Genomic DNA, 72,089 nt, shown 5'->3' on the forward strand with positions numbered 1-72,089 from the left:
ATAAATCCCTTATTCCATAACACTCATGGGGATTCTGCTTCCCCGATCAAACTCTAACTGATATATATGGTACATAAAGCCATGGAAAGATGAAATTACTTGAGGATTATAGTATAAATACAGAAAATAAAAAGTCTAAGGATTGGGTCCTGGGTCAGTCCTATCTTTAGAAGTCAATTTTATGAGGAAAAAACAAGCAAGTGAGACTGAGAAATAGCAGCCAATGTGGTGGAAAAAGAACCATAAAGTTTTTCAAGAGAGAGTGATCAATTATACCAAATATTGTTGATAGGTTGAGTAAGATAAGCAATGAGAATTAACCACTGCACCAGACTGAGTCAAACAGGCAAGGAAGATTTTATTCAAGACTATTGCAATAGGCGAGAGATATTGAACTCAACTCCACTGAAACAAAAAGTGGGAGAGTTTTTAAGAACTGAGATAAGCAAGCACCTGTGATTGCTAGTTGATGCTTATCAAAGCTAGGCTCCTAGCCTCCCACAGAGACTGAGAGATAGGGACACTATCTTCCTTGATGATTATATTTCAAAGGGATGGCTCCCAGGTCCTTGAGAAAGACAGTCCTGCGTTGTAAAACTGGCAAGAAGCTAGGAGAAGATTTACATCTCTAAGGGGCAGTTCACCACTGCATGTTTTCTGAAGTAAATGCTCTTTACTTCAGGAAAAGGGAGGTCCAAGGCCTATAGTCAGGAAGAAACTGTATAAAGTTTAGTCAAGGCAAGGGGCCCTTACAGCCTGTCTTGGTCAATTTATCAGTGTGGAGATCATTAGTGACCTTGGCAAGAGCAGTTTTGGTGGAGTAGTGGGAGCATAGGACTAATCAGACGAGGTTCAAAAGAGAAGGACAGAAGAGAAAGTACAGATAGAGAATATCATCAATTCTTGAGGAATTTTGTGGTAAACGGAGCAGAGAAATGACCTGATAGCTGGAGCGGGAAGTAGGGTCAAGAGAACATATTTTAGATGAGAGAAACAACCATATTTGTAGGTAGATGACGCTGACCCAGTAGAGAGGGAAACATTAATCATGGAGGCGAGAGAGAGGAGGAACACTGGAGGGCTGTTCTTAAGTAGCCAAGAGGAACAAGATCTGGTGTACAATTTGAGGGGTTGAGCCTAGGTAGAAGCACTAACTGCTCTCTTCATCATAGTAACAGGAGGGAAGGGAGAGTCTTTTAGATTCAGGGGCAGGAAGGTGGGGAGATGTACTGGTGAGAACCTGTGGAAATTCTCTTCTGTTTACTAAAATAGGAAGCTGGGTTTTTGCTAGGCATAAGGACAGGGGAGAAACTGATAGAATAAGAACCGAAGAGAAGGCATGAAATAGTTGGCTGAGGACAATGAAAAAGAGAATGGGCTAGGAAAACATGGATTGCCCAGACAGCACTAACAGTTGCCTAAATATTAGTGCCCATAAATGTAAACCAAGATCAGTCAGCGTGATTGCGTGTTTTCTCCAAACACGTTCAGTTGTACAGATGCAATGGTTGTCAGTGGGGTTTATGATTTGACAAGGAGAGTGTGACAAAGGGAGAAACTTTGAAGATTACATATTTTTGACAATATTCAGAATCAGTAGCTTCTCCATGTCATCACTCACACTGATATTTCTTTTGTTCTTGTTAAGTATTTTATTAATTGCAGTGTATGTGCTTCTTTATTTTCAATTAACATGTATTTAACTTAGTACTAATAATAATGGCTAATATTTACTTGGCACTGAACTATGTTGCAGGAACCTTTTTAAGCACTTTGCCAGTATTTTTACTCACTTATTCTTCAAATCAATCCTATGAGACAGGTAATATTATTATCTGTTCCTTCCAGATGAGGGCACTGAGGCACAGAGAAGTTAAATAACTTACCCGAGATCAGACAGTAAAGAGCTGAGACATAAATCCAGTGTGAGGTTTCAGAATCTGGGCTCCTAGTCACTGCATTGCAGTTGTCTGTGAATTAAATAGCTTGCCAGCAGTTATAGAGCATAAAAAGACCTGGTGGGTCATATGAAGAACAAGAGGAAGTTTAATTAACAAATTAGTCAGGAAAACATATACCCATGAAACAAAGAGTCAGAAAAACAGATTGATATAATTATATTAATACACAATGTTTACCAATTGGAAATTCATACATACGATAAGGAATTGTCAAAATGGATTTTGCAGCATGGGTAGGATATGAAGAGAAGATAGCAGCCCAGGCGGTGGGACAGCAGAAACAAAGTCTCGGGGATGGGCTTCAACCAAATACACTGAGGAAGAGAGTAAAGGGTGTGACAGGGTGAGATAAGATTGAATTTGGATGAGAGCAGTGGGAAATTAATTTGGGAGTGGGGAAATAATGGGAAACCAGTTTGTGGGTGGTGGTGTTGAGGAAGCAAAGGGCAGGAGAGGGAGTGATGCCTTAGATGTATGCAACTGGCCTGAAGCTTGATTGATTGGAATTGGGGACCTCTCCCGGCGGGTCATACGAAGAACAAACCACACTTGACCTCGTGGGGCCTGGAGGCGGCCAGCAGCCATGGGAATGGATGGAGAGGGGGCTGTGGCCACGTTCAGTTCATCTTTTCTCCTACGTCCACCCATTTTCTTTCCCAGTTCCTAGTGTGTGTTTAACAAATGTTAAATAGAAAAACGAATAAATATTTACGGACTTTGGTGACTAACTGAATAAGAGAATAAAGAAAATTCCCTTGTTTTAAAAATTTTCATAAATGAAGAAATTATCAATGTTAATGGCAAAATGAGAACCTTGAAAAGGAAAGCGGTTTAGAAAGAATGAAGATTTCAGGGCACCAGGATGAGTATAAATACAATGCTCATCAACACTCCGCTCACATGTGCCAGAGTTGCTCATTAGTTACCTAAGAGAAGTCACATCCAGCATCTAAACTGGTAGAAAATCGTGCTTTCTGGTCACAGATTCATTGTGCAGCTCCGGAAGAATAATGAAGAAAAATGTGCCTTTTTATTTTGGTTTCTCATCCCTAGGTGGGAGGCCTGAGAGTAACAGGATTACAGCAGCTGTGCTTATAAATATCTCCCTCCTGCTGAAAGAGGGTTGTTCGGCTAGATGCAGACCTGGTGTGTAATTATATATTTACAAGACATACATAATAATAGCTGGATGGTAAACACCGAGGAAGTAAAATGAGAAAAAAAAAACCTGAGTAGTGGATGCAAAGAGACTTTAGAAATACCCTGCGGCTCAGGGTAGCCTGCACAGTCCTTTATAAATAAATTTCATGTGTGCAAATGAAGTAAGAAAAGTTTATTTGACAGCTAATAATATCAAGTGAAAAAATTACCCTTTGAAAAACTGTGGTGAATTTAGATTATTTTTGCCCCCAATTTTCTCAAGCTTTGGTGGGTGAAATTGTAAGTCCTGGGTTTTTCTCGCTTCAAAAAATAGAGTTATAGTGGTTCATGGTTACCGAGGTATAGTGTGTCAACTTGGTTCATTTGGAACCTGTTTTCCCAGAATTCCCTGCAGTGTTTTGCAATACAGGAATTTGTACACGATTTGAAAAACAGAGGTAAAGCACAGCCATTAATCTCCGCAGGTACTATGGTTACATGTAATGACAGAAAGGAACATTAGTGCTGCAGGTTCAAATTTGTCCTCCCCCTCTCCCAGCTCACGTCCAGGTCTTTTTCCCATTGCCACACCTGCTCACCAGCCATGCCCCAGGGCATCTCCAGACCATGGGCTGTGGATCTACAGAAGCAGTACTCAAGCAGAAGATTCCCACTGACTCTTTAACTTTATTAAGATACCATTTAACAGTCTCTAAGGCACACATTTTTTTTTTCTAAGGAAGATTTGCCCTGAGCTAACATCCGTGCCCATCTTCCTCTATTTTTCAGTATGTGGGCCACCAGCACAGCATGGCCACTAGCAGAGCAGTGTAGGTCTGCGCCTGGGAACTGATCCCGGGCCACTGAAGCAGAGCACGCTGAACTTAACCACTAGGCCACCAGGCCTGCCCTCAAAGGCACACATTTTTGAGTGTACAGTTTAATGAGTTTTGACAAAAATATACACTCATGTACCCACTTTCCCAAATGAGATACAGAATATTTCTATTACCCCAGAAAGTTCTCTTCTCTCTTTGTAATCAATTCCCCCCGTCCTCATCCCTAGAAAACCACGGATCTGACTTTTATCACTCCAAATTAGTTTTACTAGAACTTTTTTAGAACTTTATATAAGTGGCATCACACATTATATACTTTTTTGTGTTTGGCTTCTTTTGCTCAGTATGTTTTTGAGATTCGTCAACGTCATATCCTTCAGTATTTCATTTCTTTATATTGCTTTGAGTAGTATTCTATCATATGAATAGGCCACAATTTATCTGTTCAGATATTGATATTCATTTGGCTTATTTCCAGTTCTTGGATTTACAAAAAAAAACTGTTCTAAATATTAGCGTATGTATCTTTGTGTGAGAGTTTTCATACCCTTAGGTAAATACATGGGAGTGGAACTATTAGGTCATATATAGTAGTAAGTGGATATTTAAACTTTATAGGAGACTGCCAAATTGTTTTCCAAATTGATTGTACCATTTTATACTCCCGCCAGCAATGGATGAGACTGCCAGTTATCTCACATCCACTGCAACATGTGGTACTGTCTTTTTAGTATTAACCATTTCATGTTGGCTTTAATCTACATCTCCCTGATGACTAATAATATTTTCATATACTTATTAACCATAGTATATCTTTTTTTGTGAAGTGTCTATTCTAATCTTTTGCGCTTTTAAATTTTTTAATCAAATTATTGATGTGTAGGAATTCAGTTTATATTTTGGATACAACTCGTTCAGATTTATGTACTACAAATATTTACTCCCAGTCTGTGGCTTACCTTTTCATGTTCTTGATAATAGCTTTTGAAGGACAGAAGTTTTAAATTTTGGAGAAGTGCAGTTTACCAATTTTTATTATTTTATGGCTAGTGTTTTTTATATCCTGTCTGAAAAATCTTTGCCGCACCTAAGATTGCAGGATTTCTTCCTCCATTTTTTCTAGAAGTTTTATCTTTTTTGGACTTTTATGTTTAGACCTATGATCAATTTCAAATAATACCTGTATATGATGTGTGTGAAGCTGAAGTTTACTTTTTTCTAGACGGATAACCAGCACCATTTGTTGAAAAACTTTTTTACAAAAATAAATATGCTACAATTTTGACTGGGATTATGGTGGGTCTACAGATCCATTCAGAGGAAAATGACATCTTAAAAATACTAAGTCTTCTAATCCAAATATGGTATAGCTTTCCATTTATTTAGGTCTTTTCTAATTTCTCTCAGCAATATCTTTCAGTGTTCAGTGCAGTGGCCTACACATATTTTGGTAAGTTTATTTCTCTAAGGATTTTATGTTTTTTGATGCTGGATTTTGGGGGGGAGATTCTACTAAGTTATTGTTTTGTGTTTTTTGTCTTTTACATTTCTTAGGATTGCAAGTAAAGTCAATTTTACTTCTTCTTTTCCAATCTCTATGCCTTTCTCCCCTCTTTCTTGCTTTATTATACTGGCTAGGATCTCCACTGTAATGTTGAATGCAAGTGGTGAGAGCAAACATCTTTGCCGTTTTTCCCGGTTTTAAGGGAAAAGTGCTCAATATCTGACCATTAAACTTGATTTTTGCTCTAATATTTTTTGTAGATTTCCTCTGTAAAGTTGAAGAACATTCCTTCTATTCCTAGTTGTCGGGGAGTGTTTTTCATGAATGGATGTTGAATTTTGTCAAATTCTTTTTTCTCCATCTATTGATATAATCAAATGATTTTTCCTCCTTTATTCTGCCATTGTAATTAATTGCATCAATCATTTTCAAATGCTGACCCAACCTTGCATTCCTGGCATAAACCCCATTTGATCATACTGTACTGACTTTTTATATAATTCTAGATTTGACTTGCTAATATATTATTGAGGATTTTGTGCCTGTGGTCATGAGAGATATTGATCTGTGATTTTCTTTTTTGTAAGGTTTTTGTTAGGTTTTGGTGTCAGGGTTATACTGGTGCCACAAAAGGAGTTGAGTTGGTTTCCTCCTCCTCTGTTTTCTGAAAGATCTTGCACAAGATTGGGATTATTTCTTCCTTGAATATTTTATAGCATTCACTAGTGAAGGCATCTGCATATGACTTTTTTTTTTTTTTTTGGCATAAAGGCTTTTGATTGCAAATTAAGTTTCTTTATTTGCTAAAGGGCTCTTCAGACTTTGTATTTCTTCCTAAGGCACTTTCGGTAAATTGTACTTTTCAATGAATTTGTCCATTTCATTTAAGCTTTCAAATGTACAGGCATAGAGTTGTTAGAATTAACACTTTATTATCTTTTTAATGTTTATAGGATCTGTAGTGATATCTTCTTTTATTTGTGATATAAGTAATTTGTACATTCTCTCTCTCTTTTTCTTGATTAGTCTTGCTAGATCAATGTTATTAATCTTTTCCCAAAAAGAAACCCCTGACTTTTAGCTTTGTTAATTTCCTCTGTTGTTTACTTTATATTTCATTGATTCTTCTAATTTTATTATTTCCTTCTTATACTCATTTCTTTTTATTGAAGTGTAATTGATATACCATATCCTATTAGTTTTAGGTGTATATCATAGTGATTCAATATTTATATACATCGCAAAATGATCACCATGATAAGTCTAGTTACCACCTGTCACCATACAAAGTTATTACAATATTATTGAATATATTCCTTATGCTGTACATTACATCTCCATGGTTTATCTATTTTATGACTGCAAGTTTGTACCTCTTCACTTGTTTTGCCAGCCCCCAACCCCTCCCCACTCTGGTAAACCACCAGTTTGCTCTCTGTATCTATGAGTCTGTTTCTGTTTTGTTTTGCTTGTTTGTTTGTTTTGTTTTTTAGATTCTGCATGTAAGTGAAATCAGACAGTATTTATTGTTCTCTGTCTGACTTATTTCACTTAACATAATACCCTCTAGGTCCATCCATGTTGTTGCAAATGGCAAGATTTCATTCTTTTTTATGGCTGAGTAATATTCATATATATATGAATATTATATATTCATATTATAATATATGATATATCATATATATCATATATTATACAATATTCATATGTCTGTGTGTGTGTGTGTGTGTATATATATATATATATATATATATACATATCTTCTTTACGCATTCATAGACTGATCGACACTTAGGTTGCTTCCTTATCTTGGCTATTGTAAATAATGCTGCAATGAACATAAGAGTGCATATCTCTCTCCAAATTAGTGTTTTCATTTTCTTTGGATAAATACCCAGTAGTGAAATTGCTGGATCTTACGGTAGTTTTATTTTTAATCCTTTGAGGAACCTCCATTCTGTTTTCCACAGTGGCTGTACCAATTTACATTCCTACCAACAGTGCATGAGGCTTCCCTTTTCTCCACATCCTTGCCAACACTTGTTATTCCTTGTCTTTTTGATAATAGCCATTCTAACAGGTGTGAGATGATATCTTGCGGTTTTGACTTGCATTTCCTGGATGATTAGTGATGTTGAGCATCTTTTCATGTGCCTGTTGGCCATCTGTATATCTTCCTTGGAAAAATGTCTATTCAAGTCCTCTGCCAGTTTTTTAATTGGGTTATTTGGGTTTTTTTAATATTTAAGTTGTGTAAGTTCTTTATATATTTTGGATATGTTATAGTTATTTTGGGTACAAGTTTCTCTTCTTTTTTAATTTGTTAAAGTGGAAATTTACATAATTTATTTTAAATGTTCCTTCTTTTATAATATATGTGTTTAAAGATATAAATTTCCCTCTAAGACTTGTATTAGGCAAATGTCACAAATTTTGATATGTTGTATTATTATTTTCGTTCAGTTCAACATATTGTCTCATTTCTCTTAATATTTCTTCTTTGATCCATAAGTTACTTAGAAGCATGCTGTTTAATTTTCAAATATTTGGAGTTTTCTATATAACTTATTTTTTAATTTTTTAATTTAATTACCTTGCAGTCAGAAAACAACTCTTAGAATTTAACATTTTCAATTTTGAGACTTATTTTAGGGTGCAACATATGTTATATCTTGGTAGTGTTCAATGTGCGTGTAAGAAGAATGATAATCTGTAGTTATTGAATGTATTTATTCATAAATATCAATTTGGCGATAATTTTCTGCATATCTTTTATATCGTTACTTTTTTATTGAGATATAATTAACATATAACATCATATTAGTTTCAGATATACAACATAATGATTTGATATTTGTATATATTGCTCATTATTGTTTTTTTATCTACCTATTTTATCAAATACTGAAAAAATGTAAAAAAGCTATGCTTGTGAAATTATCTATTTCTCCCATTAACTCTGTCAATTATTGCTTTGTGCATTTTGAAGTTCTGTTATTAGGTGCATACAGATTTATGATTGTTATGTCTTCCTAATGAATTAATCCTTATGTTGAAGACTATCTTGTTTGAAATATATGTAGTCATATTAGCTATATCTTATGTTACTGTTACCATGGTATATCTTTTTTCATTCTTTTACTTTCAACCTACCTCGATCACTTTATGTAATGTGCCTTTCATGTAATTACCATTTAGTTGGGTCTTGTCGTTTACTCAGTCTGACAATCATTGCCTTTCAATTGTAATATTTAGACCAAATAAATATAATTATTGATATAGTTGCATTTCAATATATCATCTTGCAATTTCTATTTTTGCCAAATTGTTTTCTCTGTATGGCTTTTTTCATGACTACTTTGAGTTAATCAAATATGTTTAGTATCTGATTTTATTTCCTATAATGACGTTAGCCATATGTATTTTTGCTATTTAATTTTCTCTGTGCATAATTATATGCATGCTTTACTAATAAAAGTCTCTTAGCGATATTACTTTATCCTTTACAATTTTTACTTTACAAATATAAAGCCATTATGCAGTGTAATTCCATATACCTGCCACCTCTTATCCTTTGGGATGCTATCTTGCGTCATTTCCCTTCAGCGGAATGAATAACTAACTTCCCCTTACATTTCTTGTGGCGCAAGTCTGATGGAATTGAATTCTTTCTGCTTCCATTTGTATAGAAATGCCTTTATGTTACCTCAGTTTTGACAGACATTTTTGCTGGATAGCGAAATCTGGATTGACAGGTTATTTCCCTGCACTTCAAATAAACTGGTTTCGTCATCTTCTCCCTCCACTGTTTCTGATGTGAGTCAGATATAGCTTATAACCTCGTCCAACCGCTTGTGAGACTTCTTTTCTTCTCTGGCTGCTGTCAAGATTTTCTCTTTATCCTTGGTTTTCAACAATTTCACTATGATATGCCTATAGCTGTATTTATTCTCTTGGGGTTTGCTAAGCACCTTGCATCTGTTAAGTTTACGTTTTATGCTATTACTCTTCAAATATTTCCTCACTTTTTTGGGACTTGACCCATATCCTAGACTTTTGATATGTTGCTCAGATCATTGAGGCTCTGTTCTTTTTTCCTAAATCTTTCTTTCTCTGTGTCGTTCCAATTGGATAATTTTTATCGATCTGTGGATCTGTCTTTAGGTGAACTTAGATTTCTTTTGGCATCTCCAGTCTGGGCAAGAGACCAGGAAGCTTTTACGACTTTCTAAAGGAAACACTTGCCTCTGACCGCTATGAGGTCAAGATTTCTGAAAACCTGAACCAAAGTGCGAACCCATGGGTGTCAGAACATCTGTTTATGTACAATTGTAACACACAATATTCCCAAAGAGCAATCTGAGATGCGATAGCCTGCACCTGAGAAAATTACCTTTGTAACACCACGCATATGGCCTCCCTCTCAATTGCTATTATGCTGTTCTAATTATCTCATATGCATAATTATCTTAACTGTTTAAAATTCTAAAATAAAATTATTAATTTATCTCTACTTATAAAAATTCTCAAGAGTCTTCTTTGCCCATCTGTTATGCCTTTTTATGGCACTTTGAAAATTTGAAACTTGGCATGATTATGTAAGTCTTTGTTCACAGTTTATGAGAAAAATAATACAATTTCTAATTTTATAAGGTTGATTTTACCCCACTTTTTTTTTTTTTTTTTTGAGGAAGATCAGCCGTGAGCTAACACCCATGCCAATCCTTCTCTTTTTGCTGAGGAAGACCGGCCCAGGGCTAACATCCATGCCCATCTTCCTCCACTTTCTATGGGACGCCGCCACAGCATGGCCTGGCAAGTGGTGCATCAGCGCACGCCCTGGATCTGAACCCGGGCCGCCAGCTGCGGAGCGTGCACACTTAACTGCTATACCACAGGGCTGGCCCCAATTTTACGCCACTTTTATCTATCTTTCACTCTAAGTGAAAGAGTAACAGGTAAAATGGGAACCTTTTGCTGTCCATTATAAAGCCTTTTCGTATACTTCAGCAAAACTGAGAACGTGAATGGCCCTAATGACTAAGTTACCCATTCCTTTGCAAAACCAGTGATTTCCAGTTCTTTGTTTTAACAGATTGAAGGAGGACCTAGTCAAGTCATCAGGTGGAAAAGTATTAAAAATAGTTTATACCACACATATACAGACAGCTTATTTTCGACAAAGGAGCTAAGAACATACAATGGAGAAAGGAAAGTCTCTTCAATAAATGGTGTTGGGAAAACTGGACAGCCACATGCAAAAGAATGAAAGTGGACCATTTGCTATCGCCATTCACAAGGATTGACTCAAAATGGATCAGAGACCTGAAGGTGAGACCTGAAACTATAAATCTCATAGAAGAAAATATAGGCAACACACTATTTGACATTGGTCATAAAGGAATCTTTTCGGATGACATGCCTACCCAGACTAGGGAAACTAAAGAAAAAATAAGCAAGTGGGACTTTATCAGATTAAAGATCTTCTACAAAACAAATGAAACCAGAATCAAGATGAACAGACAACCCACCAACTGGGAAAAAATATTTGCAAAACGTATATCTGACAAGGGGTTGATCTCCATAATATATAAAGAACTCACACAATTGAACAACAAAAAAACAAACAACCCAATCAAAAAATGGGCAGAGGAAATGAACAGACACTTCTCCAAAGAAGATATACAGATGGCCAATAGGCACATGAAAAGATGGTCAACATCACTAATCATCAGGGAAATGCAAATCAAAACAACACTAAGATACCACCTCACACCCGTTAGAATGGCTATAATCACCGAGACAAAAAAACAACAAATGTTGGAGAGTATGTGGAGAAACAGGAACTCTCATACACAGCTGGTGGGAATGCAAACTGATGCCGCCTCTATGGAAAACGGTATGGAGATTCCTCAAAGAATTAAAAATAGAGATGTCCTCTGACCCAGCCATCCCACTACTGGGAATCTATCCAACGAACATGAAATCAACAATCCAAAGAGGCTTATGCACCCCTATGTTCATTGCAGCATTATTCACTATAGCCAAGAAGTGGAAGCAACCTAAATGTCCCTCGACTGATGATTGGATCAAGAAGATGTGGTATATATATACAATGAAATACTACTCAGCCATAAAAAAAGACAAAATCGTCCCATTTGCAACAACATGGATGGGCCTGGAGGGTATTATGTTAAGTGAAATAAACCAGAAAGAGAAAGACAAACACTGTATGATTTCACTTATATGTGGAATATAAACCAACACATGGACAGAGAAAACTGTACTGTGATTACCAGGGGCAATGGGGGTAGGGGGTGGGCACAAGGGGTGAAGGGAGACATATATATGGTGATGGACAAACAAAAATGTACAACCCAAAATTTCACAATGTTATAAACTATTAATGGGTTGTAATTAGTATTTTGGTGGTGAACATGATGTAATCTATGCAGAAATAGAAGTACAATGATGTACACCTGAAATTTTTACAATGTTATAAACCAATGTTACTGCAATAAACAAAAAATTTAAAAAAAAAATCAATAAAAAATAAATTAATTAATTAAAAAAATAGTTTATAGATCACCATGTGCTAGTTGGTATTTAACTAGGAAAGACTGATAAGAATTGAGTGACACTGTTAATAGAAGGCTCCTTAAAATTCCGTATTCTCTTTTATGGTAACAAGAAATTTAAATTTTTAATTTCAATTCACAAACATATTTTGTCAGAGAAGTATGAAAGAATTATGAATAAAATACAGTGAAGTTATTCAAAAGTGAAATGGAAATATTAGCTTAAATAAAAAGAAAAAAGAATAACAAAATTTCCGACAACTGAGTTTGTTCCTGTGATTTACAAATGGATGAAAATGGCAGAAAATCACAAAGCTATTTAGATAATAGTAGACACATTTAAAAGTTGAGGTTACAGATTTATTTTAATGCTAAAGTCACAATATACCTGTGTGCCAGTTATCAATGTATTGCCTCTCAGCTCCAAATTCATCCCTCATCATCTGTTCTGTGATAACAGACTTAGACCCTTTAAGCATCTTTCCTTTGCAGCAAGCACGACATTAGGCAGTATCATTAGAGGGAACAGGAGGAATATTGCAAAAAGAAGAGGTTTCTCTTCCCAGTTCTAGAGTGCTGTTGTGTTGGGTTTTTTCTTGCACCTACTTTACAGTTGATATTGGCAACTATGTATGGGGACATCCAGTGTCTCTCTGCCCCAACTGCATGCCCAGAGTGTGCAGTCCCTCAGTGACATCATGGTCCCAAACCCAGCATGGTGACCACCTCACTGTGTCTCTTCTGACACGGACACCATGCCTGCCTGGTTTTGTGCTGCTCTGCTGGCAGGCAAGCTTCCAGTGCTGTGATTCCCTCTGCATCCGCCCACCAGCACTCAGCTCCTGCAGAGCATGATTTCTCCAGCATGGGGCAGCTCTCTCTGCTTCTGCCTCCTGCAGTGTGCCCTGTTTCCAGCGCTGAGTTCCTGCAGAGCGCCATTCGTCCAGCACTGGGCTCCCGCAAGGTGTGTCACTTTCTTCAGTACCCGCTCCTACAGAGGGCAACTTCTTCAACCCCATGCAGCATGCAGTGGCCAGCAGTCAGCAGCTTCCCCCAGCATCTCCTCCAATGACTTTATAGCGGGTCCTGAGACACAGCACATCCCGTCCCTGAGAATGGCTTCCACAGAACCCTAGACAAACTCCCAGCAAGTCTCACCAGCGCAGGACCTCAGCGACTTTAAGTGCACGATACAGTATTGTTATCTATAGGCACAATTTGGGCAGTAGATCTCTAGAAATTATTCATCTTGCATAACTGATATTTTATACCAATTTATCAACAACTCCTCATTTCCTCCTCCCTCTAACCCCTGGTAACCACCATTTCACTGTTTAATTCTATGAATTTGACTATTTTAGATATCTAACATAAGTGGAATCATGCCATATTTGTCCTCCTGTGACTGGATTATTTCACGCAGAATAATGTCCTCAAGGTTCACCCCTATTGTTGCATATGGCAGGATTTCTTTCTTTTTAAAGTCTGAATAATATTTCATTGTAGGTATATACTACATTTTTAAAAATCCATTCATCTGTCAATGATCATTTAGGCTGTTTTCACATCTTGGCTATAATGAATAATGCTGCAATAAACATGAGAGTGCTAATATCTCTTCAGTATTCTGATTTCAATTCTTTCAGATAAATACCTAGATTCTTTTAAGATCATATGCTAAATCTATTTTTAATTTCTTGAGTAACTGCCATATTGTTTTCCATAGCAGCTGCACCATTTTTCACTCCCACCAACAGTACACAAGGGTTCCCATTTCTCCTCACCCTCGCCAACACTTGTCTTTATTTTTTAATAATGGACCTCCTAACAGGTGTCAGGTGCTATCTCATTGTGGTTTTGATTTGCATTTCCTGATGATTAGCGGCATTGACCATCTTTTCATATACCTGTTCGCCATTTGTACGTCTTCTTTGGAGACCTATCTATTCAAATCCTTAGACCATTTTTAATAGAGCTATTAGTTTTTTTGCTATTGAGATGTCGAAGTTTCTTATATATTTTGGAAATTAACTCCTTATCAGATAAATTCAATAAAGTTGCAGGACACAAAATCAACATGGAAAAATCAGTTACATTTCTATACATTAATAACAAACTATCTGAAAAGGAAATTAGAAAAACTATCCCATTTACAAGAGGATCAAAAGGAATAAAATACTTAGGAATAAACTTAACTAAGGAAATGAAAAACTTGTACAGTGAAAACTACAAAACATTGATGAAAGAATCCAAAAATAACTGGAAAGATATCCCGTGTTCATGGATGGGAAGAATTAATATTTTTAAAATGTCCATACTCCCCAAAGCTGTGGACAGAGTCAATGCAATCTCTATCAAATTCCCAATGGCATTTTTTACAGAAATAGAAAAAATAATTCTAAAATTCACAAAGAACCACAAAAGACCCTGAATAGCCAAAACAATCTTGAACAAGAAGACCAAGCTATAGGCATCACACTTCCTGATTTCCAAATATGTTACAAAGCCACAGTAATCAAAATAGTATAGTACTGGCATAAAGACAGTCATGCTGACCAATGGAACAGAATAGAAACCCCAGAAATAAAGCCACACATACTTGGTCAACAAATCTTTGACAAGAATGGCAAGACTACACAATGAGAAAAGGATAGTGTCTTCAACAAATGGTGCTGAGAAAACTGGATATGTGCATGCAAAAGAATGAAATTGGACCCTTATCTTACACCATACACAGAAATCAACTCAAAATGCATTAAGAGCTGAAATTATAAAACTCATAGAAGAAAATATGGGGGAAGCTTCATGATATTGGTCTTGGCAATGATTTCATGGATATGACACCAAAAACAGGCAACAGAAGCAAAAGAAGGACAAGTGGGAATACACCAAACTAAAAAGCTTCTCAACAGCAAAGGAAACAATGAAGAGAGTGAAGCTCGGCTGACAGAATGGGAGAAAATATTTGCAAACCATGTGTCTGATAAGGGGTTAATTTCCAAAATAATTTTTATATTATACTTTCCTTTTTCAAATTACTGGGTGTTTTTGTCTACTGAGCAGACGTAGGCTGATACAAACTGACATTTTATTATATACTTTTAATATGTTTGTACATTTTTATATATAATTGTATGTGTATATATTTAATTATTTAAACATACGATGCAAGTCTTTAATGTTAATTTAAAAATATGCATGAGAGTAAATAAATTTTCAAAATCATTTTATGAGATACACTAGCAAAATGTTTAAAACCATCCATCTATTGCTGTGGTCTGTAATGTAATAGACACTAGCCACACGTGACCATTTAATTTTACATTTAGCTACATTAAAATGAAATAAAATGTAAAATGCAATTCCTCAGTCATACCAGACACATTTCAAGTGTTCAATAGCCACATACGACCAGTCGCTATTATATTGGACAGCACAGATGTAGAGCATTACCATCATTGCAGAAAGTTCTATTGGACAACACTGTATTAGGACAAGAGACCAGAAGAGTATTAGTCATGTAATAATCACTTAATTAATATTCATTGAATTAATTAAGGCAGGTGCTCTTTCCTAAGAAAGAAGGATCGTACTTTGCTGTGTTTTGATATTTTTTAAGTGTAGAAAGTTTATGTCCACTTATAAAAACTAGGCTAATGGTTTAGAAATATTGAAAATTATCATGACTTTTTTTGCTTGCTCCTTTTAAAAAGTGTTAGTTTTTTGCATAAGATTCCACCAGCAGGAGCTAAAGGAGAAGGCACTAGTACACCTCACAAACAGATGGCTTAGACTTCCATGATTATTGTCTCTATTGCTGTGTTGCTTCTTCCTCTACTCACACTTTGAGCCATTGTGCTACAACCAGAGGGAGCTTTGAAAGGCAAAGGGGAAAATGTTGGGCTACCTGGGTAATTATGGACTTGGAAAAATCAAAATTGGAAAACTAGTGCAAGGATGTCTAGGGAATGATATGGGGATAGGCTGAATGATTTCAGAATGCAAAGACCATGTGTGTGACATGTGAATGCCACCGAGGGCACAATCATAGCAGAGTGGGCTCTCAGTAACAGGAGCACAGGATGATCCTTCCTAAGGATGTCAGACAGTCTTCTTCCCCAGCCACTTCCTGTCCTTACTCAATGGGCCTACATATGAATTGATCAAGGCATTAGGCATGGAAGCCATGCACGACTTCAGCTACATGATACAATCACTGCTGACTGCCCAACCTGCCAACAGTAGAAGCCAGGCCAACGCTGAGCCCCTGAAATGTCGCTGTCTTTGGCAGGACCAGCCAGCTACCTTGTGGTAAGTTGATTGCTTACACTGAACCTTCTTATCATGTAGGATGCAGTGCTTCATCCTCACAGGATTACATACATTTTCTTGGCATAGATTGTCTTCTCTGCCTGCAGCACTTCTGCCAGCACCACTATTTGTGGACTTTCAGTAGCAAAAGAGCTGGATTTTATCCACTTCTATCCATGACAGGTTGAGGGATGCTCCCAGCAGCGTTTATGGCCTGACGCCTCTGGCTTTCCCTGTCTAGAGGACCAAGCATACTCCTGCAAACAGAGCAAGTCCCCTGTGTGAGAGGGGCAGCTATACGCAGTAAGAAGACATTAGCATGCCCAGAAATGGTGAATGCCTAAGAGATAGGGCAAGGCACTAACAGTATCTGCTAGACATAAATATCAGTTTTCTAACACATTATTTTGGGGGATGTGGATTATAAGAATTTTTTTCAGAAAGTTAAAGATATGAAAAAAAATTAAAACCATTGATACTGTTGTAAAAGAGATATAATCAAATGATTTAAAAATTTGTAATCCCTAGAAACTATTCTCTATCTGGGGGTAACCCCAATACCAGAAAGTAAAACTGAAATAAAAGAGTTGGATTTCATTTGAATAAAGAAAGTATACTAAAGATTTACTATTTTAATATCCTTACAGTTTATTTTTCATTTAATATTGGGGATTTTTTTGTTTGTTTGGCTTGGTTGTTTCTTCATATTTGTTTTTAATTTTTTTATGTTTGGAAGGAATTAGATATCTGTATACTGCCTTTACCTATAAAATGGGGCTTTGGTAGACAAATTATTTGACCTCTAAGGTCTCTTCTAGATGTCATGTTTTATAATTTTATAAACAGAATGAAAAATAGATAGTATTAGAAATTATGAATAAATGGAAGGAAAAACAATAGCCACATAATCAGAATATGTGTATTGTGACATGTTCCAGTTGGTTTAAAATTATTCACAAAATATTCAAGAAAATATGATCTTATAACATTATAGCATCAAAATAGTCTCACAAGAGAAAAAAGAATAACAAAATGAGTTTCTGTTTAAGGGACATGCCTAGTTACTATTAATAAAGAAGGAATGACAATGACAGAAAACTGTAAATGTTTCTTCCTAAAAACAAATTCCATATATTCATCAATACTGGAAACTGAGACAAAGGAGAACAGTGAGCACCTGATTATCCCTTCAGCTCTTAACTCTCAAGACAATATTGCCAGCCTTCAGCATCTGCTCTTCAGCTAATACCTCAAGGAGCTGAATACATTTCATTCTCGCTGATAAATCCTCTCGATAGAAAGGCTGCTGTCAGAACGAGAGCAAGCTGCCTGGTGTAGTGAAAGAGCACAGCCATTGGAAGCAGGAGATGTAAAGTTTGGTTCCGGTTCTATCATTTCATAATCTTAACCCTCCCGGGTCTCTTCTTCGTTAATACAGTAGAGACAATAATACGACTTACCACATGGCATTCTTGTGACAGTCAAAAGAGACAGTGTATGTGAAAGCCCCTTGAAAGCTACAATATGAATGGTTATTTCAATTGTGCATAAGCCTGTCTCTCCTACTTAGTCCTAGAGACTATGTAGTCAGTAGAAGTAAAATGGAAATCTGCACAAATGGCCCTTGTTTGCTTTATAATGATCTCCCCATTCCTAGTCTAAATTTTACAGCAAAGGAATAGTACCATGAGAAAAATGATTTTTCAGTCTCCAGAGTCAGAACTTAACAGATGGGTGACATAACACAGCAGTTTTCCCAGTGTTCTAGTGTGCTTATTAATAGTGCTGCCTTTTGTTGTCAGAGGTGTCCTATTTAGCCTATAAATTACATAATTACTATAGAGTGCTAATAGGTCCTCATAATAAGGTGCTGCCCCTGCAGCAGTTCACGCAGTCATTAGTGAGACACTATCCAATGATCTGGGCACATGAGGTGCTACCCCTCCCTTCCTCCCTCCCAACTCCTTGCTGGAGTGATTGATGCGACCGAGAAAACAACCACCTAATTATTGGATTCATTTCTAGAAAAGCTTAAATGCTGCGCTTGAGGTGTCTAACTGGACTAAAAGTCCAATTTCTTCTTCTTCCATAGAAATAGAGTTTAGCTAGGACGGGGCTGCCAACCAGAGAATATACTTCCTCGCATCCTTTGTACCATGTGTTGCCTTGGCTGACTTCTTATCAATGGAATGTTAGTAAGAGTGATGTGTGTCACTCTCAGGCCTGGCTTAAAATCATGCATATACCTCAAGCTCGTCCCTTTTCCACAGGTATCATCCGTGGCAACTCAGCTTTGACCCTACTGAAGATAATCACCTGAGGGAAGAAAGCATCTGTGTAGAGCAGAGCTGACTGTTGCTCTAGATCACTCATCTCAGACAGTTAACTTCGAGAGAAATAAAACTTGCTTTTTAGGCCACTCTGGTTTTTAGCTTTTTTGTCACAGTAGCCCCACTTCTCCCTGACTAACCTAGATAGCTCTGAGACCAGACATCTTGGCAAATAAAGTGCAGTGCTAGGGCAGGGAAGGAGTAAACCAATAATATGGAGCATGGGAAGAGACTTGCCTGTTGAGCAGATGTGGGGCAAAGACTACTTGGGGAGCTAGCTGGCTGGCCTGAGTGACTCCATCCCTGACCCTATCTATTTGCTGTTTCCAGCTTCTCCCTCACACTGGCAGCACGGTCAGGAGATGACAGTGTTGTGCCTAGGAGAGACCCAGCTCACTTTTACTTGAAAACAGAGTTCTTTCCAAAATAATTAAAAAGAACTATATTAGATTGCCAACTGGTCACTAACACATAAACACACACACACACGTGCACACACCACCACCAACAACAACAACAACTCCATCTTTCACTGCCTTTTGTCTCCTACTACCAAAGAGACTGAACACACTGACTCACATGGCTGTTGGAGGGTCACACTAAATCCTGGTTGACATAAGCAGGTAAATAAAAACCACAAGTCCTTTAAGGAGACACAATAGATTGGAGAAGACGGAACAGACTGAATAATCAGAACAGGTGGTTCCTATGGATGCAGGAAAGTCAAACAGAAAAAAAATATGCCGTAATTCAAAGGGGAAAAGAAATGGAAAAAAATAATGAATGAAATATTAACCCTGAAAGATAGAATAGCAGACTTAGTGTATAAATAATCAAGTAATAGGAATTTCACAACAAAAAAGGGAATGAAGATAGAGTTGTAATCAAAGTAATGATGGATGAAAACTTCCCCCATTTAATGACCTCACCAATTCTCCATCATAATTAATATCTTAGTGTATATTGAGACATATTCTGATGACGTTTCTCAACTTCAAACTTAAATTTAAAAAATCTTAAAAAAATATACTGGACTCTGGTGTGGGATGTTGATAGTGGGAGAGGTTGTGGGATAGGATGGGGGGATACGGGAACTCTCTGTATCTTTTGCTCAATTTTGCTTTGAACCTAAAACTGCTATAAAAAATAACGTTTATTAATTAAAAAAATACATGTGCAAAAAGATTACTCATAAAGGAATACTGTGCAAATAACAGACTTCTTACCTATAACTCTGGAACCTAAAAAGTATTGACATAATTTTAAGGCAAAGAGAGAAAAGGTATGTGATTGAAGAATCCGCATTCATCAGCCAAGATATCATTCATGCAGAAGAGGGAAAAAAAGACAATGTGACATTCAAAACTTACTGAGTACACAACTCATGTAGCTATCTAGAGATGACTTGAGGAGGCACTTCAATGAAATAAAAATGAATTCAGATATAAGATCCCAAGCTGGGGGAACATGAAATACAAGAGGAAATAGTGATGAGCAATGACTCTTACATTTTTAATAAATTTAAGTAGATGATGATAATATGAGTAAACTAATGTTTAAGTGACGCATGAGGATTTTAGACACCAAAGATATTATAAACTAAAATTTTATAATAGCTTAGAACTAAAAGTCTAGATTATCTGATCAAAACTCAGAAGTTTGCAGAGAGAAAGGGATGTGCAACTTGAGGAAGTGGGTAAGAAAAAACATTTAAAAAACCAACTTTTATTGGGTGGATGGGGAGGAAGCGGCAAGTAAAATGTCCTATGGTATGTAAGATACATACATGAAAGCTAAACATAGGCAAGTAACCACTAATAGAGAGAAAGTAAAAATCACCTCTAAATGAAAGGGAGGATGCACAGTAGAATTTCTAAATGGATGATCTAGTCAATCTAAAAAAATGTAAAGAATGAAAAAACAGTAACATTAAAAAAAGGAAAATTAACGGCCGGCCCCGTGGCTCAGCGGTTAAGTGCGCACGCACCACTACTAGTGGCCTGGGTTCGGATCCCGGGCGCGTACCGACGCACTGCTTCTCTGGCCATGCTGAGGCCATGCCCCATATAGAGCAACTAGAAGGATGTGCAACTAAGACATACAACTATCTACTGGGGCTTTGGGGAAAGAAAAAAAAAAAAGGAGGAGGATTGGCAATAGATGTTAGCTCAGAGCCGGTCTTCCTCAGCAAAAAAAGAGGAGGATTAGCATGGATGTTAGCTCAGGGCTGATCTTTCTCACAAAAAAAAAAAAAAAGGAAAATTAAGAGAATCCTCCTACACTGCTGGTGGGAATGTAAATTGGTGCAGCCACTATGGAAAACAGTATGGAGACTTCTCAAAAAATTAAAAATAGAAATACTGTATGATCCAGCTATTCCACTTTTGAGTGTCTATCCAAAGAACATGAAAACACTAATCAAAATGATATATGCACCCCTGTTCACTGCAGCATTATTCGTAATAGCCAAAACTTGGAAGGAACCTAAATGTCCATCAACAGATGAACGGATAAAGAAGATGTGGTATACATATAACAGGCTGAACCTTGCTACCAAAATCCAGTGACCCTCGGATTGAGTTAGAATAAAACTTCAAACTGGAGTACCTGAAGATAAAGTAAAACAGTATCCCACAACACACTGCACACGTTTAATAGAAATCACGACTGGAAAAAAAATAAACAACAGACTTACTTAAGAGAAAGGCTGTTTACAAGAAATATGTCTAAAACAAAGTGATTTTTTTAGAGGTTAAAAATAAAGACATGAAAAAGACGTATCAAATAAATGCTAACAAAGGGAAACAGCATTGTAGCATTATCAACACAATGTAAAACAGAATTCAAGGTCAAAAAACTGACATGAAGGATTTTTAATAAAAATAGAATGTAAATCCCCAAAATTGATATGAAAATATGAAGATTTATGCACCAAATAACAAAGTAATAAAATTCAGAAACCAAACATTTGATCAAAATGACAGACTTGTGAAATATTGTCGGGTAATGAGGTAATGATCATGGTTTTTCTAATGGCCAAACTAAAGAAACAGGATTTTGTTTTCCCTTTGTTTACGACACCATGTTATTTCATTCTATTTAACCATTAAGTATTACACACAGACTATCTGTAAGACATTGGTGTAGGAATGAATGAAGTTCAGGGAGTAAAACATTAACAAGTTTTAAAAACATTGGTCCTGTTTAACTTCTATCAAAAAAAAAAAAAACACCCTGCAAATTGAATTTGATGTGCCATAATTATAATACTAAGGAATCCAATGATTATACAGAGGTCTTATTGAATAGAAGAAATAGTGAAATATTTGAAAGCTGAGAGAATATCCAATTATTGTTTAATAGCTTTTATTAGCTAAACAAATGGTCCCAAACATTTTGCATTGTGTTGGAATCTCAGCCAAATAACAGAATTCCTGCATTTAGTATATTGTCTTAAGCATCTATCATTGATAAACCAGTGAATAGCCTAGAACCACACACTGACATATAATACACTGAACTAACGCAACAAGAGCCATCCTTGTGAATCAATAGAATGAGAAATTACCTAAGTATGGGGTTCACAGCTATGTAGTAAGGTTTATATGGGTAACTGTTAATGAGCTTGTTTAGTAGGACACAACCAAAAAGTTACTTTATTCTTTCTCTTTGCCCCTTCGATAACTCTCTAGGGTCTACTTCTTTCTTTAAGCCCTTTAGCCTTTACAGGACACCTTAGTCAAAAGAGTAATTTCATCTCACTCCAATAATTAAAATTTCCAGTCCAATCTAATGTAGTATTATGGCTTCAAGTTTAATTCAGTATAAACACATCTCTTCACCCAGCTCAGGTCTGCCTCAGGCTTAGAAGCCTGAAGAGTGGGAAGGAAGTGTGGTGAAAAAATAACAATAATAATAAATAAACAAAGCTTCTGACAATGTAGTTGTGAACAGGTGTCCAAGTTTTATTACAATCTTGCTGCAAGAAAGAAGGCCCCTAATAGACTAATTCAAAGATTCACTCTTAACAGGGACATTTTCTGGGAAAAGAGCATGGCTTGATAAGGATCAGACTATTAGACTAGATTCAAATAGACAAGAATGAATAAGGATCACTAGATGAATGACAGTTGAGTAGACGAGCGAATGATTTCCCAGAACAAGTCTTAATCCCATTAAATATTAGAAAATTGTTTAAGCATTTTATCAATTACACTAATTATTTACTAGAAGAAGATTATAAATTGCCTTACATAAAAATATTGTGTTCCAGACCAGTTAGGGGATAATTTTTCATTCACAGAAGGCAGTTTCTTCTCACCTGAACTTTCTCTCTACTCCTTCTCTATTACTGACAGAGAGAAAAGACATTAAATGAAAAAGCTAAAGTTATATGTTTGGTAAGGTTATGATCTAGCCTTGGTGTCCTCTGGGTTTGGTGGACAGCTCACTCTTTCTCCCATAGATCCCACTGATGGGTCCACATGAGACCCATGAGAACTTCCATCTGCAAGTAAGCATCCACCAAAGCAACATTCCCCCAGCTAGCTGCTTTTGACTTCCCCTCATCATCTGGACTTTCATTCTGAAGATCTGTCCTTCTTTAACTGGGATCAATTTACCCATATATATGTAGCTCTTTTGAAGAAATCCCTTTCATTTTACCCATCTAGATAGCCCTTTGGGAGAAAGGTTCAGAAAAGATCCTGTCCAAGTGGCCTGTATCTGGCCAATGGGCAATAAGGACTTTTGCCCCACCACCGACGGTGGAAATGCAGTTGATTTCCAATTTAGCCCTGTCTTTCTCTCTGTTTTGCTACCTCATGCCAATCTAGGCACAGCATTTCACATTAACCCTTATGTACTCTTAAATTCTGGGGGCGTCTGTCCATCTTCCTGAGTAGTTCTCTTGAAGCCTTTCTTACTTACAGGTGAAGTGGAAAAACCCCACACATACACTCTTCTCCCACAATTAGGAGCGGGAGGTATGTGCAGGATATGTCATACACTCCAAAAATTCTCCCCAATGGAATCCTCTCTATACTCCTCAATACTACTCTTTTATAGGACTGAGGTAGAGGACTTCTAATATTGGCAGAATCTGTTTTATAGGTTCTTAACTCATCCTAGCTAACTCACTTTAGGTTCTGTGAGTACTTGCATGAGTACCTTACACCTATTGTATGTTTCTTGGCTTTTGATATCTCAGCTGAAACAGAGAAGAAAACAAGAGTCCTATTTTAACACAATAGAGTAAAAGTAAATGAGAAGAAAAACAGCTCATTGGGTGAGCAATAGAAGACTTTTTGCAAAAGTGAGACTTTTAAAAGCAAATGAGAAAGTGAGCAGAGGATGTTGAGCAGAGCTGCTTCCAATCGATTCTCTAGAACTTCTACTAAAGACTAGAAAACCGGATAAAAAGAATATGAGATGTTTAGAGAACCAGAAACAAGGTATAAGAGAACTTGTGCCTACAGCAATCTCATTTATTCATGTAATCATTACTCAATAGACATTTATTGAATGACAACTATGTTTGGTAGAGGAAATACAGTAATAAAAATGGCTTAACACTGGCTTCCCACAAAGAGTTGGCAATTTCATGACCAAGACAGGTATGCAATGGGATATGCCTACAAGTAAAATGATACAGGAGAGAGAAAATGAAGTCTCAGTGACTGGCTTGTAGAGATTATCAGTGGTCAAAATTTACATGAAATAAACTAAGAGGAAATAACATCCTAAATAGACAATTGAAAAATTAACATGATATTTTGGCGAGTTCTAAGAAATGGATAGGCAAATTGAAGACTTCACTTATCTTTCAATTGTCTGTTGACCTACTAAATTTGACTGTTTTTTTTTTTCTATGAATGAGAATCTGCAGAAATCCTAGATATTTTTAAATAAATTAAGAAGAAAAAGTGATAAATCTAAGAACTTTATTAGCTCACTTGTTTATGGATAACTCAATCTGGAAAAAATACCAAGAGCTTCCTATTAGGAAGGAAAATGCTCCATTTAAAAGAAAGAAACAAACATAAGACTAATAAAAGAATGTCTGAGTCAAAATGGATTACACCCATCAAAACATTAAATTCAATGGAACAGGGATTCCAAGGGTCAATGGAGGTAACAGTTTTCCAAAACAGTAGAAGCCATTTAGCAACATGTAACTGGAGGCAAGGTAGACATAATTACCACAACAAGCATCAAAGACAGAAAGAATGGCACCAGTGAGCCCTGACCTTCAGGGATCCACAGATCATGGGTTATAGTCCAGAGAGTTTCTATGGGCAAGATGGATGAGCAAGCAACAAGGGTATTGCTTGTACTATGCAACCAAAATAGATGAAGGTGGGTAAGGAGAAAGTGTAACTAAACATGGTGGCAGATATGGAGGCTATGGATAGGCTCAACAGTAAGGGGTCCAGCTCACCAAGGCTGATCTAGCTATTGCAAAAGCTTAAAGTCCAATCAGTCAAAAACAGAGATCAAGGCTGAGCTACCTCTATGAAACTACCCCTCATGGAGACCAACCTGCCACTTGGTAGCAAAGGACAACAATTCATTTTGAGGAGAATCAACATTTATCCCCGATTTGTGTTTGGCTTTCCTGCCTGCAGTAACTTGACTGAGCTCAAGCACTTTAAGGGCTCACCTAGTGTCTGGTTTGTCAAGTGAGATCCTGCATATATCATCCCTGACCGAGGGGTTCATTTTTTCAGCTAAAGAGGTGCCACCTTGAGTCCATGATCACAGATTCACTGTTCCTATAATTTATCACATTATCCAGAAACAGCTGCCTCCTAGAACTTAGAACAGCCCCTGAAAGCCTCAACTAAGGCATTAGCTTGGAGATGATGTCATGCAGTGTTGGGACACTGTCATTCAACATGCTATTCATACTTTAAACCAATAGCCATTATGTGATGCTGTATTCCTGAAAGACAGAGTATTCTAAGTCATAGAATTAGAAGTGATATCTCTCACTATTACTCACAGTTACCTAACTTGGGAAGTGGTACTAGCAGAGGACATACAAAGCCATCCACTAAAACTAAACTTAGGGCCAGGCTACTGTCTGGTCATTTGGAGCTTTTTATACCAGTAGATCAGCAGGTGAAAAACTACATTTACTATAATGGCAGGGGAAACTGACCCTGATTATCATGAGGAGATAGTTCTAGTGTTGCATGGCAGAGAAGGGATGAGTATTTCTGGAACTCAGGAGTTTGACTAGTTTTGTTGGTGCTTCTAAACCCTAAATGTGCAATTGCCTGACACAAGCCTGACAAGGGCATGGTAACCAGAGGTTCCAACCCCTCAAGTGAAGGTCTGTGTCTAAGGCTGGGTTTCTCCAGAAGCAGATCCTGAGACAAGGATTCTTATGAAAAATTATTTATTAGGGAGATGTTCCTAGGAAAAATAGTAGGAGAGTAAGTGAAATGAGTCTGGGAAGGATGAGGTCCAAGCAATGGTATGACCTCAAGCAAAGACTGATACAGAGAGACTGTGTTTCCATCCCACAGGAGAGCTCTGGGGACAGTATTTGTGACATCTCACAGTGCTACTGAACAACGAGAAGAGAATTGGAGTAGTTACATCCTTGAATCTATCAGTCATTGGTTAAGAGTTGGCCCCGTGTGGATGTAAATTCCCATGTACTTCTGAGTCTCCTTGCCTATAGGCAAAGTGGTTCCAGCAGCCTGAGGACAGCTCAGTGCGAAAGTGATGCAGGTACTGACCACTGGACGTGAAAGAACACTGAGAGTCAGTGAGCACAAAAAATGGTGAAAGGATCCAAGGGGATGTGGACAAGGCATCTGCTATAGTCTGTCTCGGTTACCCCACTGGGCAAGCAACAGAGATCAGCAGAAATTCTAGGTGAGAGTATGGGACAGTCTAGAATGAGTGGGAGAGAAGGGAAATGACAAACATCATTTGTGGACTTGGGCCTAATGGCAGCACCAGAGACTGAAGCTTATAGCTTGTCCTCTCAATCTTTGTATTGTAAGTCTTTTTTTTTAGGAAATTGTGACCAGCCACTACCTTGACACAAATGGAATCTGAGCATGCAAGGCTTATAGTCTTATAGCAGATACTGTCAGTGCCCCACCCATATCCCTTGAGCCTTTCTATCTCAGTGTATCTGAAAAACCTCCAAATGCCAGGATCTGCATCTGTGTGTCTGAAAGTTTATTGTAGATCTCTACAGAGAAGTTCTGCTCACAGGCGCAGCAGGCTGGAAGTGCCAGGAAAGTAACATTTTTTTCTTTCTCTTTCTTGCTAGAAAGAAGCATCCTTCAACTAACTCTGGTGAATAAATATCACTCTCTCTTACCCCTCTGGTTGGGATAATTCTGAGGCATGCATTTTACACACTGTCCTGGAGTTTTCCTGTGATATTAAGCTTCAATCCTCCATCACGGTAGCTGTTTTAATAGTATATCTTCCTTCTAGAGGCTTTCCTTCCTTTTCTCACTTCCTACTCCCCTGCTGATGTTTTTGCCTTGTCCAAATAACTACTTGCACTCAAATCCTTATCTCAGGGTCTGCTTCTAGGGGAATCCAAACTATAATAGCCAGTTATATGATTCTTGGGCACTTTGAGCAGAAGTCTGTCACCTGGATCAAGTATATAAGAGCATGGAGACTCAAGAGAACTACGTGGGGGAGAATCTTTGAAGAAAAACACTAGAGTGCTGTGAGTCTCACCTCCTGAAAAGAGGGAGAGGAAAAAGGTGCTTCCCTCTATCGAAGATGAACAAAGCTGCACACTACTGAAAGTGGTAAGGACAGATTTTAATCAGTAATAACTATTGCGATAGGGAGGAGTCCACTGTGAACCAAACTCAACTTCGATCTCCATGGAAGTAACTGGGCGTTTTAAAGGCTGAAAGAAGGAGAGGCAAGGGATCGAGCAGGAGCTCAGTAGAGCCCGAGAAGTGAAAAATTACAAGAGGAAGTGAGGAGGGAGTCAGTCCATGTGAAATCCACCTGGATTTTCTAACTGGTGTTTCTGGAAGTTGGGCCCCCACCCTCCCACAGAGACTGGGCGACAGGGGCCCTGTCCTCTGGTGCTGGTTGGAATAAACAGTGAATTATTCTGACAGCCTCGAGTTTTCTCAGGCAGGCACTTTAAGGGGGACTAGGGTTATCCTAGGGATGTGGCCTTGTGTTGTTAGACATTGTGTTAGTGTTTGTGCAAGTCTTCGTAGGCAAAGGTTGAGGCCTATTCAAGAGAAGAGGGCTCAGATCCTGGCCAGTGTTTGGTCAAGGAGAGAATCTCTGTCACCTCTCCACCTAAAGTATATTAAGAAAGGCTACAATGATGGGAGGTTGGTATGTGTTCTCTGTAGTTTAGAAGATCAGAGAACTGGACCACCTGAAAAATCTTAACTGAGAAGAGACAGACTAGCTAGTTCCTTCTTCTGAAGAAAGGTAGCTGACCTTTTCAGAACAAAAAATACTTTAGTATTTCCCAAGAACCAGATGTGCACCATGCAGTACAGAAAGGTGACACAAGGTAAGCATCTTTCTGATAAAATTGCCAGCACAGAAGGACAAATGGTCTCCAACAGTATTTGCTTGGAGTCACTGCTGGAAAACTAGGAGCTGAGGAGGGAGAAAACAGCTAGAGGATTAGTATGCACAGAAGAGACATCACAGGATTTATAGTCAAAAGGAAGACCCCAGAGGAATCTCCAAAGAATCCACGAAAGATCAATTCTAAGTATTATCTAAGCCTGGAGAGAATGATGGCAGCTTATAACTCATACCACTAAAATAAGAAGTTTCTGCCCTCCTTTTCCTTTTCCTCTTCCATTCCATACCCAGAAGGTCAGAAACAGCAGTTTGCAAATGCCAGAGTAGCCTAGCAAGAAAGATAAAAGAAACTCATCTCACACTTTTCTCTAGAGGGCAAGTAGTCTAGAGGCCTTGCCTTTGACGTCGGCTGGACGTTCTATTTTTTAAATCAAAATTGGGTTTTGTAACTTAAAGAAATAATTGGACTTTCCATTGCCTAAGAGAACCCAGAAACCTCATGGAACATGTTATTAGTTAAATTGTGTCCCCCCCAAATTTATGTTGAAGTCCTAACCCTTGGTACCTATAAATGTGACTTTATTTAGACATAAGATCTTTGCAGATATAATCAAGTTATGAAGAGGTCATTAGGGTGGGCCCTAATTCCGTAAAACTAGTATCATTTCCTTATAAGAGGAAGAAAGTCCCAGTGAAGACAGAGACACAGGATCAACGACCATGTGATGATGGAAGCAGAGATTGGAGTGATGCATCTACAAGCCAATGAATGCTAAGCATTGCCAGCAAACCACCAGAAGCTACAAAAGTTAAGGAAGGATTCCCCTGCAGGTTCCAGAGGGAGCATCTTCCTGCTGACACCTTGATTTTGGCCTTCTGGCCTCTAGAACTGTGAGACAATAAATTTCTGTTGTACTAAGCCCACCAGTTTGGGTACTTTGTTATGGCAGCCCTGGGAAACTAATACAGGGCCTGCCAGAGTTTTCAAACCATACCAGGAGAAAAACGTCCCTCACTAAATAAATGTTCAAAAGACAATGGAAGCAATCTGAAAATGAAATTAAGAAAAAAATTCCATTTATAATAGCATCCAAAAGAATAAAATATTTAGGAATAAATATACAAAAGTATAAGACTAGTATACTGAAAACTACAAAACATTGTTGAAAGAATTAAAAGATCTAAATAAATGGAAAGAAACACTACGTCCAGTGATCGGAAGACTTAATATTTTTAAGATTGTAATATTCCCCAAACTGGTCTACACATTCAGTGTAATCTCTAGTAAAACCCCAGCTGGCTTTTTTTGCACAAATTGAGAATGCAAGGAACACAACAGTCAAAACAATCTTGAAAAAGAACAAAATTAGAGGATTCACACTTCCTGATTTCAAAACTTACTACAAAGTTACAGAAGTCAAGAGAGTGTGGCACTGGCATAAGGATAAGGATAGACATATAGATCAATGGAATAGACCTGAGAGTCCAGAAGTAAGCCCTTACATTTATGGTCAATTGATTTTAGACAAAAGTTCCCATTCTATTCAATGCAGAAAGAATACTCTTTTCAATGAATTATGCTGGGACAACTGGATATCCAGAAAGAAAAGAATGAAGTTGGACTCCCTACCTCTCACCATATAGTAATATCAACTATTGTGTTAGGTAGAACATTCCAACCATGAGATCTGCAGGCATCTCAAAGGTTAGGTAGAAAAGGGCTTTTCTTTTAGAGAGAGCAATTAAGAAGGCTAGAACAAATCGAGTGCGGAATCAGCAGCAGGTCAGACAGTGTTTTACCCTGAGGTTGGACTATTCTCAGGAGGGATCCATAAGGGGTCTGGCTCAGGCTGAGGGTGGGTCAAAGTTCAGGCCTGGGAGAAGAAGAGAAACTTACCAAAGTTTGGTTAACAAGCATTTTGTTCTGATTGATCAGTGGGGACAAAACAGTTCAGTTAATCACTTACGAAGCAAAGAGTGGCAATTTGGAGGGTCCATATCTGGCCTTATCATAGGTAATTAAGGAGGCGTCTGTGAGACTTATCTAAATCACATGGGGAGTAAACTGCAGTAAGCCAGAACACAAAAGGGTGGGAGGACTCCTTATGCTGTTACATACCATTTTTCAGGAGCATAGGGTTCGGGTAAAATTCAACATTGTCATTATTTATATACAAAGATTATTACTTTCTGCTGCCCACCAAAAGGGAACGGGAGAAAGACAAAATTTTATAGAATTCTGAGACCCAGAGCCCTTAAGAGAAGGTATTGTAAACAGGGGCAAAGAATGAACCAGCCCCCAGAGCAGAGCGGCTGGAGAGTGCAGTCATGTGCTACCCCTAACAAGTCAGAGAACCCCAAAATTGGTAAGAGGAGACAATCCAGTTTCAGTATACCAGACCCAGAGTAGAGAAATGCCCACTGAGCATTGCGTGTTAAACAGAGAAGAGGCCATCAACCTGATTTTCACAATTAGATCACGGAGGCGAGGCCCCCATTAACCAAGTTATTACTTGGAAGTCAAAGGACACAGCATCAACCTTGCCAAGGCTGCTCCCTAATGCTAAATCTAGGTAGCTCTCGCTCCTAGCATGAGTAATAAGGGAGAAAACTAAGGAACATAAAGAATACCAGAGCATAAGAGCAAGGAACATTGCCTTAAAGACAGAGATAAAAATGAAAATCATGTCTGTGAAAATGACTTTCTTCAAGAAATGTATGAAAAAATTTTTTAGAAAAAGAAAAACCTGCTTGGCATTCTTGACATTTTTTAAAAAGCAAGATAGAGTTTTCATAAAATTCAAGAAGTTTAGCCTTAAGGATAATATAAGAAAAAAATCATAGATAAAAGTAGAAATTCCTGAAAAAGAAAAAAGGAAATTTAAAATTCAATGACAATTTAAATGTTCATTGAAGCCTGTAAAAACAAAACACAGCCTAAAATTGAATTGCTAACGAGAAAGACAAAACCATGTAACTCACTCAGAATGCAGAGAGAAAAGACAAGAACAAACATGAGATGATTTTAAGCTAGAAATTATAGATGTTCAAACGGAAGAATAATATTCAGAGACCTAATAGAATAAAATTTTTCTCACCTCAAGAAAAGTCAGATTCTTCAAACCAAAAAGGCTCACTGGATTCCAGGAAATTTTAGTGACATAAAAAGTGTCAAACTTGGACCTAACCTAGTAAATTTTTATTTAAGTATTAACTGTTTTAATCTTGAAATCATCCAAGCAAAGGGAACAAACAAAAAAATAGAGAGAAAGAAAGAATAAACCAAATTGAGAATGAGAAAGGGGATAGATGATGCAAATGAGAGTTTTGGTTTTGTTAAAGATTTGTTGTTTATTTTTTACAAGAACATAAGGCACAGGTGTGTGATAACAAACTTGAAAATTCTAATATAATAGACATTTTGGTGGGAAAGAGTAAAAATGCTAAAACTGATCTAAGTAGGAAACCTAAAAAGATGAAAAACAAATCATGGAATAAACTGAAACATAATAACATATCTTAAAAGGTTACCTTCAAATAAAGCTCCCAATACAGATGGCAATTTAAACAAACTCTTTTAAATTTTTGAGTAACAGATTCCAAAAGAAATACACTCACTTCTGGAACCCGGAAAATTATGGAAAACTGCTCAATTCATTTTATTCCTGAACTTAATACCACATAACATATTCACACACACCAGTAACAGATGAATTTCACTGTAAATAAACATAGTTAATATTTAGGTAGGCTTTTCATTGCAATTTTTTCCTAGAGGCTCTGAAACAATAAAGCAGAAAATAAAAAGTAATTGATGTACCCTTTGGCAAAGAGGATACGATTATCAGAAATAAAGGAGAATGTTTGATGTATAAGTATGTTCATTGCATTATGATTTAATAAAAATAAAAATTGGAACCAACCTAAATATCAAACGATTAACATATATTACTCTTTATCTTTATTTTTAAAGTCTTTCTTATGGAATATTTCATATATTTTATCAACATAAAAACATCCAGTTTTGGAAAGTTTATTGTAGGAAGTTAAACACTTCCAAAAATGCATATATATACAGTTGTAGAAGCTCTATCTACAGCCCACACAGACTATATGTAGCCAAACTAATTTAAATATTGACCTAAATTAGATGGAAGTGTTAGAGATATACTGGTAGGGATGAGGCAAACCTATCCTCTGTCCCAGTCTTGAACTTCTGATCCATAAGACACAGGTACTTGATCGTGAGCTTTAACTTTTCTGACTTCCTCCAACCCATTTGCTAAACATCTTTGCTAAATTTAATTCTAATTAGAAGTACAGTAATCTAGTCTTGATTAATTGCAAGTAATAATAGCTCTGTGGAATTGACAAACACGTAACTAATAAGCTACACATTGATCTACGACTTTGTGATGCCCACGCAGATACTCTCACTTAGCCATACACGGGACAGCCCGACCCACAGCAATGACGCTCTGCTATACCCTGCCAACTCTCCATCCCTCCGACTGTCCAAAGCTCCCACTCTATTATCTTTTATGCCTGTAACTTAAGTTCAAATTGAAGTCATTTCCTATGTGTCATTCAAATCCATTTCCTTCAATTAAATTTATCCAGCTCTTAAGAGAACAGTAACCTGTTAATTAATACAAAGATGAGATGAAATAACTGTTTGCTGTATTACCTACCCAAAGGTGTCAGAATTTTAAATAACGATGAGTTCATTTGCTCATAGAATGAATTCTAAAAGGCAAAATTTTAGCCAATACATTTGAAGATATGGGGTTCTTTCTGGCCAAATTACCAGACGTGTTACACGCGCGCACACTCACACAAACACATTATTTCAATATAATAGAGCCTAATAAGTTATATGTAGAGGATAGTGGGGCGCCAGTCCAAACCCTATTTGCTGGGCCAGCACGCTTATCTCCAGCTACTGCAAGTGCTGCCTCCTAATGGCTCACAGCTGCACCTTCCTTCAGCGAATTGGCTTTAGCCGATGGGAGCTAAGGGAAGTTATGCCCCCACCTCACATCCAGTCTCACACACAAACTTACAGGGATGAATAGTGTGACGCCAGCCCTCTTGGGTGCACTTGGGCTGGGGTGAGGTGCACTTGTAGTATAGTTTCTGCTCCCGAACTCACCCCTGTGGGCCAGGCCTGGCTGGGCTTTACCTGAGACCACATCCTTACTCAGTTCTCTCCCCTCTATCCTGTTCCTGACCACCACACCCTCATTAACACGGGTACCAGAATCTCTGTCTAAGGCTCAAGTGCTTCCAGGGAGACCTGAAACAGCACACTGGCTTCTTTTCTCCAGGATAACTTGACACTTAACTTCATAAATTCCTGAACTGATTCACTTGATAAAAACATCATATCCATTTGTCAAGGAAAATAAGAAAGAAATGAAGGCGAAATAGAAAAAAGGATGAGAGATGCATGTTTCAATTTCTGCGGCTGTTTTGAAGGTTTTTTTCCTTAAAATAAATATACCCACTCCTGAGTCATACAGACGATGCTTCAAGCCCCAGCTCACTATTATTCATAACCTTCATTTCTATTTTTACAAATCACCTCCATCCAAACGCCTGTTCTTATTAGCAAACTGAATGTATACGTAGTTTTTGCAATATTTATCTGTGAATATAAATTTCTGCTTTTGCTGGGTCATTTACCTAAATTTGTTGGTAAAATTCATATGTGTTTTGTATATTTATATAGACTGCACAAATCCACTACATAACAAGCACTAAGATACTTATTGAAATAATATTTGCTTAGAAAATAGCAGTGAAAACAGACCAATGACGTGTGCTTATAATCTATCGGGAGAAAAACCTCAAGCACGTAAAGGAATACGCAAGCTCCGGTATTCTCAGAAATATTTTCCTCTGTTTTCAGCTTCTTTGTTAATGAGCAAATAACGCATCCTGTCACCTAAAATATGAAGATAAGTGATCATGGAAGCAAAGCATGCTGCCTGCGCACTTTTTTCTCGGGCAATGCCAGAGTGGAATCTACAGAGCAGAAAGGAGGCTTGTAATGAGACATAAGTAGTGAGAAGAGACATCACAGGCCGTTTCCTGACAGAAAGACTGAGATTTAATCACCGGAGCTGCTTTTGCAGCCGCTGCGGAGGCGCGTGAGCATCGCCGTCAGGGAGCAGGATGCCCATCAAGCCCGCAGTAAAGCGACGGGAATTGCCGCCGCCGCGCTGCCTGCCGACAACAGATGATGCTCACACGCCATTTATTTTACTTCTGCACATTTTGATCTTGTGTTGTGTTATCTTAGAAAATACTGAGCCTGTATGTCACTACAAAGGGACATGGAGGGAGGAAAGACTGTTATTAAACCTAAGAAAAGGGAGAGAAAAAAAGCTCCTTTGGAGTTAAAGCTGCTTGACAGAATCCTACTGCTGAGCAAAGCAAAGATTCGTTTGAATCATAACTTTAAAAGCTATTATGTTTTAGGGGCACATAATTAAAATTTTTGATTTGGAAAGAGGGGTGAGATAATGAACTTATGTATTCTGTGTATTATAGTAACAGTTTCATATGTAAGGGTGTCTGTTAAGCCAGCCAAGGCACTCATACTACTTATGTGACCTTGAGTAAGTGACTTTGCCTCTGAGGTTGTGTGAAAAGTGGTATAAAAACAGGTACCTCACAGCTTCATAGAGGAGCAAATAAGATAATGTATATAAGGACTCTGAACAGAGTAGCTCCGTTTCATTCCATGGAGCTAAATTCCCAGATTATCGAATCTTACATTGTGTATCACCTTCCAATTCACTATCATCATAATTGTTCAATAAATATTTGTTATTAAAATAACATATAAAATAAAAATAGTGGCTATACGCCCTAATGCTTACCACTACTGGGAGAATGAGAGGCTACATAGATGATTGGAAGAAGACAAAAGAGGAACGTTGTCACAGTCTTGGAAAAGGGGCTAATTAATTATAGAATTTTTATTAATTTCAGAAATGATTCATCTTGATACATTATTCTGCCTACAGGAGTAGAATTACATGAAATTTGAGACATTCAAACAATTATTACAGAAGTTATTTTTAGCCCTTATGAAATTATAAAAATAAAATCATGAACACAATAATAGCTACCAAGTATTGAGCTGAGACTATGCTCTCTAGAAATATTTGTCGTGGGTTGAATCGTCCAGCTCCTCCCCCTGGAACAAGATATGTCTACCCGGAACCTGTGAATGTGACTTTACTTGGAAAAAAGTCTTTGCTGGTATAGTTAAGGACCTTGAGATGAGATCATCCTGGATTAAGGAGGGCCCTAGATACAATGACAAGTGTCCTTATAAAAGAAAATTCAGAGGGAGATTTGACAGAGACACTCAGGAGAAGGCCATGTGAAGACAGAGACAGAGATGGGAATGATGCAGCCACAGCAATCCTGGGAGAGGCGAGGAAGGATTCTCTCCTAGAGTTTCCAGAGGGAGCATGGCCCTGTCAATGCCTTGATTTTGGATTTCTGGCCTCCAAAACTGTGAGAGAATAAATATTTGTTTTTTTTTTTAAGCCACCATGTTTGTGCTAATTTGTTGTAACGACCACAGGAAATGAATACAGTACTTGAGCATTCTCATAATACGTCTAAGTAGAGGTACTGTCTCATTTTCTATACTCAGAAACTCTGACCCAAAGGAAAGTAATCAACTCAAGGTCACTGAGCTAGAGAGAGACTGAGCCAGGATTTACACACAGATCTGTCCAGGCTTAAGGCCTTTTTTTAAAAAACAAATTTTAAACCTTTTCCTGAAAACACACTTCACTCTTCTAACTCTATGGCAGGAGCTCTCTCTGGCTTTTTTCTTACCATTTGCTTACCATTTCCTAGAAAAGTGAGTATGTTCATGTTAAGCATGCATTAAGTTCTCATATTGCTAATTCACATTGTTTTACATCAGGAAGCTCCTGAAGTGGGTTGTGGGGAAAGAACCACTGAAGATCTGCTTAGTTAATGAGCAAGCCCCGAAAGGTCATTGCTCAAGTTGGCTTGGCATCTCAGAGTTCAAGGAGACACTGCTGTATTGTGAATGCTGAACCTCTTGTTTCTTATTTATTCAGTTTCTGAAAGGAGCTTCTGGGTTCCTAGATGCTAGTTCCCAGGGATCTAGGGGATTGCCAGATCATCTTTGAGATAACTGACTGGCCCCACGAGGAACAAGCCACTGCATAAAAATAGCGACTGCCAGGGGATTTTCCCCCAAGTCAGACCTGCCAATAAACTCCAGCCTTCGGCATCCACATCCACTTCCATGAGGTCAACTGTCACGGGCTATTCACAAAGATGAGTCTGAAAATGGCTCCCCCATCCTGTCCTCTACATTATATTCTCTTCCTTTGTTTTCACATCTTTTTTTTTAACAGGTTTCTTGAAGTATAATTTACGTACAATAAAATTAACCCATTTTAAGAATACATTTCATGCATATTGGCAATCTACATAGTCATGTAACCATCACTACAGTCAAAATATAGAACATTTTCATCACCACAAAAAGTTTCCTCATGCCCTTCTGAGGTCAATCCCCTCTCCCCATGCCCAGCCTCGGGCATTCATGAGCTGCTTCCTGTCACTATAGTTCTCTCTTTCCTAGAATTTCATATAAATGGAATCATAGGGTATATAGTCTTTTGTGTCTGATTTCTTTCACTAAGCATGGTGTTCTTGAAATTCATTCAAAATGCAAAATATTTTTGCATTGTTCAGTAGTTCATGCCTATTTATTGCTAAATTTCCATCATATGGATATACCACAATTTGTTTATCCATTTACCAGTTGCTGAACATTTGGACTGTTTTCAGTTTGGCTGTATTATGAATAATCCTGCTATTTCCCATAAATTTTATTTATTTATCCCATTTTTCTTTCTTATCTTCTCTTTCTCTATATCTTCAAGACTGTCTTTCTCTTTCCTATCCCAAACTGACCAGAAATAAAGTTTAAGGGGCCTATGGCAGTGGTTCTCAAAGTGGTTGCCCCTTAGGAAATTTGTGACGATACCTGGAAACATTTTTGATTGTCACAATGTGAAGAGGGAGGTGCTACTGGCATCTAGTGAGGAACCCAGGGATGCTGTCAACATCCTACAATGCATAGCACAGCCCCCACAATGAAGAAGTATCTAATCCCAAGTGTCAACAGTGCCAAGACTGAGAAATCAAGGCCTAGGGAACAATCTTATAAAGAAGGGCTCTCCATGAAACCTATTATTAGGTAGGAATTTTAAATAAAAATGTCTTCTGTTTTTCTGAGGAAAAAACCTGGAATTCAAGGAGTAACTTTTCATTTTTACGTATGTAGGCTTTAGGAAGTGCATAGACTTTCAGGAAAAATACACAAGGCAATACCTGGACCACTGAATGGATTAATAATTCTGTTCTGAAAACTATGCACCAGAATCATTTAGCGCCTAGCTGAAATCTTTAGTTAGTTAAAACTAAAAGAAAGGAAAGGAAAGGTGTGTCTGATTAGATAGCAGTTTTTAAGTGAAACATCAAGTGTGTGAGGACTTGGCAGGGGGGAAATGGCTATTTTGTCACTGGCCCCACAGCCATAAAGATGAATAGTGTTACACTGTTCTCCTTCCTTCTCCAGAGTCTACTCAGGTATCCTTAAATCCTCCTACCTCAGAAGCTTGTAAGCATCTCACCAGTTTGCAGCCTCAGCAAAGTGGAGATGAGCACACGAAACAAACTTTATTTTGAAGAAAACGCCACTTAAGACAATGACTGAATCATACTTTAGGAGAAGCCTATTTTGGAAACAAGTTCTGGGAGTATGGAAATTTATCTGAATTTGGCACAAAACGTTTTATCTACTCAATAGTGTCATTAGTCTTTAAACCTTTTATATAATATTCTGCAAAGAGTGTGGATTTGAAGCCAGGCAGGTTTGAATTTTATTCAAAGCTCCAATACTTGGATTTTGTACAAACAAGTCCAAATCTCTCAACCTGTCTCAGTCTGTGCAGCTTCATATAAAATGGGGAAAACAACAGCTAATTTAGAGTTTGTGTGAGGTTTAAATAAGATATTGTAAGTGCAGGGCCTGGCCTGAGTGTGCTTTTGACAAATGTTAATTTCCTTGTTGTTTTCAAGTGTCAGCTTCAAACTAAATGAATTCTTTTAAGAACTAACATTCTCTTCAAAAAACAATAAATATGAAGATTTGTTTACATAAATATTTAAATATTATGTATGCAACATGTATAATGGGATATATTTCTTACCTAAAATCCATGAAATCTAAGAGTTAGACTGACATATAGTACAAAAGGAACTTTCAAAAGGCCTGCTGATAGAGCTAATTAATTTTCAGAAGAAAAAAGTCACAAGATCATACTACTTTAACCTAGCTGAAGTTATGCATATGTTTAAAAATAAGAAAAAATAACTGATTTGTGATGGTAAACTAATTTATCAGTCCTTTATTACTGAATGTGTTCATAATTCATAAAGTGTACTTAACCCAAACAAATTACAAAATAAATTGAATTAACCATGCTGTTTGAGAGAGATACCATCTCTTTTTTCTCATACATTAGTCTCTTGACTCTCCCTATACATTTTTTTTAATTTTAGATTTATACTTCTCTTCTGAGTTGTAAAACCACTTGAGACACATTTTACTTGTAAGATGTTATAGACAACAACATTTTTGTGTGTGTCTGTGTGAGGAAGATCAGCCCTGAGCTAATATCCATGCCAATCCTTCTCTTTTTGCTGAGGAAGACTGGCCCTGAGCTAACATCCGTGCCCATCTTCCTCTACTTTATGTGGGACGCCGTCACAGCGTGGCCTGATAAGCGGTGTGTCGGTGCGCACCTGGGATCTGAACCTGGGCAGCCACAGTGGAGCGCGGGCACTTAACCCCTATGCCACAGGGCGGGCCCCACAACATTGTATTATAATTTTCTAATTTAAAATGTAAATGTAAATTCATACTTTCAGGGGAAGTAGAATACCTCTGTGTCTCTTTAGTAACTCTGCACATTAAAATAAAAAGGAGAGAAAGAAAGAAGGAAAGAAGGAAGGAAGGGAAGGAGGGATGGAGGAGGGAGGTAAAAGGAGGGAAGGAGGGAAGGAAAAAAGAGACATGAATTCCCTTCACACGGAGCGACAAGGGCAGTAAAACATCCTGTGGTGTGGGGCAAACGCTTTACATCCTGTCTTCTGGGTCCCTGAATCTCCTTGCTCTTTGGGCTTACACCTCATGGAACGTGCTAACACTCACAATGCTAATCTATTCAATAACGTAGACAGAACCCGCTCCTCTCTCTAGAAAGAAGAAAATGGAAACAGATGTCTCTCATTCTGCAAGGATTCCCCAGGGAATTACATCATTAATGAGGAGAAGAGGAGCTGGAAGAGGAGGAACAAAGGCTGTGTCTGGAGGCAAAAATGGAGAGTTGGACTTTATTTGATGATCTCCTAGAAATTAAATGCACAGTGCTGGAACAATAGAGAAGGACATTCTTCTGTGAAGAATGGCTTTTCCAAATATGTTTCTTAAGTGGCTGATTCCAGAGGTATTCGTAGTGTGTTTAGTTTAAATAGTACTGCTGCTTCTTGATTGGAAAGATGACACTGGCTGTCATATGAGGGCATCTTAACATGCCCTCCTAGGATCTGTCTCAAGGATTTTCTCATCTTGCCTCTGAAGAGTTATGAAACACTTCACATGAAATTGAACTGCGTATTGAAGAAAGAAAAGAAAGGTAGGAAGAGTGCTTGAAAAAAAATAAAGAAATGGTCAACTAGATTAAAGAACGTAAATGTATCCTTATATGGAATTACTTACATTTATAATATTAAAAAATGTCATCAATATGATTTACATCAATACAGATCTAATCCTGTTACTCCTTGGTTCAAACTTTTCAATTGCTTCCCATAACAAACTCTGTACTAGGACATTAAGGATCATTTCATCACATGTGTCCTTAACATCCATCCAACTTCATCCTTCAACCTCCACTTCTACCCTAAAGTCTCAAGTAGTCATTTGAATCTCCCATTGTTCCTGACAAATCTCTCAGGCATCTGCAGGTGCCTTGGCCTGGGATGCTCCCCTCCCCATCACCATCTGGAACCAACCAACCTTCTTTTATGACTCAGTTTACATCTTTTGTGGGAGACATTCCCTGATTCCACCCAGCTGATTTAAGCTCCTATTTCTCTACAACTTTTTCACACTGCACATGACTCCATTATGCATATCAAAATATTATAATCATCAATGTGATTGCCGACTCCTGACTAGACCACAAACACCACATTAGGAGTGTAAAAACTGTCTTTTCATCCTTAGGAGCACATTAAATATTTGTTGTCTGAAAACCTGAATGAATAAATGACTAGTGGAATGAATGAATGAATGAATGAATTGGCTATGAACACAAACACATAGACATAAGTGCTCATGAGTCTTGAAGCAATAAAAAGTCAAAGTCAGAACAGGAGCAACATTCATTTTTAATCATAATTAAATAAATGTAAACTCAACGTGGCTAGGACTCAATCCTATGGATGCAGATGGGAGTCACTTTAACAGCTATACAGATACAATTGTACATGTGACAATCATACAAATAATCTGCTTTTGTCTCCATTTACCCACAAAATCTCCAGTCTTCTTGAAAGTGTGCCCCTAGTATTTCTTAGGCCTCCACAGGTGAGAGGCCACATGGGCTCACAAACTTATCTTTAAACTATAATACCTTGTAAAACCTCCTGCTTTCCTCTTCTGCCCAAGTTTCTCCTTGGCAATGACTCTTGCTTTCCCACCTGGTTGAAGGTGACTCCATGCTGCGATTCCTGATGGAGCGTCCTGTGAGAAGTCAACAAAGATGCTGTCTCCCAAGAGTCTGAAGCCACCAATCTACGAGAGTCAGAAAGGCCCTGGTGAGACTGCTCTGCTTCTCTATTTGTCAGTTTGTGCTGCTTGGGTGATCTAACTTGAACAATTGTGCTACTTCTCATCATATCAGAAAAAATTTTTCATGAAAATAGTGCTTCCTCTTATGCCTCTTCCACAGGTGCATAAGAAAATGTGAAGGGAGCTTGAGAGAGGACTTGACTCTTACTGACTCCTTCATTGTTGTTCTCTGTCATTTGTCAGGGATCCTGTGCACCAACCTCTCCTTTCCTCCCTCAGCCGAAATAATCAGAGCTGCCGTGTAATTAGATCACTAAAAGCCTATAATCACAAATTCTCAGATAGAGCCAAGCAAACCTGAATTGTCTCTGGGTTCAACAAGGATTCTGGCTACACAGAGATTAGGCTGATATCATAATTTTAGACTATTACCCCCCAAAATGTCATTGTTTCTTTTACACATTCTTTACGGGAGAGAAGAAAATGAACAAGAGTGGACTAGAACAGTAAACCCTGAACATCTACATACTAAGTGACCCAGGAGACACACTTGTATGGCACTGAAGAGCAGAAGTTGTTTGGAAATAAGAAGATAAGCTAGCAGGCCCCCCAGAATAAGAATATCTACAATCATAGAGAATAAAATTTTTTAAATTTCCCATACATCTAGGTAAATTCTGATTATGTTGTAGCCATGACAACAAACAGCCACCAAAACTGGTTTTAAATCATTTTAGTCATTCAATGGTAACTTGCCCCAGTGAACACATTTCTGTAATCCAACGAATCAATGACAATCCTTCTCTTGCAAGTCAGCCAGTTAGGTATAGGCTCACCCCAAGGAACAAGCTTCTAAAAGCCAGTCTATCAACTACACTCTTACCCAACTAACCACGTTTCTACAGCTGACATCAACCCATCTATAAAACTCTACACACTCCCTGATTCAATATTTCCCAAAAGCCCTTTATACAATCAGCTCAATGTTATGCTCACAGAGGATGTATCTAAGCAGCATAGCTCTCCCTTACCTAAGTAAGCAATAAATTCAGCAGTGCGTGTGTGTGTGTGTGTGTGTGTGTGTGTGTTTCCAGATACTAAGTGGGGGTCTCATCCTTTGATATCACCAAAGTTAAACATATGCCATTGGTTGGGAAAGCTATGCCAAGGAATTTTAAGAGAGGTGGCAATAACTAAAGACGTAATTTGACTAACATTGGGCGTAGCCAAGAAGGACAACTGTGCCTATTCCCAGTGGATGCCTTCAGGAGTCAGTTCCTGATTCTGACTCTAACAAGATTTTGACCTTGTGCAACTTATTTAAATTTTCTTAGCCTCTCATTCCTCATCTGTAAAATAGACATGATACATATCTCTGTGTTAATATGATTTCTAAATTACATAATAATGATGCTATAAATGATAAAGCTTTCAAAGATTGTTAAACACGTTATGAATTCATACAACCCTATTCACTCGGGGATCAAGAAAAAGATACAGAGAAAAAATAAATCTTCCTCCCCACCCTATCTTCTCTTCTTCCTTTCCATGCTCCAGATGCAATAAATGCTATCAATTCCTGGTGTATTCTTCCAGCTATATCCCAATACTAACATATACATGTGTGTATAATACACAAGTTATACACATATTATGCATCCTATTCTGTGTCTAACTTTTTTTCATTTTACCATACCTTTTGAGGCTCATTTCCATATAGTATATATATAGAAATGTTGTGTTATTTTTAATGGCTGCTTAGCACTCCACGTTATAGTGTTTCATAATTTACTTAAGCTATGATCTACCTGGGCATTTAGGTGGCTTCCAATCTTTGGCTGTATCAAAAATTCTTCTGTTAATAAAGTTAGACAGATATGTTTGCACACAGATTGCATGCATAAACTGTAGGAACAAATTCTCAAAGTAGAATTGCTGGGCAAACAAGTATATACATTTTAAATTTTAATAGATATTGTCAAATATCTCTCCAAAGAGCTTTTACCAAATCACACTTCCATCAATAGAAGAGAGAATAAATCTCCTGCCAATATATTTACTAATTTTGTTACTAAAAATTCTGTCAATCTAAAAGCTGAAAAAGTTTTTTTGATTTAATATTAATTTGAACATTTACTATGTATAAAGTTGAATGTCTTTTCTTTTGCTTGAAAATCATGTTTATTTTTTTCCTACAAAATCTGGTCATGTTATTTACTCACGTTTCAATTGCCTTTGTATAGCTTTTTTAAACAGACTTGTAGGAGCTTTTTATATATTTTGTAATTAGGGCTTCCTCATATATTTCAAAATATTCTCCTCTAGTTTGCCATTTGTCTTTTGACTTATAGTATTATTCCATTAAGAAGTTTTTATGTATTTTTGTCAATATTTTATGACTTTTACATTTTTTACATTGTTCTCATCTGAAATAATATTTAGCTTTTCAGATGAAGCTCTTGGTTTTTCCAGAAATGCAGCCATATCTCCTTCAAATAATGATAATTTTGAGAATGATAATTTTGCATCACCTTTACATTTAGAGACTCCTTATTAAAGAAATGTATCTTAATCAGGAGTATATGAAAATGTAGAGTCATTACTCGCTTGCCCTGGAGGGTGGTGGCAGAAGAGTGAGTCTGTGTTTCCAAGCACCACCTCAATCCCAACACATCCTAATCTTGTGTTAAGAGCTCTTTTACCAGCACAGAATCAGAGAAAGCACTTATCACATAAGATCCATACAGTTACTCTCTGGGTAAAATTCCTCATACTATGTCAAAGAAAAAACTTATTTGGGGCCACTTCTCTAGACATGGGAACAATTTATCACTCTGAGACTAGAGAACTTTCATAAAGATATCCTTCCTTTTGTGAGGAAACATGAAGCACAAAAACAGCAAATTTTTCAGTTATGAAATAATGTAACAACATCAGGGAAAGCTCTAGAATTGCTGGTGGACTTCACTATTTGAGGCATGGGAAGGCTGGCAGGGAGGTGAGGAGTAATGTGTCCCAGAGTTATTGCTGACCTTGGCTTTATTTAAATTTGATATGTTTGCTTGGGGAGGGTTGTGTGGCACTGATAGAGATTGTCAGAGCTGAACAACTCAGAGCCACCACTGAATGGCATTTATTAAAAGTTACCAGTCAAAATCATTCAATATCTTTTCCCTTTGAATTTCTACCAGACAATAGGATTGCATACTCATTTCTTTTGTTCCCCTCATATTCCAGTACATGATGCATAACTGACACTTCACAAATCTTACGGATTAGCCAAGGATGATGACTGTTTCTCTCTCTGCCCCTCTCTTTCTCTCCCTCTCTTTATCTGTCTATATATATTGTTGGAATTGAGAATCATTCAAAATATTATCTCACTCCACACACAGCTTTTTGGATCATATAGATAAAACCTAATTACTTTGGCTAACAAGGGTAGTGGCAGCATAAAAATTAGAATCCCAGCAGCAACCATTCAATCTCTATTGTCAAGTCACGATAATATGATTTGATTTTAAAAAAGAAATTTTTTTAAATCCTTAATTACATTTTAAAGAAAAATATCTAATATTTCTAGGGTCCTAACATAAGTCTCCTTAACTAAGCTTATACATAAGTGGGGACGTTTCATGACCAAAATTTGTGTTGTGGATGTCAATATATTAAGCTATAAATTAGCATCTCCCATCCTTCCTCATAATTTTATCAAGGCTGCAGAACTTGGTTCATAGTTTTTAAAAACAGAATGTACTTGTAAACTAGGTTATTTTTGAACTGAATACCTGAAGCCAGATATAAAGCTGGCAGACAATGTCATAAAATTGAAAGTGTGCAGAAAATTCAAGCAGCATCAATACGTTAGGGATGTCTGCCCAGGATGCCTTCGAAATAACTAAAGAAAGGAGTTGCTCCCCTCTCCTAGTGTGGTTTGCACAATAGTTACTTATACACCTGTCTCTTCCTCCATCTCCTTAACCACAAAGCAAAACTCAACAGGATATGGTTTTTCTGATTGTTCTCTGCTCTGTGAAGGCTCACTGCTTCCGTTAACACAGGCAGTGGGGCCCTGAGAAACACTAGCATCAAGAATAGGTAGAGCGCTGTGGAAATACTCTGTAACTTTCCCAAGAAAGTGCAAGAATCTCTATAAGGCAGAAAGAAAACTTTTTACCCCCATAGCTGACTGGTATAGATGGACATGTAGGTGGCCTTGGGTTAAAAGAAAATAGGTTGAGAAAAAAGAATATGCTGTAGACTTTAATTATTCCTCTGCCAACCACACCACGAACAGGAACTATAAAAGTTTATCATCTGATAAATTTTCCCTTTTCATTGAAGTGTGAACCCAGCTTTAACAGCCATTGTGTTCTAAGCTATTGGCTCCAAACTGTTAGAAAGCGAAGAAAGTGCAGTCAGAGGCACAATGCCTTGCAAAGGGTTCAACCTTTGTGTTCAAGCCGCTTTGCATTTGCCAAGAGTGGTCCTCAAGTGGCTGGCAATGCTTAATAACACAGACTGAAAACATCTGTAACTCTCCTCTTAACACTTTCTATAGCAGTGTCGAAGTCCCCTCTACAAGTGTACAAGTGCAGGCTCTAAAAAAATGAAAGCTAGCGTTAAAACCTAGGACATAAGCTCCCAAATCCAAAATTTAGTTTAAATGACACTAGTTAGAGTAAGCTGTTCTGTTTTCCTTTCATTCATGGTTCTAGATGTACGGAGATTCGTCAACATGCCAGAACATGCACTTGGGAAACAATATGCCAAGGTTAGGAACTCACTCAATCCTCAATCATTCCACAAAATTTTTTTGAAAGCCTATTATGATACTAGGCCTAATGACACGTACTGGGGAAACCGTGCTGGTAATGTACCTGTAGAATGAAAGACAAAATTAACTAGTCCTCACAAAGATCTAATGTCATATTGTCAACCTATAGTCAGCCCAGACACAGGTTGATATTAAACTAAAAAAATAATTATGATAATAATAATGACCACAATTACCATTACTCATGGAGTGATCACCATAAGCTAAGTATTGCACTCAGTGAAATATATAAATGTGTATATATCATAATTCAATCCTTACGTAATTTCATCCTGCATCTACAGCAAACTATGTCAGTCCACAAAATCACCCCAAGTTCCTCTTCTAACAAGATGAATGCAACATTAGCCCCTGATACGTACCCTCATACCTCCTGGATGTTTAAGCAGTCACACAAGTGATTCCTGTTTGTTCTGCCAACTAACCCATGAAGAGAGAACTCACACACTACCACTCACAGTCAGAGGATTCCCTACCAGGTCCTCCGAGTAACTGGTGATGCTACATTATCACCTCCCTCAAAGACAGAGTGGGAGCTGAGCATGATGTGAAAGTTGTGATGGGAACTCACAGTTGCACCCTGGTACAGAGCGCTACAGGTCACTCTCTAAAATTGTGAAAGAGGTATTTATATCATGCTTAAAGTAACAAACAAGGAAGAGGAAATGATATGTGAGCAGGAAAGAAAAGGAAGGCATCATCCCAAGATAGGTCAGTCCCCAAAGTATTGCAGCTCTGTGATGACGAAGCTCTTGAGCTGGCCAAGGTGGCTTGCCCACCTATGGCCATCCCTCAGAGATGCGGGCTCTGTCAGGGCATCTCCCACTGATCCTGGTGCCTTGTTTTCATGTAAGTCAGAGTCTCACTGATGGCTCACTGAAATCTACGCAGTCTGCAGAGGTGGGACATCCACTGAGCCACCTCTTTTGGTGCCCCTTCTCTTTAGTGCCTCTTAGGTGTGTTGGTGCCCTTCCTGTTGTGTCTGACATCACAGAAACCAGAGGCTCAGTGCCACTGCTCATGGGGTGCATATCCCAGCTCTAATGGGATGGGACATGGGGGAAATTAGTTAAGTAGTGTTCTGTATGATCTGGGGAAAAGCACAGATATGCTTTGGAACAAGTTATTATAGTCCCTCAAGAGCAAATGAAAGGTCATTTGGAACCATCCACAAAGCTGTGAGGATGGTCTTATCAGATACAGAAAATGATAGAGGACAAGCAGAGGGTTGACAAGGGGGAAATGCATTTCTTGGAGAATGTAAGAGTCTGACTCAGGGCTTCCCAGGACTGGGGAGAAGTTTGACCCTGGATAGTGATCAACTCTTCTATTCACCTCCAGCAGATAATACCACACAGCCTTTGTTACAGGTCTCAGAATTCAGGGAAACGGTTTTCATACTGCATTCCAAAGGGCAGTGGCGTTCTAAGAAGTTGTCCCAAGGAGCAGCCAGCAGGGATTTGGCAGGATAAGGACTGAGACAGGGAGTCTTGGGCTTTCATTCCTATTCCCAACAGATCAGCTCCACTCTGTATATTTTAAATACTGGGATTTCACATTTAGAAAAAATGGCTCAACTCTTTAAGAATTTTTGAAGAGTTCGGACAATGTCATCAGAAAAGTTTTTAGAAATGAAAATGTAAATCCTTGGACACACACATTTTGTTAATGTGTTTTGCATATCATTTAGTCCAGTGAATCATTCCAGCAATTCCCAAGATCTTATTTATAAACTTCATAACAGCTGTAGTTTGGTAGAAGTTATATAAACTTATCTGTTTATACAGAGAGAACCAGTCTTCCTCTTCCAGGAGATTGTTAAGAGGGGGGGAATACTCTCCCTTTGGGGTAGTGTGTCATGCAACAAAATGTGAGGTGAGGAAAGGGTGAGGGAAGGTGCGGGTTGGTTTAAATGTTTAATGGCAGCCAGTGAGGGTTCGCTTTAACACATAAATATAAGTTGAGGGTCCTGGCAGAGATATGCTAAAAAGAGTTTATGCCCATGCTCAGAGTAAAAGGGAACTCTCTCAAAAATAGGATTGCGAAGAACTACAGTGTGTGAGGACTACACTGTGAAGAACTAAAGGAGAGGATTAGAGTTCAGAACTAGGAATACAGTAGTCATTTCAGGATGAAGGAGAGAGAATCATCTAAAATGGTAAAACTAATGTGAGTTGGGTTCACACAGGATTACCTCCAGTAATGAGAGAGGTTTACTGTAAAGATAAACATTCATGGGAGGACCACAAGGATCTCATGGGAATCCTGGGGCATAGAACGTCACAGAGACTGAAACACAGAGATGGAGGCTCAGACAGAGTCCTAGGGAATGAACGGATTTCCTTTTTACCTGGGAGGCAGGAGTTTATGGCCTCTCTGTTGACATGATATTCAGCGTCTGTCTGTTTTTTCTCCTTTCACAAACTGTCAACAGAGGCACCCATACCTTTCAGCTTATTTTCTCAAGGACTTCCTGTCCCAACACTTTCTCTCAATGTATTTTCCAACTTCTGCTTCGATGACCTAGTCTCCTGGTCCATATTTCCAGTTGAAATTCACAAGAGAAAGAGTCTAATTGGCCCAGCCAATCCTTGTTTGGGCAGAGTTTTCATGTGTCAAATCACCTCATGGGGAAGACTATGGATTGGTCAGGTGTCCACCCCAGTGTAGGCAACGCTCAGTGAAGACAGGCGGTGAGGGGGGCGGGGGGTGTCACCTGGTACAGACCATGGTCACCCCTATCTCTGGAGTGATTTAGACCTCCTCCCTTTTCAGGGTCTGTGGATGAGGCAGTTTCCTTCAAGAGAACCAATACCATGGTCAACCTGTCTAATACAGCAGTGGTGGGAAACAGGGAAATAGATTCAAAAAGAGGAAAGGAGGAGGAAAGAGAACATATGTAGACTGCTACAGGGGAGAGTACAGGGATGAGGCACCACAGGACCTACATCAAGGCCAGAGAAAGAGCACATTAAGGAAAACATAAAAGGATGTCCTGAATTGGTAAGGAAAGTGGTCACAAAGTCAACTCCATTAGTTGATAGGAAAAAAGGTAAGTAGATAGATAGATAGATGATAGACAGATGATAGATAGATAGATAGATAGATAGATAGATAGATAGATAGATAGATAGATGAGCACAAAACTAAGGTTTCAATTTGGTTCTAAAAAAAAACAGCTAAATTCCTGCCAAACACTCAGTCTTCATCATATGTAGTTACCTCCTTTAGCAGTGCTTCATCAATTTAGCACAGGGCCAGAATAAAGCTTAGAGCATGTATATATTAAATAAGAAAATAAATAGGGAAATAGAGAAATCTATATTAAAATATCATCTTTTTAATGAAGATTTTGATATCTATAAATAAGTCAATTTACTTTTTAAAATTAAAACTATGCAATATTAAATAGAAAAAGTAAGTTTAAAAAATGAGCAAACATCCAAATAGACAAAACGTATATTTTTCCTGATAAGCCAAATTTAATCCTATTTGTGGAAGAGCCTGTGGTTGCTCCTTAATATCCACTCTCCTTTTTCACTTTAGTGACAAGAATACAATTTTTGGATGAGCATGCCGCTGCCAAACAATAAAATTACAGCTGGTGTGGCCTTGTAACCCGATTTTAGCCAATAATACATAAATGGAAGTATTGTGTTCAGCTTTCAGGAAGCATCCTTATTGGGAAAGTCATGGCCTTCTTCCTATTATCCTCAACGCAGATGCAACAGCAATCACCGACTGTGTTAGGGGACCACAAGACTACTCTCAAGTTCAAAGATTCACTAGCAGGACTCACAGGACCCAGAAAAGCTGTTATACTCATGGTATGGTTTATTCCAACAAACGGATACAGAATAGCAACAGCGAAAGGAAAAGACAGGAGTTTCCAGGTGTCCTCTCCCAGTAGAGTTTCATAGACAGCACCTAATTCTCCCAGCAATGAGGTGTGACAAGTATCAAGTGTTGCCAAGCAGAGAAGCTCACCTGAGTGTCCAAGGTGTTTATTAAGGGTCAGCATATAGACCGGGAGCACGTGTGCAACTGACCCTAGCTACTCAGTCTCCAGCCCCTGCAGAAGTCAGACTGATAGTGCAGCCCAGGGCCCCAGCGGAACAAAAACAGGCATTCACCATAAATCACACTGCTACCATAGACTATCCGGCATTGCCCAAGGTCTTAGGGACACTCTTACCAGGCAGGATATTCCAAGGGCTTGGAGGTTATTTCGCCTAGAAGCCAGTCAAGGGCCGGTCCCTTCTTTGTGACGTGCAGGGTTTGAGCCCCTCAAGCCCGAGTGAGTCAACCCCTTAAGGCACAGTGAGCACCCACACCCCTGAGTTGATCCTTTACTGCACACTTACCATGAGGTGACTTTAGGAATGAAGCGACATACACTAAAGGAAAAAAAGAGAAGGAGCTGGGTCCATGATGCCATCCGGTTGCCACTCTAGAGCTAGATCATCAATCTTTTTCTTCATTTATATCAATAAGAAATACAAATATATTAGTTTCACCCACTACTTTTCAGGCTTTTTTTTTCACCCACAGCTGAATCTAGTTGAATCACCTGTTGGGCTCTGTTCACGCTTTAGGCTATTAAAGCATAGACCACCCTTTTGCTTATGAAAGAACATTAGAATATTAACTTTTTATCAAATTCACAATGACCAAATCTACTCTAAGCACCTGAGAGAACCCAATTTTTATTAGTAGTAGTAATTATTATAGTTAATTCAATAAAAAACATGGTCATTTATAAATTTGCTTTTTCTACATGATATCCAACCACGGGAACTGATTAACTAAATGACACAGTTGTCTGGGGACTGTGTGTGTAACAGCCGGTTATCTTCTCCCAGCCTTTCTTTAAACTGCAGCTCCTAGTTTCCCAGCCCCCACTCTTGTCACTCTCTATCTCCATTCTTTCTCTTTTCTTTTTTCCCCAAAGCATTTGTGACTGCTACGTTGCAGGGACAATGTTTGTGTCCCTGCAAAATTCATATGTTGAAATCCTAATGCCCTTTGTAATGGTTTTAGAAGGTGGGGCCTTTGGGAGGTGTTTAGGTTATAAGGGTGGAGTCCTCATGAATGAGATTAGTGCCTTTATAAAGGAGGCTCCAGACAGATCCCCAGCCCCTTCCACCATGTGAGGACACAGCAAGAAGGTGCTGGCTGTGAACCAAGGAGGCCCTGCCTGGAAGGCAACCATGCTGGTACCATGATCTTGGACTTTCCAACTTCCAGAACCATGAGCAATAAATTTCCGTTGTTTATAAGCTATCCAGTCTGTGGTATTTTGTTACAGCAGCCCAAACGGACTAAGACAGTGACCAAATGACACATGATCTATTTCACTCATGTAGTGTATATTGTCTGCCTCCCCCCACCAGAATGCAGGCTCCATGAGGGGAGGGGGATTTTGCCTGTTGTTCACAGCTGTCTCTCCAGTGTTTAGAACAACACCTTAAGTATAGTATTCATTCAAAAATATTTGCTGAGTGAATGAATGACTATTTGATAAATATTATTTTCTAGTTAATATATAACATACAAAGTTAAAAAGAGGAAACGACTCTGTAAACACAAAAGAAATTTTAAGATTCTGCTTCAGTAAGAAATCATCTTAAATGTGTGCTAGACAGAGTCTCCAAAGCTGAAACAAATTGTTCACTTTGGGTCATAACACAACTTGGCAACAAATAACCTGCAAATTCTTTCATTATGTATAGCGCCAAGTAATTGAGCTAAAAAAGTTTTTTTTTAATTACAAAAAACAAGTTGCAAAGGATTGGACACAGTATCACTATTTTTTAAATAGATTTGGAAAGCTGATTCTTTCATATAAATTACATGGTAAGTGGAATGACTATGCAAATTCTAACACAATTCTAAAACACATTCTAACACAATTCTAAAACACTTTCCATATTGTTCTTTAAGGAAAAAAACATCATTCGAGCGACAGAATATTATGTAAACTCAATACCTTTAACAAAAAGACAAAAATATACCTTTTTGCAAGAACACTTGTGTGGCTGGTCTAAAAACACTTCATGAAATAATAGAACAGGATGACACAATCAGCTGCTTCTAAATTTAACATTTATGTCTAAAACACTATGATATGATTTCTTTTATTTAGAAAAGTAAAATGTAGTGGTATTTTCCAAATTTCTATTCTAGCATCTTTTAAAAAAATAGAATAGAACATGAAGATAATTTAAATTTGAGTGAAGCACCCAAGAGTAGGATAAATAGTAAAATCAATACAACTGCAGAACGACTGAGTTGTAGGATCAGAGCAATAAACTCTCCTAGAAGAAAAGAGGAAATAACAAAGGACTAGAAACTCTAATTATTTAACTAAAAGTTGAGAGATAATGAAAAGAGAAATAGAAGTACCATCAGCAGATAGTAGTATTCTCAGTAAGAGTAGGAAAAAAAAGGAAGAAGATATTTAAAGAAATAATGGAAATACATTTCCAAAAATGAAAGAAAGATGATAGACCTCAAAAGAAAGAACCAATTGATAATATTGGATACTTTAGGAATGCCAGCCCATGCATACTAACTACTTCATACTACAAATATGCAAATATGCTGGAAAAAGTACATTGACAAATGAAAGGGTATTACAAATATAGATGAAAGAGGTATAATATTAGAATTTTCATTTTTTTACAAAGACTATCATGTATTTCATGTCATTTGCTGTTTTGAAAAGTTACCTTCAGACATTTTATAGCACTAATAAATCAATATGTTTATGACATAAATTTATTCTGTCACTCTTTATATGCTTCAAATGCATCCTTCTTTTGCTTAAAGATTAAAATTTTTTGCTTCTTTCGCTTAAAAATTATAAAAGTTTTGTTTGAACAAAACGAATAATTGCTGTTTCTCCTCTTTCTTCACCTGACTTGACTATGCATAACATTCCAATTCAGGAGCGTACAGTGTCTCATTCTCCAGCTCCTTTAGCTAGCAGGAATTGCCAAGTTTAATTCAATAAAATCCCAATGTATGTGGAAGACCTAACACCATATTAGCCACTCTCATGAAATTATACATTTACTTTAACACGTTTAGCCCCTTCTGGTGACTTTTTTCTCCTTCCCCATAGCATAAAAAATTTACAATTACTCCAACATGAACTTATGATGTTGTTTTTTCTTTCTTGCGTAAACATATCACTAAAAATCTCACTATAAATAAAACTGTATTGAAATTTATAAATGCATAAATTTTATTACAAAAAATAATACAGGCTAAATGTATGTTGTTTGAAAACTAAAAATAATTTTTTTAAAACAATTTACATTCTAACCATCCAAAGACAACTAAGTTTCACATTTTGGTGTTGTCTGGCCGCCGGCCCAGTGGCTCAAGTAGCGCGGGATAGGTTGTGGAAAGCCCCAGGAAAAGACCTGGAGGTGGCGGACGAGACATAAGGGTTGATTGGGTCTTACTTACAGGGAGCGCCCAGTGGCTGCCGCTGGACAGAGTGACCACCACCGCAAGCAGAGAGGGGTTGCTCATATAGGCAGGGGAACAAAGGCAGTGTGCTTGCCAACGGCCCAACTGTCCTTGTGCGGCCAGCATTCTAAGGACCAGTGGCTCACGTGGAAGGGCTCTACGTGGAAGGGCTCCGGGTTCCCTCAGACCGTGATGGTCTTTGGGAGAAACAGTTACAAATCAGATGGTTGGCGTGCTGCCCAGAAAAGGGTCCGAAGAACATATGGTTTTTATAGGGCATGTAGGCGAGTGCCGGCAACTGTGACCCTACAGGTGTGTCGCCTTTAATCTTTTTTAATTAAAATTAATTTTTAATTACAAAATTTAAAAGTGCTTTTTCTTACTTAAAAATTTAAAGTGAACATTTTCCTTTGTTCTCAAATATTCTTCTAAAATGTGAGATGACAATAATCCGATCCTCATAGGATTTCTGGGAGCTAACACACTTTGGCAGGGTTTGTGCCAATCCTTCAGCAGTCTATTACTTTTAAAAATCATAACCCAAGGCCGACCTCGTGGCTTAGCGGTTAAGTGCGTGCGCTCTGCTCCTGGTGGCCCAGGTTCGGAACCCCAGGGCGTGCACCGACGCACTGCTTCTCCGGCCATGCTGAGACCGCGTCCCACATACAGCAACTAGAAGGATGTGCAACTATGACATACAACTATCTACTGGGGTTTTGGGGAGAAAAAAAAAGGAGGAGGATTGGCAATAGATGTTAGCTCAGAGCCGGTCTTCCTCAGCAAAAAGAGGAGAATTAGCATGGATGTTAGCTCAGGGCTGATCTTCCTCACAAAAAAAATAAATAAATAAATTTAAAAAAATTTAAAAAATCAAACAAATAAATAAAAATCATAACCCATACTGCATTGTCTTGAAATATCATTTATTATTATGTTCCCTCTTACTAGCATATAATTGCACCACAAGAAACACCTATATCTTAGCCATCCTTGTATTGCCATTGTCTAGAACACATTAGGCAGACAAGCCTATTACAGTTCCTTGAACTAAACTGTAATATTGTGATATCACAACGATGTCCTTTCATATAACTATTTCTTTTTTTTTTTTTTTTGCTTGTTGTTATGGAACATTTTAAATAGGATAGAATAATGGCCTCCATGCTCCCCTCACCCTGCTTCACAATTATCAATTCAAGCCAATCATTTTTACTATACCCTCATCTACTACCTGTACCAACTTTATTTTGAAGCCAGTCCTTGAATGATATTATTTCCTCTTGAAATATTTTAGTATGAATTCTTAAAGCTAAGAACTCTTTTAAACATAACCACAGTACCATTAATACACCAAAAATAATTTAATATTTATTCCTTAATGTCATCCAATATCCAGCCAGTGAGAATAATTATTTCTTCTATTTGTCCCAAATTACATTTAGTAACACACATTAATATTACTACTAGTATACCTAAAAGAGACTCCCAGCTCCAAGGAAGGTTTGAGGTAAAATGCAAAGCATAAAATATCAAGCTAGAAAATCAGATAATAGACAAAATACATTTTGTTTACTTTTTATATGAAAAGGCACTAAGAAAATAGTATTTAAGTTTGAATTCCCATGGTGTCTCTGCTTTTGCTTGTTTAGAAAAACTAAAACCTTCACAAAATTATCGAAAAACAGAAGGCTTCCTTGTTGTGTTTAAGTACTCCAGAGTCAGACTGCTCAGGATTGAACCCGAGCCCAGCCACTCAGGGGTTACAGGACACTGGACACTGGACAGGTCACAGCCCATTTCCTTAGCTGTAAAGGGATTAAATGTCACCTGCCTCCCAAGACTGTTGTGAAGCGTAAATGAGTTAATGCAAATAAAGCATTCAGAAGTTCCTGACACTTAATAAGTCCTCAGTAAAAGGTCACCGTTATTGCTGTTGTTTTAAAGAGAAATGAGAAAAAGAAACGGATAGTAGAGACCGTTGAACATTCTTTACTTCATGAACGAAATTATAAAAGACTTTCTGGGGCCAGCCTGGTGGCATGGTGGTTAAATTCGGCATGCCACACTTCAGTGGCCCAGGTTCCTGGGTTCAGACCTTGGGCATGGACCAACGCCACTCATGAAGCCATGCTGTGGCAGCAACCCACATACAAAATAGAGGCAGATGGGCACAGTTGTTAGCTCAGGGCCACGCTTCCTCATGCAAAAAGAGGAAGATTGGCAACAGATGTTCACTCAGGGCCGATCTTCCTCACAAAAAAAAAAGACTTTCTAAACACGCTGAGGAGCAGAGTTGGAAAATTCTTGTTTGCAGAGGCTTCTTAACAGTACATAGGAATTTCAAAAGTGATACTGACGAACAGTCCTGAGATAATTCTGGAACACCAGGGCTATCTAATAATTTCATATAATTTCCAAGATTACAAAAAACCACTACTGTTTTTTTAACCAATATAGAAGAGTCCTAAACTATCATCTGACCCATTTTATTGTCATATAAACACATTTGTTTATTTTTTATAATATACTATTACAGAATGACTTTGGGTTTTATTTTATGCTTAAAAGTGTTTCCTTAAAATCTACTTGTGACCAATACAGAATGTATCTCAACACAAAATAGCTTTCTGAAGTCAAGAAGGGAAAAAAATCTTGTTCCCTTGCACTTCCAAGGAGAGAGGAACATGAACAGTATCACCATTGGCACCGTATGGTTGGAAAAAGTGAATGGCATCAAAGTGCGCAAGAAGAAACAGTTCAAATTTTAACACAAACAGCAGAGTTCATACTCACACATGATTTTTTTGCCATGAGCCTCTGCCAGGTACTGTGAAAAAGACTGGGGCAGGGAGGAAACTGAGAGAGACTCCTCAGTGACACGTGGGTATAAAATCCAACCCAAGCCCTAGACCTCACACAAAGCAAAAGCCTTAAGCCCCTTGGAGAGGAGTCATAAACCATCCGGCTCTCAGGGTCCAGGCGAAGACAAAATGCCTCGGTGAGGAAGAGTAGAAAGAAAAGCTGCTTGCCCCTGAAGGAAGGGGGAGACATTTGCTCAGCTTAGGACCATGCACTTATAGAAAGCTGAAATCTGCTAACACTAGGGGAGCAGAAGGAATCTCCCATCCAACACCATCCACCCCCAGACACATACAGCGCACACACACACACACAGAGAGAGAGAAACACACGTATAGACAGAAGGAAGACTTCGGCTCTCATGAGAGGGAAGGAGAGGAATGCTGAGAAATTATATACCTGAGTCCCAAGTACACAGGGCCTGCCTAAGACTGTAGCTGGACCAGGATGGACAAGAACTCACCCTCCTAACCATGAGCCTAACACTGAGTAACAAGCAACAGGAGTCTATCATTGAAGGCTGAGAAGAGCATGGAGAGAGAACCCCTCACTGTGGCCCGTGAGTGCAGGGGCTGCTCAGAGTGGAGAGTGGACGAGAAACCTGGAGAAACCCACCCAATACTCCAAATCCAACACTAAACACAAGGCAGCAGCAGTCCATCCTGGAGGAATCTGAGGTCTGTTGGGCACTGAATTTTCATACGGCAACAACAAAACCAAATCCCAGTCTGATTACTGATTAGACGTGTTCAATCCCCAAAACTAAGGGCCAGAGAGGAGAAGCCATGACTATATTATTTATTATAATATTATTATTTATTATGAAATAGTATTTATTATGACACACACAAAAAAGCAAGAAAAAAAATTGAGAGAAAATATTTAACAGAAAAAGATTTAGAGTTGACCAAGATGTTAGGACTACTAAATAGAGTCTTTAAAATAACTATGCTTATTATATTAAAACCTCTGATGGTAAAGATGACAACATTCCCAGAAAATAAATGGAAGAATTTAGCAGAAAGATGGAAACAATAAGTCAAGTGGAAATTCTAGAAATAAAAACATGATATTATAGATGAATTCTTTGGATTATCTTATCATCAGACTGAACAAAGCTGAGGAAAGAATCAGTAAAATTGGGCAGACCAATGGAATTTATCCAAATATAAAGAAAAAAGGAATACAGAAACAGAACAGAGCATCCAAGAGTGTGGGACAATAACAATTGGTCTAATCTACGTACCATTAGGTTCTAGAAAGAGAAAATAGGGTGAATGGGGCAGAAGGAATATTTGAAGAGGTAATGGCTGAGAATTTGCAAAGATTAATGAAAGATAACAAACAAACCACAGATCTAAGAAGCTCAGAGAAACCCATGCAAGATACGTATTTTTTTAAATTAGACACATCATAGTCAAACTGCTAAAAAACAAAAAGAAAACCATGAAGGCAACCAAATAAGAAAGAAACATTACCTACAAATAAACAAAGATAAACTATTCAACAGACTTAGCAGAAATAATGCAAAACTAGTCAATAACAAAGAACTAAAAGAAAAAAGTGTCAAAACTGAAATCTTAACCAAACAAAAATAAAAGAAAAACGAAGACTTTCTCAGACAGACAAAGGTGAATAAAATGCATCACCAGAAGACCATTTACAACAAATGTTAAATGTTAAAGGAAGTTCTTTGGGCAATGGGTTGGATACCACCTTAAAAGTTTCATTTACATAAAGTTTTATTTACAAACGTTTTATTTATATAAAGAAATAAAGAGCTAGAGAAATGGTAAAAGATAAGGGTAAACATTTAAAGACATTTTTATCTGATTTTTCAAATCTTTTTAAAAATAGGCTGTCTGGAACTGAAACAGCAGCAATGTGTTGTGAGATTTATCCATATGTAGAAGTGAAATCAATGACAACATGATCACAATGGGGCATACACAGAGCAAGGAATAAAGTTACACCAGTGAATATCTATTCACAAACTGTGATCAGTGCTGGGAAGGAGACGTTCAGGGTTTTTTTCAGGAGCTGCATTTGTAATTTGACAGCACTTTACCTCAAGAGCATGGGTAAGTCATTAAGAAATGATAGCTAGGAGTATTATAATAAAATTATCATTTTAAAGGGGTCATGCCAGTTACTCCCTAAAGAATTGCTTGATAGGGCAAAATGCATTCAAGGACAAGTGGGAGGCTGTTTCACCAGTACAAGAACCAAGTGATGGAGTTTTGGCCCAGAATGGACGCAGGGGAGAGAGGCAAGCTAGACTGATTAGAGAGACATTGAGGAGGGAAAATCAATGGTCCTCAGTGATGGAGAGAGAGATACAAGGTTTCTTTTTTTTCTCTAGGTCATGCAGGACTTCTGGTGACACACAAGCAATTTCTTAGCAAAAGAAAGTTAAGAGAGTATTTTGGAAAAGTAAAATAAAATAAATCCATATAAAAGTTTCTGAGGCCCAAATATAGTTGTATTTTAAGGTACAGAATGCATTATAACATAGTTTCTTCAAATACAAATAGCAAATTAGTAACATCGTGTGGAGATTTTAAATATTTTTATTCCTTGCCTTTTAGTCTGATCCCTGGCTTTGTGTGCTGCGCCAGGTCACCATTTATGAAAACAGGTGTGAGATATAGGATTTTAAGTACAGCTGTGTCAGGACCATTCAACCAAATCAGTTTTTCACAGTATGCTGCTGTTAGCCTTTTGATCACAACTTAGCACACCACAGCATTGGTTTGTAAAACCGCAAAATTTGTAACTTGTAAAATATGTAATTGCTGTCTGGTTATTGTTGTTTTTTTATTCCAAAATGCCTTGTAGTTGCATGAAGAGGAATTTAATTATTCATTCTGCTTTATTCAGAGTTCATTTCTGCCAGATCTTTTAAAAGAGAGATACCAAAAGCTCTGAGGCACAGAAACTTCTCTGGCGTTCACAAATTTATGGACTGCTTTCTCTTAAATTCTTTAGATTATATTCCTAATTTCACAGATTATGATTCTAAATTATACAGACATAATATATGAGACCCAAGAACCAATGGTGATGTTCCTTATGTTTAAATAAGCTTCATAGTAAATAAGAATTCTAAGACAAAGAGAGGAGATAAATGTGAGAAAAATATTTTTCTTTGAATGTTTAATTCAAAGATTATCATATTAATTTAATTTTTTTAATTATGACAATAAATTTTAACTGTAAAGATACAGTTAGAAAAATATCCATTACTCCTTCTAGTTTAATGTGATAGAATAAAAAACATATACATTATTGTCCCTTTCCCTACGGTCCTGCTAAAATGTCAGAAAGATACGTGAGAAATACAGCTCGTCCTTAAGAGCTCTGGATGCGGGAGAGGATGCTGCAGAGATCACAGCTCGTCCATCCAGTGACTCCCCAGAGGAATGCTAGGTTTGTTATTTACCAGGGCGGGAGGCAAAAGTGGACCATGGAGTGATTATCAAGATTATTTTTAAAGAGCCACAGAAGAGCTGATAAGAGCATTTCCAGATGCCATGATTGGAACACTGTCCAGTTGTACCCAAGTCCTGCCACTCCCCTCACAGGAGCCACCCCTGAGTCTGGTTCTTTTATGTCCAGCTTGGATATCCAGGATGTCATAAACCATGAAAGGAAACAGTCATTTTAATTTTCATAGAAAATTTTCCTTTTATCTAGATTTTCAAACTCACTGTATAGAATTATACCTAGCACTCACTGGTTAATTTTTAAAACATTTTTGCTATATGTAGATATATTTGCTTTGATATTTCTAATGTTCTTAATTTATATTTCCCTCTCTTCGGTTTTTTGGTCAGACCAGCCAACTTGTTTTTCTGTAGAATATTCGAAGAATCAACCCTTGATATAACTTATCACAAAGTCCTGCCGATTTAACCCACTAAGTATTTCTCAAGGACTCCCACTTCTCTCCATCCTCATCATTCTCACACTTGTCCAAGCTACCAGCATCCTCTGCACGGCAACTGTGAAAACCCCCTACCAGCACCACAGCATCTTTCCCTGACCTTCCTTAAGTCCACTCTCCACATTGCAGGCAGAGTGATCTTTACAACAACATATATTTTATTCCATCTCCACCCCCACTTAAAATGTTTTAGTGAGTTCCAATTATGTACCCATAGGAAAAAGGCAAAACTCTAATATAGCCCACAAAGTTCTGCCTCGTCAGCACGCCACTGGCCTCTGTTCTGGCCTCACCTCACCCGTGCTCCTCTCTTGTTCTCCCGGTTTCCTCCACACTGGATTTCTCTCAGTCACTTGAACACCATGCTGACTTATCTCTCAGGACCTGTGCACTGTACTGTCTCTGCCTAGAATGCTTGTCCCTGCCCTCAGTGGTTAGATAGTACTGACTTTTCCTTCATACTGTGGCTCTTTGTCCCCTCAGAGAAACTTCCTGATCTCTCTTACTAGGTCCAAGCCCCTTGAACAGTCCCTCTTGACACCATGTACTTCTTCCTATCACATGTCATAATCACTGTTACATTTTTTGGTGGGATGACTTATTCCTGTCTCTCTGCCTCACAGAGGGTCAGCTCTCTGAAGGCAGGCTCCCACTAATGTGGCTTCCACTCTATCCCCGGACTCAGTAGGGGACCTGGCGGATAGTGGACATGCAATAAATTTTTGTTAAATTAATGAACAACATTGACAAATCTGTGAAAATGTGTGATGAGATGGCATGATATGGATGACGAACCTTTGAAAGTGATAATAAATATTTTTCAGTTCTTGAATATTTTTCTAAATAGATTCCCTCTTTTTCCTCTGCTTTCTTTTTCTGGTACTCCGGTAATTTTTTATTGAATGTCTTGGGATTCATTCTCTAAATTTCTTATCTTTTCCCTACAATATGGGATCTCTTTGTATTTTGTTTACTACCTGGGAGATTTCTTTGACTTTATCTTCCTAATAATAGATTTTTTTTTGATTAATTATATATTTTTAATAAGTAACCATGCTTTAATTATCTTTGTGGGTTTTTAAAATTTCTTATGGATAAGTATTATCTCCTTTGAAGATTTCTTCTACTCCCTGCATTGTCTCTGTTTCCTCTGGGTTCCATTTTCTATTGATTTGGTTTTGGTTTCAGTATTTCATGTTGGAGGTTTCTCTCAAATGTTTAATTATTATTTTTGATTTATTAATATTTAAGAGATAATAATGGTCAGATTGGAGGTTCTGCATGCATGGGTGCATTTTGTTTAGTGGAACCCAGCCAATTTGTTGAGATATCCCCGGATGTCGGTAACCCTACGTCTTCCCTGAGGAGCTATATAATTTCTCCAGGGAAGAATCTGTTGAGTAACTTTAACCTACCAGCAATGTTGTGCCAAGAGGCCCAAGTCCAAAAGGAACAAGAGATCTAGATAGTCTCACCATTCAGTATGTGGGTTTTTACATAATCTTCTCTTTGGTATGGCACCTCTTACTTATATTCAGCTATGCCTGCTGTCCCTGGCCTGGAGTCTCCTGGTTGAATTTTCCCAAGCAAGAAACCTCCAGATTCCTGCCCAAATCAGTGAGGGAGAGGTTTCTACCTGCCTGGGATGCAGGAGGGGACCAGAGTGTCTAACTGATCTTTGCGGACTTCTAATCCCTTCTTTTCAACCTTCGGTCCCCCCCTTTGGAAAGTTTAATTACAATCACCACCACTAACTTTTGGAGTAAAGAAAATGTTAAAAGGAGTGATACCAGATTGTCAAGTCAAGATGGCGGCGTAGGCAGACTCTGAACTCACCTCCTCCCGCGGACACAGCCAATTTACAACTACTCGTGGAAAAATTACCCCTGAGACAGAACTGAAAACTGGATGAGAGGAACTCCTGCAACAACGGACAATCCTAACTGAGGTGGAAGAGGCAGAGACTCCCTTCTGGAGAGAAAAACGCCGCCTTCACAAGCCGCCAGCTTCACGGCCGCCGGGAGCAGCTCACAGGTACGCAGCCTCCCTGGAGGCGCGGGGCCCTGAGCCGGGAGTGCCCCCGCTGTGGGCATTTTGTGGACCCAGCACAATGGAGACCAGCGGCATAATATCTGACTTTGCCTGCTACTAAAGCATAGGGGAGGACCCCCAGAAAACCCAGTTCACAAAGAAACTAAAACTGGTTCTTAAAGGGCCCACGCGCAAATTCATCCATTTCAGAAAGCATCCTAAAATCACCAGAAAGAAAGGTGCACAGTGCTTTGGTGACAGGGGACTCACCTAATAGGCCCTGAGTGCATCTCGATGAGGGGTGAGACCTCTCCAGGGACTGGGACATTGGCGGCGGCCATTGTTGTGGCCTGGTGTGAGCGTGCTGACACAGATGCCATTGGAGTTCTCCCTGAGGCCTGCTAGCCCAGGTCTGCCCCACCCCCTAGAGCACCGATTTAATCCAGCTCAGCCAGGGCAGGCAGCCCACCCTAGAGACTGGCCACACCCAACAACAAGCCCTCAGGCAACTTGTGGGCCTGCATAGATTGGTGACTGGATTCTCTGCAGCCTGGCAACTGAGCCAACTTGAGCGGGGCAGGGTGTGCACAAGGAGCGGGTGGAGAATGTGGGGCGGTGGCGGAGTGTGTGGGGCTCCTGCCATGGAGAGACTGGGTCTGCTTGGGGAGGTTGGGGCGCTCACACGGGGCAGGACTGTGTTGACTGTGTGTGTGGACCTGTGGGCGGCAGGGCTTGTCAGCTGCAGAAGACTTGTGCTTCTCAAAGACCCACGTAGGGGGTTTGCCCCACCATCCAAAGCCTGAAACAATTGGGTGCTCCTGTGCCTGAGGCCAGCCCCACCCAGCTGCAATCCTCAGAGAGCTGACAAGAGACCTAATAGGCTAGAGGCTTACAGCAATTGTAAGGCCCTGAGCCTAACAACCTGCCACGCTGGGGGCCTACTCACTTAAAAGAAATACTGCAACACAAATGTGGTATTAGAACTTGCAGCCAACTGTGCTGGGGCTCCCCACACCTGATAAAGAGACTGAAGGGCCCACAACAACTACAAGCAGCTGAGCATTACAACAGCTGGCCAGGAGCATAACTCGGCATCCCTGGGTGCCTACAGGGAGAAGAAACAGGCCACAACAGAAGGACACAGGTAGCCAACATAGGGGTCACCCCTGGAACATTGAGAACTGAGGGAAGCACACTGGAAGCCTCCTAAGGCATCACTTACATAAGGTCACCTATCCAAGAGCAGGAGACGTAGCTGACCTACCTAATACATAGACACAAGCACAGGGAAAGAGGCAAAATGAGGAGGCAAAAGAATACATTCTAAGTAAGGGAACAGGACAAAACCCCAGAAAAGGAACTAAGTGAAACAGAAATGAGCAACCTACCAGACAGAGAGTTCAAACACAGAGTGTTAAGGATGCTCATTGGTCTGGGGAGAAGAATAGATGAATTCAGTGAGAATGTCAACAAAGAAATGGAAGATATGAAAAAGAACCAATCAGAAATGAAGAATACAATACTGGAAATGAAAAATTCATCAGAGGGACTCAAAAGCAGAGTAGAGGATACAGAAGAATGGATCTGTGAGCTGGACAAAAGACTAGAAGAAATTACCCAAGGTGAACAGGTAAAAGAGAAAAGAATTAAAAAGAGTGAGGACAGTCTAAGGGACCTCTGGGACAACATCAAGCGCACTAACATCCGTGTTATAGGTGTCCCGGAAGGAGCAGAGCGAGACAAGGGGGCAGAGAATCTATTTCAAGAAATAATAGATGAAAACTTCCCTAACCTAAGGAAGGAAACAGACATCCAGGTACAGGAAGCACAGAGAGCCCCAAACAAGATAAACCCAAAGAGGCCCACACCAAGACACATCATAATCAAAATGTCCAGAATTAAAGATAAAGAGAGAATCCTAAAAGCCACAAGAGAATGTCAAGTTACATACAAAGGAAACCCCATAAGGCTATCAGCTGACTTCTCAGCAGAAACCTTACAGGCTAGAAGAGAATGGCACGATATATTTAAAGTGCTAAAAGGAAAAAACTTACAGCCAAGAATACTCTACCCAGCAAGGTTACCATTCAAAATGGAAGGCGAGATCAAAGTTTTCCCAGACAGGCAGAAATTAAAGGAGTTTGTCACCAAGAAACCAGTGCTACAAGAAATGTTAAAGGGACTGATTTAAGGGGAAAAGAGAAGACCACAAATAGGAAAAATTATCTATTTCCATGATAAGAACGTAATGGATACAAATGCACAAAAAAGAGGTTAGATATGATATCAAAAACATAAAAGGAGGGAGGAGGGGAGTTAAAGAATACAGCTTTCAGACAGAGGCCAAACTAAAGTGACCATCAATTCTGTATAGAAGAAGAAAGGAACAGAGAAGGACTACTAAAACACTGAGAAAAAAAAAAAAGTTAAAAAATGGCAGTAAGTACATACTTATTAATAGCTACTTTAAACGTAAATGGACTAAATGTTCCAATTAAAAGGCATAGGGTGAATGACTGGATAAAAAAACAAGACCCATATATATGCTGCATACAAGAGACACACTTCAGACCTAAAGACACTCACAAACTGAAAGTGAAGGGATGGAAAAAGATACTCCATGCAAATGGCAATGAAAAGAAAGCTGGGGTAGCAGTACTCATATCAGACAAAATAGACTTTAAAACAAAAACTGTAAAGAGACAAAGAAGGGCATTACATAATGATCAAGGGAACAATCCAACAAGAGGATATAACACTCGTAAATATCTACACACCCAATGTAGGAGCACCTAAATATATAAAGCAATTATTAACAGACATAAAAACAGAAATAGACAGTAACACAATAAAAGTAGGGGACTTTAACACTCCACTTACACCAACGGATAGATCATCCAAACAGAAGATTAATAAGGAAACATTGGCCTTAAACGACACACTAGAACAGATGGACCTAGTAGATATATACAGAGCATTCCATCCAAAAACCGAAGAAGACACGTTCTTTTCAAACGCACATGGAACATTCTCCAGGATTGATCACATATTAGTCCACAAAACAAGTCTCCATAAATTTAAGAAGATTGAAATAATACCAAGCATCTTGTCTGACCACAACAGTATGAAACTAGAAATCAACTATAGGAAGAAAATCAGAAAAGCCACAAATACGTGGAGATTAAACAAAATGCTACTGAACAACGACTGGGTTAACGAAGAAATCAAAGAAGAAATCAAAAAATACCTGGAGACAAATGAAAATGAAAATACGACATGCCAGAATTTATGGGATACAGCAAAAGCGGTTCTAAGAGGGAAGTTTATAGCGATACAGGCCTATCTCAACAAACAAGAAAAATCTCAAATAAACAATCTAACAATGCACCTAAAGGAACTGGAAAAACAAGAACAAACAAAGCCCAAAATCAGTAGAAGAAGGGAAATAATAAAAATCAGAGCAGAAATAAATGAAATAGAGACCAAAAAAACAATAGCAAAAATTAATAAAACCAAGAGCTGGTTCTTTGAAAAGATCAACAAAATTGACAAATCTTTAGCTAGACTCACCAAGAAAAAAAGAGAGAAGGCACAAATAAGTAAAATCAGAAATGAAAGAGGAGAAAGTACAACAGACACCTCAGAAATACAAAATATTATAAGAGAATACTATGAAAAGCTATATGCCAACCAATTCGACATTCTGGAAGAAATGGATAAATTCTTAGAATCATACAACCTTCCAAAACTGGATCAAGAAGAAGTAGAGAATTTGAATAGACCAATCACCAGTAAGGAGATCGAAAAGGTAATCACAAACCTCCCCAAAAATAAAAGTCCAGGACCAGACAGCTTCCCTGGGGAATTCTACCAAACATTCAAATAAGACTTAATACCTATCCTTCTCAAACTCTTCCAAAAAATTGAGGAGTAGGGGAAGCTCCCTAACTCATTCACGAAGGTGACATTACCCTGATACCAAAACCAGACAAGGACAACACAAAAAAAAGAAAATTACAGGCCAATATCACTGATGAACATCGATGCAAAAATCCTCAACAAAATACTAGCAAATCGCATACAACAATACGTTAAAAAGATTATACACCATGATCAAGTGGGATTTATTCCAGGTATGCAGGGATGGTTTAACATTCGCAAATCAATCAACGTAATACACCACATTAATAAAATGAAGAACAAAAATCACATGATCATCTCAATAGATGCAGAGAAAGCATTTGACAAGATACAGCATCCATTTATGATAAAAACTCTGAATAAAATGGGTATAGAAGGAAAGTACCTCAACATAATAAAGGCCATATATGACAAACACACAGCTAATATCATCCTCAATGGTGAAAAACTGAAACCTATCCCTCTAAGAACAGGAACCAGACAAGGATGCCCACTGTCACCACTCCTATTTAACATAGTACTAGAAGTCCTAGCCAGAGCAATCAGGCAAGAGAAACAAATAAAAGGGATCCAAATTGGAAAGGAAGAAGTGAAACTGTCACTATTTGCAGATGACATGATTTTATATATAGAAAACCCTAAAGAATCCACCAGAAAACTTTTAGAAGTAATAAACGAATATGGTAAAGTTGCAGGATACAAAATCAACATACAAAAATCAGTTGCATTTCTGTACACTAACAACGAAGTAGCAGAAAGAGAAATTAAGAATACCATCCCATTTACAACTGCAACAAAAAGAATAAAATACCTAGGAATAAACTTAACCAAAGAGGTGAAAGATCTGTACACCGAAAACTATAAAACATTTCTGAAAGAAATTGACGAAGACACAAAGGAATGGAAAGATATTCCGTGCTCTTGGATTGGAAGAATTAACATAGTTAAGATGTCCATACTTCCTAAAGCCATCTAATAGATTCAATACAATCCCTATCAAAGTTCCAACAACATTTTTCACAGAAATAGAACAAAGAATCCTAAAATTTATATGGAACAACAAAAGACCGTGAATAGCTGAAAGAATCCTGAGAAAAAAGAACTAAGCTGGAGGTATCACACTCCCTGATTTCAAAATATACTACAAAGCTATACTAACCAAAACAGCATGGTACTGGCACAAAAACAGACACACAGATCAATGGAATAGAATAGAAAGCCCAGAAATAAACCCACACATCTATGGACAGCTAATCTTTGACAAAGGAGCCAAGAACATACAATGGGGAAAAGAAAGTCTCTTCAACAAATGGTGTTGGGAAAATTGGATAGCCACATGCAAAAAAATGAAAGTAGACCCTTACCTTACACCATACACAAAAATTAACTCCAAATGGATTAAAGACTTGAATGTAAGACCTGAAACTGTGAAACTTCTAGAAGAAAACATAGGCAGTACGCTCTTCGACATCAGTCTTAGCAACATCTTCTCAAACACCACGTCTGACCGGGCAAGAGAAACAATAGAAAAAATAAACAAATGGGACTACATAAAACTAAAAAGCTTCTGCACAGCAAAGGAAACCATCAACAAAACGAAAAGACAACCCAACAATTGGGAGAAGATATTTGCAAACCATACATCTGATAAGGGCTTAATCTCCAAAATATATCAAGAACTCATGCATCTCAACAACAAAAAAACTAACAACCCAATTAAAACATGGGCAAAAGACCTGAACAGACATTTCTCCAAAGAAGATATACAGATGGCCAACAGACACATGAAAAGATGTTCAAAATCACTATCAGGGAAATGCAAATCAAAACTACAATGAGATATCACCTCACGCCCGTCAGAATGGCTATAATTAACAAGACAGGAAACAACATGTGTTGGAGAGGATGTGCAGAGAAGGAAACTCTCATACACTGCTGTTGGGAGTGCAAACTGGTGCAGCCACTATGGAAAACAGTATGGAGATTCCTCAAAATATCAAGGATAGAACTACCATATGATCCGGCTATTCCACTGTTGGGTATTTACCCAAAGAACTTGAAAACACCAATTTGTAAAGGTACATGCACCCCTGTGTTCATTGCAGCGTTATTCACAATAGCCAAGACTTGGAAGCAACCTAAGTGCCCATCAAGGGACGAATGGATAAAGAAGATGGTATATATACACAATGGAATACTACTCAGCCATAAAAAACGATGAAATCCAGCCATTTGTGACAACATGGATGGACATTGAGGGTATTATGCAAAGTAAAATAATTCAGAGGGAGAAGGTCAAATGCCGTATGATTGCCTTCGTTAAGTAGTAGATAATAACAACAATAAACAAACACATAGGGACAGAGATTGGATTGGTGGTTACCAGAGGGGAAGGGGGGAGCGAGGAGGGTGAAAGGGATAATTCGGTACATGTATGTGGTGATGGGTTGTAGTTAGCATTTTGGTGGTGAACATGATGTAATCTATGCAGAAATAGAAGTATAATGATGTACACCTGAAATTTTTACAATGTTATAAACCAATGTTACTGCAATAAACAAAAAATTAAAAAAAAAAAGGTGTGATACCATAATTTTTCTAACTACTTTGTTCTGAGATTGAAAGTGCCTTTATGATCAGCAGTAATCTCACGGGACTTATCTCCCTAGTCCTATGATCACCAGTTCTGTGACAACTGGTGTACACAGAAGGTGTCATTCCACATCTTCTCTGACAGCGCCTAATTCTGTAACTCAGCTACTTCTCTGACAGTAGAACAATATATGCATTTAGGTTTGCGGAACTCAAGAATTAAAACCACTGTAGATAGGACATTGTTTTCCCCTGAAAATCAACATGGATCATTGAGAAAAATATCATACTGGGAACAAAAAATCCACCTATCAGTTCTAGCTCTCTCAAAAATTAGTACTGTATCTTTAGACAAATTATTCAATGCCCTAACATTAGTTTTTTGATCTGCAAAATGATGAGATTGGATTAGTGATCTCTAAAATCCTTTCTATTTCTAACATCATTGGATGACTAAGGTGATGTGATTGCACATTGAATAGAAGAATAGATGAAAACACCTATTGGTTTCATTTAATTCATTCAATTGATTTCAAAGGTTGTAGCAACCCTTGAAGGAGCTTTGACTCTCTTAACACTTTCAATAATTAGTTGCCAAGATTAATTACAAAGTCACCTAAAAACAAAAATATCATAACACACTCATATTATCAGATAGAATCAGGGATATTGAATTTGTAAATTTGAGACACTTTAATTTCTGGCCCTCTTTAATAACTAGTTTAATTTCTTTTTTAATACTGCAAAAAAGCAGAGTGAGGTTTCTTTTTATAAATGTAGATAATTTCATATATTTATACAGCACTTTACAGTTTTCAAAGCATTTTTACCTGCATTTTCCATCTAATTGCCATAATGACCTCAACGAAATCAGTAGAACAGGTACTGGTATTATCCTCACTTCCTAGATGGCAATATAAGGAGTCCCTAAGTGTCACAAAGACAGTAAGAAGCAAAACCAGAACTTCTAATTCAAGCATGATTTCCATATCTTGTGTTACTTTCCCAGAAGGCTCTAGAAGAGAAGAACACTCTCCTTATAAATAGATGTATCTGAGTGGTTCATTAAAGACCAAATTTAACTAAAGATTTTGAACTAGTAAGTATTGGGTCCAGCGTCTCAGTATCTTCACTCCCAACATGGCTTTCAGATTTTGAAAGTAATTTTCACTTCACAACCTAAATCAGCAAGTTCAATTACACTGTTCTGTGTTGGTAGAAGTCAAAACTATGTATGTTACGTCTAAACTTTGTTGCACCAAACTTAGAACACAAAGTAACATTTAGGTTTAGTTACTTCATCCATCCACACAAAGCAACTCATCCTCCTCCTTTGTAACTTCCTAGTGTCCTAAGCCTTAAGGGGTCACTAACCACTTGTTAGGTAGGGTGCCTCTTGCAGATCTGTAATCCATTCAACAGCCTTATCACGGCACTGGGTATGTGTCTCCTTATGCCATCAACCGCTCCCCTTCCTGGAGCTGAAGGATCATACCCTTTGTTCCCTCAATTACTGCCATTAGTCTTCAGAAGCACACAGACAATCTTCTTGAAATGTCCACGATGGATGCCCAGTGTGGCATCACCTTCATTCCAAATAGATGTGACCTCTGCACTCAGAACAGAGCTCTCCCTTCTCCCAGGAGTGAGTCATTGGAGAATAGCTTCCTCCTCAGGAGCTTAAGCTGTCAATGTCATGGAGCTGAATTTTGATCCAGAATTCACTGAGGCAAGCAGTGAATTGAAATGGATCATTTAATCCCAGCTCCTGTGAGTAATTCCCAACCATAACTTAGATCCTTGAAAAGTCATGTCCTTTTATAATCAAAGGGAAAGTAGTAGATAAAATTATAAATTACAAATTTAAATTTTCATCCTGTGAGATTGCCTAACAATATAAGGAATTTATTGGCTTACATAACGGAACTGTCTAGAACTAGGACTGATACAGTGACATGACACAGTGACTCCAACATCACCCCCAGGATCCGTTTCTCTGCAGTGAAAGCATCAGCCTCAGGCTCTACACGGTGACCGCTGCAACACACTCTCCCTTGATGGCAGCAAATGCCTGTGGGTTTATGAAACTTACATCCTCGTGTCCTGGCAAAACTTTCCTTCCAATTTGTTGGCTCTGTCTGGGTTATTTACCCATTCCTCAGTGGATCTCTATTGCAAGCAATTTGGCCACTCCTGAGGTCAATTCAATCACACTCAAATCATACTGAATTAGATGAGTAATTTTCAAACTGTAAATAATATCTCATTTGTGGGCCATACACTCAATACGATGGACTGCAAGCATTTTTTTAAGAGAATAGACTAATACGGAATAGAAATAGAAATATCAGAGTACATCACCATTAGTAATATTTTTTGTTGAAACTTGCTTAGTTTTATATAAAAGTATAGGTGTTTGTGGGTAGTGATGTGATTTCTTTTTTTTTTCTGTGAACTGCAGTGGAAAAGTTTGAAAGGTAGTATCTAGAATCAGGGAAATTCATATCCTTCCCAGGAAAATTGGGGTATTGATTGGAAATGGGAACAGATGCCGAGGAATAGCCACAAGATAAATATATACCACGTGGTATTTATTTGCTACGCATTGATTCATAATCTTTCTAATATGCAAATTATTTGCTCTTTTTTTGCTCACTATAGTTTACTAACATAAGAGCAATAGCCGTTTGACAAATGTTTCCTGTGGGTTTGGGAAAGCAATATTTTTTAAAGGCCATTTAAATCTTTCATCTCTGCCACCCTGAGTAAGAGGTATAATTCCCCATCTAACAAGCTTATTCCACTTGCGCCGTGAAGTAAGCACGACCTTTAGCTATAAAGGTCTCCTGCATGCTCAAATACCAAGTTATTTCTTAATAATTTCAATCTTTTCTATGCATGATGGTTATTTTAATTTTAATCTAGAGACTTCCCTACAACCAGTCTCTGGGTGGCATCTCTGCGTATAAAGAAGGGATAATGTAACAGACAGAGGACAGGACTAGCAATCAGGAGGCCCAGACGCCAGCCCTGCAGCCGGTCCTAGCATCTTGGGCCTTGACATCTCCATGACTCAGCAACCAAGGCTTGTCCCTTCTCCAACACAGATCACATTCCCTTGCAGCCCCCCAGGTTTCTCACATGGGACGGGCAGACTTACCTTCTCCCACTCTGGACCCTGTGAGGAAACACTTCCCACACACTTCAGCCTAAATGCAATTACCACAATGTGAAGGCCAACACAGCAGTTTTAAGATATTAGGACCATACAAGGCCAATCT

The sequence above is a fragment of the Diceros bicornis genome, chromosome 11 (genome assembly GCF_020826845.1).
Source record: "Diceros bicornis minor isolate mBicDic1 chromosome 11, mDicBic1.mat.cur, whole genome shotgun sequence".
NCBI classification, from domain to species: Eukaryota; Metazoa; Chordata; class Mammalia; order Perissodactyla; family Rhinocerotidae; genus Diceros; species Diceros bicornis.